This window comes from Candoia aspera, chromosome 2, assembly GCF_035149785.1.
Source record: "Candoia aspera isolate rCanAsp1 chromosome 2, rCanAsp1.hap2, whole genome shotgun sequence".
Classification (NCBI taxonomy): Eukaryota; Metazoa; Chordata; class Lepidosauria; order Squamata; family Boidae; genus Candoia; species Candoia aspera.
The window spans coordinates 93560415-93632503 of record NC_086154.1 but is presented as its reverse complement, the minus strand read 5'-3'; positions in this window follow the sequence as shown (position 1 = coordinate 93632503).

Here is a 72089-nt window from a genome sequence, read left to right as displayed (position 1 = left end):
ATTATATCTGAAGAAGATTGCCTGTTTAAGGAGGTTATAAAAAGTGGGATAATATTTTGTGATTGTCCTGATGGTGTAACATTGGATATTTATCAGTGGAAGAATGATTGTTTATCAAATGTGAGCTATTGACTTTTTGATATATAATATTCAGATTGCAAATATGCTTACATTATTGGTAAATTGCTCAAGAACAAAGAAGTACAAAGATCACTAAAATGCTGAATTGCTTGTAGCAATGTATAATAACTTAAGAATTTGTCATGACCAATGTATAAAGTTCTTTTCCCTGAAAAATTATCTAATACTATCCTGAAAATTCCTTTATAAACTGGAACTGATGCCCAGAAGAAAATGAGTTTTTAGGATAAAAAGTGTAACGTAGGGTTTTCCAGTTTATTATGTGACATGACATGGGGAAGTTTACAAACTATTGTTGTTTATTCATTTAGTCGCTTCCAACTCTTTGTGACTTCATGGACCAGCCCACGCCAGAGCTTCTTGTCGGTCGTCAACACCCCCAGCTCCCCCAGGGACGAGTCCGTCACCTCTAGAATATCATCCATCCATCTTGTCCTTGGTCGGCCCCTCTTCCTTTTGCCCTCCACTCTCCCTAGCATCAGCATCTTCTCCAGGGTGTCCTGTCTTCTCATTATGTGGCCAAAGTATTTCAGTTTTGCCTTTAATATCATTCCCTCAAGTGAGCAGTCTGGCTTTATTTCCTGGAGGATGGACTGGTTTGATCTTCTTGCAGTCCAAGATACTCTCAGAATTTTCCTCCAACACCACAGTTCAAAAGCATCAATCTTCCTTCTCTCAGCCTTCCTTATGGTCCAGCTCTCGCAGCCATATGTTACTACAGGGAACACCATTGCTTTAACTATGGGGACTTTTGTTGTCAGTGTGATGTCTCTGCTCTTAACTATTTTATCAAGATTGGTCATTGCTCTTCTTCCAAGGATTAAGCGTCTTCTGATTTGCTGACTGCAGTCAGCATCCGCAGTAATCTTTGCACCTAGAAATACAAAGTCTTTCACTGCCTCTACATTTTCTCCCTCTATTTGCCAGTTCTCAATCAAGCTGGTTGCCATAATCTTGGTTTTTTTCAGGTTTAGCTGCAAGCCAGCTTTTGCACTTTCTTCTTTCACCTTCATCATAAGGCTCTTCAGTTCCTCTTCGCTTTCAGCCATCAAAGTGGTATCATTTGCATATCTGAGATTGTTAATGTTTCCTGCAGCGATTTTAACTCCAGCTTTGGATTCCTCAAGCCCAGCTTGTCGCATGATGTGTTCTGCATACAGGTTGAATAGGTAGGTTGAGAGTATACAGCCCTGCTGTACTCCTTTCCCAATCTTAAACCAGTCCGTTGTTCCGTGGTCTGTTCTTACTGTTGCTATTTGGTCGTTATACAGATTCTTCAGGAGGCAGACAAGATGACTTGGTATCCCCATACCACTAAGAACTTGCCACAATTTGTTGTGGTCCACACAGTCAAAGGCTTTAGAATAGTCAATAAAACAGAATTAGATGTTTTACTGAAACTCCCTGGCTTTTTCCATTATCCAGCGGATATTGGCAATTTGGTCCCTAGTTCCTCTGCCTTTTCTAAACCCAGCTTGTGCATCTGGCAATTCTCGCTCCATGAATTGCTGAAGTCTACCTTGCAGGATCTTGAGCATTACCTTACTGGCATGTGAAATGAGTGCCACTGTTCAATAGTTTGAACATTCTTTAGTGTTTCCCTTTTTTGGTTTGGGGATATAAGTTGATTTTTTCCAATCTGATGGCCATTCCTGTGTTTTCCAAATTTGCTGAGGTATAGCATGCATTACCATGACAGCATCATCTTGCAAGATTTTGAACAGTTCAGCTGGGATGCCATCATCTCCTGCTGCCTTGTTATTAGCAATGCTTCTTAAGGCCCATTCAACCTCACTCTTCAGGATGTCTGGCTCTAGCTCATTGACCACACCGTCAAAGCTATCCTCAATATTGTTATCCTTCCTATACAGGTCTTCTGTTTATTCTTGCCACCTTTTCTTGATCTCTTCTTCTTCTCTTAGGTCCTTGCCACCTTTGTTGTTGATCATGCCCATTTTTGCCTGGAATTTACCTGCAATGTTTCTAATTTTCTGGAAGAGGTCTCTTGTCCTTCCTATTCTATTGTCTTCTTCCACTTCCGCGCATTGCTTGTTTAAAAATTATTCCTTATCTCTTCTGGCTAACCTCTGGAAATTTGCATTTAATTGGGCATACCTCCCCCTATCACTGTAGCCTTTTAATTTCCTTCTTTCTTGGGCTACTTCTAGTGTCTCAGCAGACAGCCATTTTGCTTTCTTGGTTTTCTCTTTCTTTGGGATGTATTTTGTTGCCGCCTCCTGAACAATGTTGCGAACTTCTGCCCAGAGTTCTTCTGTTCATCTACTAAGTCCAGTCCCTTAAATCGATTCTTTACCTCCACTGCATGTTCCTTAGGAATATTAGTGAGCTCATATAGCTGATCTGTGGGTCTTCCCTAATCTCTTTAGTCTGATCCTAAATTGTGCAAGAAGAAGTTCGTGATCTGAACTACAGTCAGCTCTGGGTCTTGTTTTTACCGACTGTAGAGATGTCCGCCACCTTTGGCTGCAAAGGATTTAGTCAATCTGATTTCAGCATTGTCCATCTGGTGAAGTCCATGTATAAAGCCGTCTCTTAGGTTGTTGGAAGAGAGTGTTTGTTATGCAGAGTGAGTTGTCTTGGCAAAATTCTATCACCGTATGTCCTGCTTCGTTTTGTTCTCCCAGGCCATGCATACCTGTAATTCCAGGTGTCATTTGACTGCCCACCTTAGCATTCCAGTCTCCTGTGATGAAAATAACATCTCTTTTAGGCGTGTTGTCCAGTAGGTGCTGCAGATCCTCATAGAACTTCCCCTACTTCAGCTTCTTCAGCATCTGTGGTTGGGGCGTATATTTGGATCACTGTGATGCTAGATGGCTTGCCCTGAATTTGAATTGAGATCATTCTATCGTTTTTTGGATTGTATCCAAGCACTGCTTTAGCCACTTTACTATTAATTATGAAGGCTACTCCATTTCTTCTTTGGTCCTCTTGTCCACAGTAGTAGATCTGGTGATCATTTGATGTGAAGTGGCCCATTCCAGTCCATTTCAGTTCACTGATGCCCAAAATGTCTATCTTTAATCTTGACATCTCACCAATAACCACATCCAATTTGCCCTGGCTCATCAATCTTACATTCCAGGTTCCAATGGTGTGTTGATCCTTAGAACATTGGATTCGCCGTTCACCACCAGCACCGTCGGCTGCTAGCTGTCCTTTCGGTTTTGAGCTAGCTGTGTCATCACGTCTGGGGCTAGTTGAACTCATCCTCTGTTCCTCCCCAGTAGCATTTTGACCATCTTCCGACCTGGGGGTCTCATCTTCCGATGGTATACCGACATATCTCTGGTTGTACTGATCCTTTTAGTTTTCACGGCAAGAATACTGGGGTGGGTTGCCATTACCTTCCCCAGGGATTGCATGTAGTCTGACCTCTCTGTCATGACCTTCCCGTCTTGCGTGGCCCTTCACGGTTTAGCTCATGGCATCATTGAGGTGCTCAAACTCCAGCACCACGACAAGGTAACGATCCTTTGCTGAAGTTACAAACTATTATGTTTATATTTTTCATAGAATCCTTCTGTATCATATCACCAGCAATATCCACAAGGGAGTTTAAAACAAAGTTGGTGATCACAAGTACGTGATTGGAACCCCACCATTTTAAACATACATGAAACATAAGCACACATACATAAAGGTTTCTATAAGCACAGTTGCAAATGCCATTGTCATTTCTATAGATACCCCTGTGTGCAGCCCCATTCTCTTTTTTGGTTTAATGTCACAGGGATCTATAGAGACAACAAAGGGAGGAGACAAATACAGAATTGCATGTTGTGACACTGGGATGCAAATTCCACCCCTTTTGTGCACAACACTTCATGCAAGTCCACAAAGGATGGAGATATGGTTGTGAAATCACAATGCATATTTCATAACTTTAATAAAATCTTGGAAGGTCCCTTCCTTCTCTATCTAAGAGATCTAGATATATAATTCAAAAACATGTTTATATAGAAAAAAATACATGGTAAATATGTAGAAGGGGTATTTATAAGGGGCGTGCTAATGTGAGATAGATATACTGTAAACTTACAAGGATACAGTGTAACTATACCAAGGAAATAAATTCTGGATGGCTTTTCCTGACTAATACTATGTTTCTAAAAATATAGCTTAAACTGCAATTTATAATGTAAGAAATTTATTTTGACAGATTTATGAAATTAAAAGAAAGAACGAAACAGCAGCCAGATTATTTGTAATGTACATTTGAATCAGTGATCTTTACAGGAATTCCTTAGGCTGGAGAAAATTTGAAAGCTCATAATGACATTTGTGGCAACTGTAGCATTTTATTCCTAGTTAGTTGTTGTTTTTATAATCTACATTGGAGAGAGGGTGATTCAGTGAAACAGTGAGGGAAATGCAATAAAACCCTTTTCTTGGCTATCATTTCCCAGAATTAGACATACTCTAGACACCCACTGTTTTTCTCTACACAAAAATCATGCTTTTAAACATTAACTTTGGAAGAAATCTGAAACAATGTCTTTAATATACAGCCCTAACCAGAGAAAGCTCCTGCCCAAAATTGTTACAGTGTTGATCACCAAGGAGCGCAGGTGGGGTAGTTATGGCTCTCCGGATGTTGTCAGAATAAGTCCCATCACCCTAAGCCACCCTGCCCAATGGTGAGTCATACAGAGGTTTATAATGCGACATCTAGAATACCACAGATTGCAGATTCTTCTGCATTCCAGGCTAATTGGATTTTCAATTTCCTATGGTATGCTATGAATCAAAAAAAAAAGAAAAAAAAAAGAACAGGCTTTGACTCAAGCCTGGAAAAACCAAGTTTCTGTGGGTTTTAAGCACCCCCACCCTAGATTTGGAGGGTTTCGATATTTAACTCTTAATAGTGCTGCATTGTTGCAATCAGAGCTGGTGCACAGTTTGAGGATCCTCTTGGACTCATAGATCCTACTGAAAACCATAATGAGGAGGACCTCTGCACAGGTTCATCTTGTGCAGCAACTATGCCTGTTCCTGAACCAGGAACCCTCACTCATGGTGATTCATTCCATAGTCACTTCTTATTAGGATCACTGTAATGCACTGTACATGGGGTGCCCTTGAAGAGTATTTGGAAACTACAGCTGGTCCAGAATGCAGCAGCCCAGACATTTTTTGGCTTCTTCATTATGCCAATATAACACCACTACTCTGTAAGCTGTACTAGCTGCCAGTGGGCTTCTGGGTGCAATAGAAGGTGCTAGTCATCACCTATAATGCCCTACATGGCATCGTCTCCCATCATTTTTGCTTACCCCATGAGTTCTAGCAAGGGCATGCCATGCATTCCTTCCATTAAACAATGTCATCTTGTCATATCCAGGAGTCATGCCTTCTTTGCTGAGGTGTCTGCTCTATGTAAAAGTATCCCTGTAGAGATCTGGATAGCCTCGACTCTGTCAGCCTTTCTTGAGACACTAAAGACCTGGCTGTTCCCCCAGGCATTTGGGCTAGGAAGTTAAGTGAGCTCTGCCAGCTAGTGTTGTTTTTATTGTAAGTTGGATTTTTTTTTTTTTTTGAACCTTGGACATGCATTATTTGGATTGTTGTTTGAATAACTGGCTGTAATTTGTAGAGTACCCAGAATAAATTTTGTTGTGAGATGGGCAGTCATACAAATTGTTTAAATAAATGAATATGTATGTATATATAGTATAATATTATAACTTTAATATTATAGTTATTAATATTATACTATAATATTATATATCAATTATATATTAATAATGGGGATTATACATTGTCCCTATTATTAATTAAATCTTGATGGTGGATTAGGAGCCAATATAAAAATTAAAAATATTTAAACAATTGTCTTTAAAGATATTAAAAATCCATATACCTAATCTTTTCAAAGTGGTTTTGAAGAAACAAAGTGCCAACCCAGCTTTCAAAAATCAGGGTGGCTATGCTTCTCCATGTTAATAGATGGGGCTTCTGTGCATATGCATAGCACATGCTCCAAAGGCCTGTTCAGTAATAGTATGATAACTTGTTGAAATACTGGAGTCTATTGGCTTAATCAATACTCTGTTGATTTCAATAAAATATATTTATAAGCAAATGTTATGTTACTTATGGCTGTTTAGAAACAGTGGATTTCAGCTTGAAGACATAGGGACAACAATGTTTATTTTAAAATATTGAAATAGGTTTAGAAAGAGGATGTTTTTTCCCTACAAAATGAAATGTGGCAATATACAATACTATATAGTACTGATTCATACAGATGCGTGTTGAGACAGAAATGTGTGTATGCACACACAGAGACATAATTTCTAAATTGCCATTCATGTCTTCTAATATTTTAGTTTGTTCTTATCTATGCTTATTTGTTACATTTAAAGTCTGCCTTTCTTCCGGGGTTTGAAGGAAGTGTATGTAATGCTTTCTCCTCTATTTTTATTTTTACAATGTCCCTGTGAAGTCCATTAATTTGGAACAATCTTCAGGAAGATATATGACTCTGTATAGATTTTTTTGATTCCAATATTAACGTATCACTCTAATCATTACTAGCCTTCTACTCTTGTATGCCGAATATGTGCTTAATATCCCTGCTTCCAAACTCTATGTAATTATCTTTTGACAAAAAAAGGACTCTATGAAGGAATGGGGAGATAACTTTCTTTGGTTCCCTTTTGAATGCTAATTTTCCCAATGTATTCCTCCCAATCCTTTCTGTAATGAATTTAGGCATTGGTAGAATGTAGTTAAGAGTTGTTTCTTTTCTCTTCTAAGAAAAAAAAAATGTGAAATTCTAATTTTCAGATTCACACAGCATAACCTCTACATATGAACAAATGTATGCCCCAAGGTCCTTAGGCTATATACAGTAGTTACATTTCCAACTAAACAGCACAGATTTGTTTTTTGTTTTTTTTTTCCTTTTCCAAAACTTTGGTACATGTATGGAACAAAGGGGAGTATAGGACTTCTAAGAAATTATGTCAGGTGTTTTATGAAATAGTATGGAAAAACATAATGACTTATGTTCAGTGATAATTAACAATAGTAAGCAGATGAACTGATTTCCCAAGGTTGAGAATGTATCCTTAAACAACTGAAACTATAATTTCCTAATGTAAATTAAAGCCCCCTTTCTCTTTGTTCTTAAAAGAAACTTTGACAAAAATGTCTGTTTACTATTTGTACTGTTGGCAAAATTTTACTTAAAATCCGAAGAAAAAATGTGCTATATAGGGCTGTGCGAATCTTTGAAGAGAGGTGTCAGTATGACAAAAGTTGAACTGAATCATTCCACTGAAGCATATTTGCAAAACAAAGCAGGAATTTGATCTGAAATAGCAAATTGTAGCTTCCAAGTCCTTGGCAACTTTTTCAAGTGTTTCAAAGATTTCATAACTTTTCTTCTATTCTGTGGCTGAGTGATGTGGTATTAAGTGGAACTCTGTGGAGTTAAACTTTACTTGTGCATTATGTATGATTATGGCAGTTTTAAGTCACTCAGCTATCAGCGAAGGGGTCCCAGGCTAATTCTGGCCTAAACGTGGACAATGGGATGTTGAAAGCTATGAACACTACTTTCCATATATCATTCTTTCCCTGTGGCTTGTCTCTTTCTATGTCACTATGCTACTTGCTTTTGGTGCCTCTGCTGTCTTTGCAGCATAGAATATTGTCATCAAGCCAGAACTCAGACAAGAGAGTCCTACTGTCATGGTTCCTGTTCCAATGTTCCTGTGAACATCATAACCAGTTCCCATGCCATGCTGGTGCTGACACATGTTACTGTTCGGGAGGGCACTGCTCTTGTTCTTTGGAGAGATGTAGAGACTTTGGAATGTCTATCTGGGTTATCTCGACTGTTCAAGGACACTTTCCCGAAGACTGGCAGGAACCATTAGGAACACCTGCAGGCTGCAGGGAGTGGACTCTTTCTGACTCTGCAGGGAGGGATTGGAACTGTCTAAACTTTAATTGTTTGAAAGACCCGCACTTTTGCCATTCTCAGCTTTGCTCTTGAACTTGCATACTATCCAGGAATAAATCAGATATCCATAAGCTTCTTGTGTGAGTCTGGTTGAAACTTGGGTAGGCGTTCATCACACCTACCAACAATGAGGGGGACATTCTAGGATGGGCCAAGCTGGTTAAGTAGCAATGCCAACTCTCCTGGCACCCCAGAGATGGTAATCTATAAAGACCAAGTCAAAGTGTCTGCCTCTTAAGTGATCATGTACTCCTTCTCAGAAGTGGAAAATTGACAGTTAGTTATTGCAACTTTACTAGCACTCTAAAAAACCTAGGAATCGGAGGTGACAAAGCCCCAGAAGTCAGACTGAATTGTGAACCCTTCCATTCTCATCAGTGTCATGTGACTCTATTAGTTATTAACCATGTAATTTGGTTTAGATACTGGTATTGTATGACAACTCCTTCTTTAACTTTGGAATCTACCCAGAACTACAGTATTTGGGGTAAGGGTGAGATCTGGGAAAAACTGAATAAATAAGCAAAATTGGGTTATTTGGAACAGTGTTTCATTTAGCCTGGTCAGAGCAGCTGGGAGAGAACTCTTTCTGTCCTGGTTCTGGGCCTCTACAGAGCTCTGTTTCCAGTTTGTTTTTTTCAAAGCTCTGGTAGTGCTAGCAACTGCACCAAAACAAACAAACACATTAACAAAGACAGGCCATGTTAGAGAGTAAGAAAAGAGTGAGTAAAATTTGGTGATCTGATTATCTTTGATTATCTAATTACAGTGCCTTGTAGGGTTGAAGAACCATGAGGTTGACAAAACTAATTAGTGTTACCATAAGCTTCATCTCATTACTGCCGATGGACTCATCCTGTGCAGCTGGATGATGATGTCTTGGTATTATCTAGTTGACATGGATAATTCCCAATTTACTTATCACTAAAATCAGTGACTTCATTCTTTCTATTCAGAAATATGTCTTTCAGATTTCTTTCATCAGCTCTACCATGTTCAAGAACAAGACACTTTACAAATATCAATCTTCTAATCCCTTTCTTTCAAACAAAACAGTTCCACTGTATTTTCTGAATTTTGGCAGAGCCATTTCCCACCATTGTACAGATTACTGCCATCTGTATAAATTACATTATTTTTTTTTCATCCCAAAACAGAAACATTGTGGTCATATTAAAACCTGTTTTTGAAAGGAACATAGCCTTAAAATCATTATTTTTTATGAAGTTTGATCAGCTTCATCTTATAAATGCTAACCTGGCCAAAAGTTTCACCTAATTCTGATAAAACAAGTGCATATGTTTTTTACCACTATTTCTTCATGGTTTCCCCTACAGTAGACTATAGAAAAATAGACTGCTTATTTTCCTAATTTCACTCAGGATACAGGCACTGAGTCAAACTGATTGATCTTCATAGTGATCTAAACATAATACAATGTTTCTTAAATTCTTTACTGGGCACCTGATGTGCCATCTTTCTCCACCACTAATGTACATCCACATACACTGAAAAACACCTCAGAACCTTGGAGTGAAATCTGATTTAAAAATTCTGGAGATGACAATATGAGAAGGGTTTTGGAGAGGGTATACAGCAACTAACTTACAGCTCCTTTAAAATGCATGAAAACATAATCAAATACAGGAATAAAAAAATTATGCTCTCTTGGCTTAAATTCGACATGCACACAGTTGAGTCAAGTTCCATTGACTCACAATGGTAAATATGATCAGAAACAACAAAACCAGATTGTGACATTTATTTAACAATCTTTGTTAACTTGATTCACAAATATTTATAAAAGAAACCCCCTAACACACAGTAGAACAGATTTTCCATCTTATATTTTGACACTCTGTTCTGCTCTTTAGGTGGAAGAGTTAGTCTGAACTATGATTTGGTTTCTTAAATATAGTAACAAAAGACTATCAATGGTTGATAGAATTAATATAAAAAATTGCTCAACTCTGTATGATTCACAGAATGTATTTCTTTGACAGGCAAAAAAATCGCAAAATTTTGAAACTATTATAAAAGTTTATTTGGTCCACGATAAGCAATCTTTGGAGTCCTTGGTGCTCTCTGAGCCTTGTTGTTTTCTTGCAGATGTTTCACTGTATATAAATTGAGAGCAGGGCCCACTCCCTCTTTGCACTGAAGATGTTGCCTAGTCTGGCAATGTGTCATGAGTGCCGTTGAGCTAAAGTAATCAGCGCAATGGCACTCATGACAATGACAAGGAAATAGGTGAAGGGGTACAAGTTAAGTAGCCATCAACCCACAACGACTAACGGCTAACAAACAATAGATAAACGGATCACGGAGCCACCCAAGCCATCAGCAGCAATACCACGGGGATCGCCCAGCTGAAAGCAATCAGCAGAAGAATGAAAACCTGAGGATGGGCGATCCTAGAAACCCTCAACCAATGGCAGGGCAACGCATGGGACAAAGGGGGGTGACGTGACCGAGAGCGAGGGGGCGCTGACCGGCGCGGGGTATTTAAACCCCGCACCGGCGCGCTCCTGTCACTCTCAGCTTTTTCTAACAACGTTGTACCTATCCTGAAATAAACCAGAGCCTGCTTTGCAACCCAGTGTCTGAACGTTATTCAGAGGTAGGCAGCGCATGACATAAAGCTGAGAGTCATAAACTCAGCCTCGCCGAGCCCCACCGGACGACAACGAGCCGCGGGAGGAGTAGACGGCGAGAAGACCAGCAAGATGAGGCCGGAACGGCGCGGGCAAGGAGGGCGAGCCGCGCGGCAAGAGACAGAGGAGGACCGACCGAGGCCAGAGGCACCGCGGACTCCCGGAGCCATGGACGCCCGCCCCACCCGACCCGAGCCTCAGCTCCAACCCCAAGGGGAGATGGCGACGGAGGCAACCCGACCGCGGGAGGGAGCAGCACGACTTCCGAAACCAGCGGAGGACCCCGCGCCCCACATCGCACCCCAGCAACGGGCGTGGAGCGACAGCCCCACGGTGCTCGACACGGAGGAGGACGACGGAGACACCCATCAGACGGAGGAGGAAGCGGACCCGCGGCGGAGGGACGATGAACCCCCCCCCCCGAGGACGCGCCAACGGAACCGGCCCCAGCGGCGGTGCGGGATGTGGACGAGGAGGCACGAGCTGAACTCGCGGCCATGCGGGCTCAGCTGACGGAACTCCGGACCATGCTCCAGGCGCTTATGCCCCCCGCGCCACCCAATGACGTCCCCGCACAAGCCCACACCCCGAGCGAAGCACCGAACCCACACGAGCCAGCGGAAAGCCAGCAGACGGCACAGGCGGCCGACACCACATCCCGGGAAGCGAGAGGCGGGGCCGCGCAAAACGCCCGGGCCCCAAAGGACTTCCCCATCTTCTTCGATGGGACCCCCTCAAAACTCTCGTTTTTCGTCACCAACGCTAGGGAGTTCATGGGGAGGCACGGACACTCCTATGACTCCGAGGCCGACAAGATCGGCGCCGTGGCAATCAAACTCCAAGACAGGGCGGCGGACTGGTACGTCCAACTGTACGAGTCCAGCTCCCCCGCCCTCGCCACCTTCCCTGCTTTCATCAACGAGATGAAAAACTATTTCGAAGACCCCCTAGCCAAAGTACGGGCGAAAAGCGCACTCCAGAGACTTAAACAGGGCGCACGCACGGTCCCTGACTACGCCCTGGAGTTCAAAGCCCTCGCGGGAAAGGTCTGCGACTGGTCTGAGACCACCCTGCTGGAAATCTTCAAAAAGGGGCTCAACCGCGACGTTCTCCAATGGGCCCTCTACCGCGACGACCCAGAAACGTTACACGGGTGGATCCACCTCGCGGGGAAAGCCGAACACGCGCACCGCACCTTCCTTATGACAACCACGGAAGACACAAACTACGTCGGGAAAAAGGTACCCGCACCACACGGGGGGATGGCCGGCCCCATATACCCTAAAAAGAAGTTCAACCGGGAGCCCTGCGGGAGGTGTGGCAAATTAGGGCACAAGACGGCGGACTGCTTCGCCAACCGACCGCCGACCAGCGCGCCCAAGCCCGCCCCGAAAATTAGCCCCAAACCACCCAACCCGGGGCCGCCCCCTCACCGCCGAATGACCGTGGCCACAGCGACACCGGAAGAGGGCTGGGACGCTTACTGGGGAGAAGAGGACAATACCGACCCCGACCAGCCGGCGGGAAATGCTCCCCGCTTGCCCTGAAACGCGTGGCGAGGCAGGCGGCGGGACAGCAACGCGAACCACCTCAACGAAACGACAAAAGCTCCGTAATATTGGCAGCAATTCAACTCTCTGCCGGCAACGGAGCCACCACGGCCGCGGCACTAGTGGACTCGGGGTGCTCAAAAAACCTTATCCACCCCGACCTAGTCGCCAAACTCGAACTCCGCTGCTTCCCCCTCCCCACGCCGCTGGCATTCCACCAGCTGGACGGCTCCACAGCGGGGGGGAAACCAGCCACGCTACAAACCGAGCCGGTCACCCTGCAAATGGGCACTCACACCGAGCGCACATCGTTCGTAGTCACGCCCATCGGACGGCCCATTGCAGTCCTGGGGATGCCATGGCTCGCGAAAAACAACCCGCGGATCAACTGGGCGACCCGCACCTTCACATTCGGCGACGGCGAGTATCGAGCACCAGTACCAGCTGGCAAAAGCAGCCCCACGGTAGGACGAGCGGAGGCGACCACACAAGACAACGCCGCTACCACTGCAGACCTACCGGAACAATACGCCGACTTCTCCGAGGTCTTCGGAGAAGCAGAGGCAGACCAACTACCCCCCCACCGCAAGACGGATTGCCGAATCGACCTACTGCCCGACGTCCCCCTACCTAGACCAAAGATCTATTCGATGACCCCGAAGGAGATGGCAACCCTCCGGGAGTTCATCGATAAAAACCTAGACAGGGGATTTATAGAGCCAGCATGCTCACCGGTCGGAGCCCCCGTCCTATTCCGGGAGAAGAAAGACGGGACCCTACGGCTCTGTACCGACTACCGGGGCCTAAACGCGGCTTCCCTGTCCAACAAATACCCCTTACCCCTGGTGAAGGACATGCTCGCCCACCTGTCCACGGGCAAAGTCTTTTCCAAATTGGACCTGCGCGAGGCGTACTATCGCATCCGAATCAGGGAGGGGGACGAATGGAAGACGGCGTTCAACTGCCCCCTAGGCGCTTTCCAGTACAAGGTACTGCCCTTCGGACTCGCGGGGGCCCCTGGGGTGTTCATGCAGCTCATCAATGAGGTACTGCATGAACATCTGTTTAAAGGGGTCCTGGTCTACATCGACGACGTCCTTATTTACACAAAAACATACGAGGAACACGTAACCTTAGTCAGGCAAGTCCTCGACAAGCTCAGAAGGGCGCAGCTCTATGCAAAGCCCACAAAGTGCGAGTTTCACAAAGACCGCCTAGACTATTTGGGGTATCGAATCTCCGGGGACGGCATCGAGATGGACCCCGCAAAAGTCGAAGCGGTACTAAACTGGGAGCGGCCCCGCAACAGACGGCAACTACAGAGCTTCCTGGGATTCGCGAATTTCTACAGGTCCTTCGCCCGGGGGTTCGCTGAGATAGCCCTACCCTTAACGGACCTCCTCAAAACCAAAGGGGTGGGGGACACCAGACGCGCCAAGAACCCAGGCACAGTGCTGAATTGGACTCCCGCGTGCCAGACCGCATTCGACAAGCTGAAAGCGCTGTTCACGACGGAGCCAATCCTCGCGCACCCGGACCCAGAACGGCCGTTCGTGGTCCAAGCCGACGCCTCAGACTTCTCCCTGGGAGCCATCCTCCTACAAAAAGACTCCACGGGGCTCCTGAAACCATGCGCCTACCTGTCAAGGAAGTTCTCCGAGACAGAGAGGCGATGGCACGTCTGGGAGAAAGAAGCCTTTGCGGTGAAATCGGCACTAGAAACATGGCGTCACCTACTCGAGGGAGCCACCCAACCATTCGAGGTCTGGACGGACCACCGGAACCTCGAGGCCCTACGAACGCCTAGACGCCTTAGCCCAAAACAGGTCCGATGGGCACAATTCTTCAGCCGCTTTGATTTCCAGTTGAAGTTCATGCCGGGCAAGAAGAACTTCCTGGCCGACGCCCTCTCCCGGCTGCCCCAAGACGAAGAGCCCGCCCCAGACACCATTGGGACGGTCCTATCCGCCTCGCAACTGGGGATGGCCGTGACCACCCGAAGCGGCGCACGGAGGCAGCTCGACGCTACGGCGCAGCCGACGGCGGGACAACCGGCGACGGAAAGAAGGCAACCGCAACTACCAGGGGGAATGCGCACGGACCTCGCCGCCGCCCTCAAAACCGACCCCTGGTTCCTGGCAAACCCCGACAAGGTAACGATGGCGCAAGACCTAGCATGGGGGGAAGGCAGAATCTACGTCCCGGACTCGCAACGCCAGGCGATCTTGCATAGGTCACACGACGCCAAGCAAGCGGGACACTTTGGGTTCCTCAAGACCCTACACCTAACACGGCGGCAATTCTGGTGGCCCGCGCTCAGGCGAGACGTAAAAACCTACGTGGCGTCCTGCCCAACGTGCGCTCGGGCCAAACGGGCACCAGGCAAACCCGCGGGGCTATTGCAACGGGTGGCAGAACCCTCCCGCCCATGGGAGGAAATCTCTATGGATTTTATAGTGGACCTCCCACCCAGCCAGAAGAAAACGGCCATTTGGGTGGTGAAGGACTACTTCTCAAAGCAGGCCCACTTCATCCCCTGCACGTCAGTCCCATCCTCACAACAACTAGCCAAACTCTTCCTCATCCACGTGTACAGGCTACACGGATGTCCCGCACGTGTGGTGACCGACAGGGGCACACAGTTCACCTCCAAATTCTGGCGGGCCTTCTTGAAGCTGACGGGGACCCAACAGGCCCTGTCTACGGCTTGGCATCCGCAGACGGACGGAGCCACTGAGGTTCTTAATGCCACCTTAGAGCAATTTATACGATCCTATACGAACTACCACCAGGACGACTGGGCTGAACTGCTCCCGTTCGCCGAAGTCGCATACAACAACGCCGTCCACACGAGCACGGGAAAAACCCCGTTCGAAGTAGTCTCGGGGCGCGACTTCGTCCCCATACCGGAGCTACCTCAACCCCCGGAACCCCAGGTGGACGCCAGCGACTGGGGACGGAAGATCGCGGAAGCATGGCCAGTAATCACGGCGGCGCTGAAGGAGGCACAGGCTGCTTACAAAGAGCAGGCCGACAAGCACCGGCGCCAACAACCGACGTTCCAGGCGGGGGACATGGCCTATCTCTCCACCAAGTTCCTAAAGTCAACCCAACCCTCGAAAAAACTGGGGCCTAAGTACATCGGGCCGTTCCGAGTCACGCAAATAGTGAACCCGGTAGCAATACGCCTGGACCTGCCACACAACCTCCGGAGGCTCCACCCGGTGTTCCACACCAGCCTCCTAAAACCGGCAACCACCTCCCGATGGCACCCAAGCACGCCTCAGCCCGCACCGCTTATGATCGACGGGCAACACCACTTCGAGATAAGGGACATCCTCGACTCACGCAAGCAACGAGGAACCCTACACTATCTGGTCAGGTGGAAACACTTCCCCCACCCGGAATGGGTGGCGGCGCACAACGTTAAAGCGCCTGACCTGACCAGAGCATTCCACCGGGCATACCCCGACAAACCGCAATCAAGGTCAGCAAAACCAACCCCCCCCCCGCAGGCCTCCCCCCGCCTCCCGTGCCCCAAGGGAAGGGGCCCCCCCCAAGCCCGCGACTTGGGTGGACCTTCCCCCCCCCGGGACTCACTCCCCCCGCCCCGGGCCCACGGGGTGGTGACAAACGATCGCCAGCACCCTCCCCCCGCCCCCTGGCCGCGGGGGAGTGGCAAGCAAGTCAACAGGGCAACCTGGGGGCAACGCCCAGGAGACACAACAAAGGCGACGCACTCCAAATAAGCAAAAAAGGGCCCTACCTGGAGCTGAGCAGCACCCGACCAGCCACGCCTCTCGCCTCGCCGAACTGAGCCAAACAAACAGGGTGTGGTTGGAGCATGCGCACGCCAGGTCAGAACCCGAGCATGCGCACCATGGACACACCCTGGGAAGGCACGTGGTAGAGGGAGGAGCAAAGGGAGGGGCGACAACTACTCCGGCGGGAACTTTGAAAAAAAAAAAAAAAAAAAAAAAAAATGGCGTTTTGACAGCTCCATGGGGGAAACCCAGAAACCCGGGGGAGAACACTATTCGGAAAGGGGGCAGTATGTCATGAGTGCCGTTGAGCTAAAGTAATCAGCGCAATGGCACTCATGACAATGACAAGGAAATAGGTGAAGGGGTACAAGTTAAGTAGCCATCAACCCACAACGACTAACGGCTAACAAACAATAGATAAACGGATCACGGAGCCACCCAAGCCATCAGCAGCAATACCACGGGGATCGCCCAGCTGAAAGCAATCAGCAGAAGAATGAAAACCTGAGGATGGGCGATCCTAGAAACCCTCAACCAATGGCAGGGCAACGCATGGGACAAAGGGGGGTGACGTGACCGAGAGCGAGGGGGCGCTGACCGGCGCGGGGTATTTAAACCCCGCACCGGCGCGCTCCTGTCACTCTCAGCTTTTTCTAACAACGTTGTACCTATCCTGAAATAAACCAGAGCCTGCTTTGCAACCCAGTGTCTGAACGTTATTCAGAGGTAGGCAGCGCATGACACAATGAAATGTCTGCAAGAAGACAACAAGGCTCAGAGAGCACCAAGGACTCCACAGTTCAACCCTGAGCTACAAATATTCACTTCCATTGGTATAAGCAATCTTTTTTCAATAGGTTCTGCATGTCATATAAATCAAAGAATAATCTGGAAGAACCCATTTTTCCAGCCTAAATATGTAGTGCAACCATAACCTAGGTTAGCAGATGAATATAACAAGCCACTAATAATTATTCTCTGTTAGGAAGGTGAGACCTCTGCTGTTTCCCAGTCATTAATTTCATTGTGTATTAGAATGGAAAGAGCTCTGGTATTTCCAGATGTCAAAGTCCCAATTTAAAGAAAATTGGAGTATTCTATGTGAAAATAAAAGCAAATAGAATTTGATACTTGTTATAGTCCGTATAATGGAATCAGGAAGAAGGAAAGATCAGGGAAGGTTTCCTGCTTTTCTTATTCCAGGTAATTTTTTTTTTCAGAGAAAAAACACAAGGAATGGAGAATAAGGCTATATGAAACACAGGAAGGACTGCTCGATATATTTATCCTTTGAGTCAGAAGACATATAGAAGAAAAGATAAAGGGGGTGACATTTAAAAGCAGTTTAATAATGAGGTATTTTAAAGAGCACACATTGCTATCCAGCTTTCTCAAATGCAGCATTTAAATTGCACAAAATTGGTCTATATTATCCTCCTTTCATCTTATTCTAGCATATTTGAAACAATACTTTTACGTGTATTAATAGAGAGCTATTACATATAAGGACATAAAGATAAAGACTTTGTGTTAAGCTTGACTCTCGGTGACCACAAGAACACATCCACAGTATCATTGGCAATAGTTTGGAAGTGGTGTGGCACTGCCTTCTTTTGGAACATTTTTTTAATTGATGTTTTACTTCCCAGTTCAGCGTGGAGGTCTGATATCCAAATACTAACCCTACTTAGTTTTTAACATCAGCCAAGGCTGAATAGATGTAATATGCAATCTAGCCAATAAAGGCACCTCCAAACATGTAGGAGCTCTCCAGGTGTCCATTTATATTTCCTTAGAGCAGCAGTTTTCGGCAACTGTGCTGCAGTACATTTGTGTGCCATGAAAGGTCCACAGGTGTGCCACACCAGTAAGTCACAAGTACCTGACAGGAAGTGTTGGGAAGCTGCATAGCCAGAACCCAATCTCCATGGCATCACCAGTGCAGGCTGCCTCCATTTCTTCTCCCGAGTCCCAGCAATATGGGACTTCCAGTTTCGTAACCTGGAAGTCCTGCCTATGAGATGTGTGCTGTCAGATGTAAAAGCTTGAAAGCCATTGCTTTAGAGGGCTCTTTCAAACAAACGTCAAATGGCTATTCAATAATATGGAAGTAAAGTGCAGATAGCTCATCTAGGCCTACAATCTTCTCAGCATATTCATACAAAGCTTAGATAGTGGTATTTTCCAGCTGAGTTGATTTTATTCATTCAAGCTTCATTCCTATCCTATTTTGGTCTCCACTTAATTGAGAGTTTAGGACTGGGCAGCACATTCTGTGAAATTGGAGAAAGCCAGATTTTCCTTCTTCATTATGCGTGCTTACTGCATTTCAAAACTGAATACGTTGCTAACTGCACAGTGAAAGAAACAGGGTGGAAAGTGCTTAATCAACTTGCTATTTTATTCCATCATAAGTGATCATTGGTGTTCCAAAAGCCATTGAGTAAGTTCTTGGAAGGTACGGATTTTGCCATGCAACAAATAGTCATTTTCCATTTCTGAAAGAGCATATATAGTATGCCTCACACTTTTTCAGAAAGCCTGCACTATCAACAATGGTGAATGCAGTGCTTTCCAGTTCCACTAAATGATACCAGAATAGCCCTAGTCACACTTGTGGAGAGAGCTTGGTTAATGAAGCAGATTAGGGAGATTGTAGCAGGCTTAGCTGTTAAAATGAAGATACTGAAGAGGTGGATAGCTACTGCCTTTTGGTCCAACAGTTAAGATGTGGCACTAGAACCTGGAAGACCATTAAATCTAATCCTACCTTCAGCCTGGAAGCCAGCTGGGTGACTTTGGGCCAGTCACTCTCTTTCAGCAATAAGAAGAAAGTATTTGCAAGCCACTTCTGAAAATGTTGCTGAAAAAACTGCAGGGATTTGTCTCTCTGATCAGCAGGAGTTAGAGTTAACTTTACCAACCATAATACTATCAACACTAAAGGAACCAAAAGTAAAAAAAAAAAAAAAAAAAGCCATAGGCTAGCACTTGGTAGAGTAGTAATGAAGGCCTTGAAAAAAACATTCAGATGATGTGATAGGTCTATACCTACAGAGATAATAATTTTGCAGGCAATGGTTTTTCCTGTAATACTCTATGGAAGCAAAAGTTGGATTTTGAATAAGTAGGATAGAAGCAGAACTGTCACTTTGAATTTTGGTATTGGAGAACACGCTTGAGAATACCATGGATAACCAGGAAAACAAACATCATAAAACAAAATCATAGGACAAATCAGTAAAGAGTTCTCCCTCAGGACACAAATGACAAGTCTCAATTTACAATATTTTGAACAGGTTTTGTGAAGACCTAGCTCTCCTGAGAAATGTATGATGCTGAGAAAGGTAGAAGGAAAGAGAAGAAGGTGATGACCAGCAGTAAGGTGGATAGACTCAGTTACAGTGGTGATGGGTGCATCACTGAAAGACATAAAGGCCAGATTAGAGACAGATCATCCTGGAGAAGATCTATCTATGTGCTAATATATCGCTAATAGTTAACACCAACTTGATGGTGCATAATCAATCAAACCAGGAACTAGATATTCTTGAAGAAATTTCCTGAAGTAAACTCTAGCTTATCTGATGAGCTGGCACAATTACTCTAGTCTCTAGCTAGTACTTACTGTATTATTGTCTCAAGCTAAGCTTTTTAATACAATATGCAGATGTAAGGATTCTTTCTGAAAAACAAATGTGTGCATATTCATGATGTACCATAATAGCCAACAGCTTAGTTATTCTTTATTAATTATAGAAACATTAGTTAAATGAATATGTGTGCTGGAAACATATATATTCTGTTCTTGTTTCTACTCAAGTGTCCTTTTTTCCTTTCTGGAAAAGTGCTTGACAATCACCATTCTTTTTTATGGAATAAAGGTATACCTTGTTAACTCTGACTTGTTGGTTGTTTTTGTTGGGATATTTCCCTACACACTAGGGACAAAGCCCACAAACAGTCTCTCCTCCAGCAGCTTATCAGTAACCATGTTAATTCCCTACTCCTTTTGCTGTCTTCCACTGCTTGCTTACTTCCTTGACTGTTTCTTAAATGTATCTGTGTCTGCTATCTCTAGTTATCTCACAAATGCTTCATTCTGACATGGCCACAGGAAATGATAGAGGATTCAGTGAAGAGTTTTAAGGTGGCTGACGTTTTGGGGTATGCATAACTCTTAACATCCTCCACACAGACATCCATCCAGAGACTGTTCAAACAACACAACTGACAAAGACATTCCCTCCTTCTGGCAACACATAACCATAGATAACCCAGTCAATTGTTGGGAAATTTTTGGAATCCTCCCAATCACTACAAATAAGGCTGAGAGGCTGTCACATCCTGGCTGTTGTTGTTGTTGTTGTTGTGAAGGCTGTGGTCAATTAGGATCAATGCCAGCATGGTCAGAGTAAGGGGTTACTTTAGCACTCTCACTCTCTTCCAGAAGCAAGAAGAGAAGATTAAAACTTTGTTAACCCTGCTTACCTTGTTCACTGTAACTTCTGGGCTAGTTTTCAAGGTTATTGTGTTCACACAATACATTATTTTTCCCCTTTAACCCAGTTAGATATATCATGCAACAGAGGCCATAGTCTTCTAATTCCTTTTTTTTTTTTTTAAGGTCAAAATGTAGTAGTTATTTTAAAATAGTGAATTACAGGACAGTCTGAAAAAAATGTGAGATGTATTTATACATTACTGTAAATATAAATAATATTTAAGCCTTTAATTGTAGTGACAATTAGTTTCTTGGATGGATTAGGGTCTTAATATGTTCTGCAGGACTGGGCAAAAAAGAATGATGGATTAATTTAAAACTTGTTCTGGGGGGGTTATTTCATTTCTTTCCTCTTGACCATACCTGTTAGAATTCTAATAAAGCATATAAAGCTTGCAATGTCAAAATTAACATGATGGATTATAACAGTATCAAAAAAATCAGTGCTTTTTATCAGGTCACTAACCAAGGGTGGAACAAAAAATTCAAGGAAGAAATGGAATGTTGTAAGATCCATTAGTTTTTATAGGGTCAAAACATGTTTAAATAGGCATTAAGCCAATGAACCAGAGTGGTCATCAAATATGCATGAAATAAAATGTGTGAGCATTTCATAATTCACTATTCCAGATTAAATGTGCATTACTGATTTAGGGGAAATGTTGTCTATCTTCTTTTTTTTTTAATTGGTTGTTGGCCCTCTGAAGGCACTTTTTATTATTCTGTATTTAGCAATTCTTTAGATCTGTTTCATCATCAAAGCTACAAAATGAAGAAACTGCTACTATAATTGGAGAGGACAAATTATGCTTTGTTGCCAACCAATTCTGCCTTGATCCTAAAATATCAGAGGCTTCCTAGTCAAAAAGAAAGCCTTTAGCCTGATTCTATACTATCAAACATTTAAGTGATTAAAATTGCCACTGTGTTAAAGTTGACAAGATGACACTTACCAGATGAAATTAACACCTATATTTGTTGATTGGCAGCTCACATTTCTATCTTACAAGAGTTTTTAAAAAATGATTTCTAAGGAAAATGTAGACATTTCTCATCCAGATAGTAAGAATGGCCACCTGGTACTTTTTTCCATTTCTGTGGCTTAGGCAGTTTCCAGTAAATCTCACTCTATGAAAATGTTTATATGAAAGCTGTTTCCATCAATTAGAATTTTTTTCTTGATTATTACTAGTATTTTCCAACAACTAAGTCCATTTTAACTGGTTATAAGAGCCCCGTTTATGTGTCACCTGATTTAAGGAATATCCTGAATTTTATAAGTCCAAGTCCCACTAAGTCTTTGGCATCTATTTTAGTTATTCTGCTGTTTTCCTCTTTTTGCCTATATAGTTGATAACATAGGGATATGTCACTGAAATATATCAGCAGAAAAGGCCTACTTTAGTGGTCTTCAACTCAGTGAAATCATTCTTCACAATGTGCATTAAATTATTATTATTATTATTATTATTTGAATGAGAAATGATAGCTTGGGGTAGGAAACCTCACAACTATACCTGATTTTAACAAGCTTCCAAAAATGAACAAGTCAGATCTCTATCAGGAATAATCTGTTACTTCTCAAAGGGAAAAAAAAGCATGTAATAGAAAGAAGAGGGGGAAAAAAGAGAGAGAGAGCTGAAATATAGCATTCTTATTTAATTCTTTAATATTTTTATTTAATTATCAGGTAGCCAGAATTTGTTTTTTTATAAGAATTTTTATTAAGTTTGAAACAAAGATAAAAAAAAGTACAAAAAAGCAAAAAAAGTACAAAAAGAAAAGAAAAGAAAACTAAAAAAGTATAAAACACACAAAAAAAGAATTTTGAAGATTACATAAAGAGATGACTTCTGACTTTCAACAACAAGAATATACAGCAATTTCCATAATCAATCCCTTACTCTCTATCAAACCAAGATCATATTATTTCTATAAATCATTCTATTAGCACATTATAAAAATCTCTAAACATAATTGCACCTTCCTCTTATATTAAAAGAAAAAGAAATATATAAACCTCCAAATCAACTTACCCCCTAAAAACATTTATTTATTTTTCCTATATAGTATACTAATATTTCTGTCCATTATAATAGAAATCAAATTATAAAAACATTTAAATTCTTCACTTTTATAATTAATAATACTATAACAATCTTAGCCTTATTAAACCTAAAACCAAGCAAATATTAGTATATCTTATAAATCTTAAAAAATCAAACAAATCTAAAAGCAATCCAGTAAATCTTAATCCAAACCATTAGAGAAGGATAAAATCATATAAGCCTTAATATCAGTCCAAATAAGCATTCTTAATTCTCTACCCCACCTCAAAATAAACCAAAACATTTAGATATCTCCATATTACACACAAGGCATTTTTCATACAGAAATCAAACAGCCCAACTGCCCCCGCCTTGGAAATTCAGACTTCTCAGTTAAAAAAAAAAAAAAAACAACAACCTCCAACAGAACAGAGCCTCTTCTTTCCCATAACATTAAAAAAAAAAACACCCTGCATTTGTGATTTGCAATTCGGTCTGTCCTTTTAACAACTTCAACACCAAAATCTAGTCATCTGGTACAACAAGAGCTTCAGTTTTGCTATTGGTAGAAACATCTCCTTCTTCATTAGAATCAACTTCTTCCACAACCTCCTCAGCCAGATGAAACATTTTAAAGCTGGTATTTTCCAAATATCTTGCAGAATAGCTTGACAGGTATCATGAAAGATCTGTTTAAAGATCTGTTTAAACTCACAGCAAGGCTCACAACGGAACTCTGAGAAAGTCTCCTTGAAATCCTCCATGTTTCAGACAGCAGATTATGGCATGCCCTAGATACTTGACTGACAGACACAGGAGTTAATGAGTTAATAGAAGATCTCCAAAAGTTGTTTTGGAGGGATTTTCTCCCGTGGCAATTTTTTTCCCCCAAAAATTGAGAATTGGACAACCAGAATGCTTCAAAATAATGAAACGAAATGTAGCAGAAAATAACACCGTGGTCAGAAATACACTTTCCACTGTCTTCAACAAAGAAGTAAACTCAAACTCTTGTCACCAAGAGAAACTGGAAAGAAATTCTCAAGCAGTCTGGTAGCAAAGTAGAAAAACAGAAAACTCTTTTAGAATGAAGGCAGATTTCAGCATAGCATTGCAAGAAGCATTTTACAAAAGTTACAGTTATATTAGCATGGACCATAGAAACATTTAAAAAGGGAAGGGAAGTATGGTGTCATACGATAATAGTATTCAAAAAGTAGGATCAGAATCATTATGGTTGTTTTCTTCTTGTGATTTCTTGAGGTAGAGGGTTGGTTTTGAATGGCTCTGTAGGGGCACCTATAACTTGGCTAACAATATTTAATGACTTCCTTAAGTCAACATTTGAGCTACCATTGCATCTCTAGTTCCTTCTGTTTGTGACAACAGCCCAGCATGTGTCTTGGCAATATGTCAGGCTCCATTCTAAATTTCCTACCTTGTGTCAGTTTGTGTCACACCTTTTGCTGTTCAAAAAAAGAAAAGAAAAGAAAGAGTTCTTACAGTTAGTAATATACCTGTTAGATCCTTTCTGTTTACAGAGAAACCTTTAAGAAATAGAAAGTTGTGCTTGAATGCCTGCCTACCAAGTATGTGGCCTATTTCTTTCACAAGGAAAAGGAAAAAAGAATGGGTCATTTTTTGGCTTCAGATTTCAAGGAAATATCTGTGATAGGAAACTTATTTCCACATGATCTGTTTTATTCAGTAAGTTCTCCAACCTGCTAATTATTATGAAATCTGAGTTCTGTATGGGAAATTCAGTGGCCGATTTGTTTGGTTATTTTTTTTTAAACCAAGACTTTATCCATGAAATCATTTTTTAACATTGTTGTTGTTGTTGTTGTTGTTGTTGTTATTTGATTGTGCTGACTGTATTGCGACAGCTCCATAATCCCACTTTTTGTTGGTAGATTTCAAAGCATGGTCTCTTCAGACTGAGATAGACCTTCCTTCCTTCCTTCCTTCCTTCCTTCCTTCCTTCCTTCCTTCCTTCCTTCCTTCCTGTTTTTGAGTCAGCTTTGCCCATGTGGGTCACAGCAGAATGAGAAGGTGATGGATAACAAATGCCGGCCTATCTGGCAAATGACAGAAAATAATCAGACAGGCTTTTGATAGCAATCCCCTGTTCTCTATCCAAAAATGATACTACTGATGGGAAGGGCACACTGGTAATAGGAGAAACATTGTAAGTTTACTCTTAAGAACTGGATCATGAATCACAGTACTGGAAGGGACTTAAGATATCATTTAGTCTAATTTCCTGCTGAATTCAGGCTATGCAATGAAGTATTCCTAAAAGATGATTGTCCTGGCTCTGCTTAAATACTTCAACCCAAGGACAATCCACTGCCAAATAGTTATTGTTCTTAGAAAAAAATTATCTGATATTTAGCTAAACTCAACCTCCCTGGAATTTGTTAGTACTAGTCCTTTCCCTTAGGACAATAAAGAACAGTAATGCTCCATCATCTACATAAAAATGATTCAGGTGTTTGAAAATTTCATTAATTTCTCCTACAATCTCTTCTTCTCCTGGCTTAACATCTATGAGCTTTCATAATTGTTCCACCTGAGATTTGATTTTAACTCACTCAGTAATGAGATTGCCCTGCTCTCCAGTGTCCTTTTTTAAAAGCAGCACTCAGAATTGGACACACTACTGCAAATGCAGATAGTAATGTAAACTACAGATGACCCATTACTTACTGTGTGCATCTGGGTAATGTGCTTCTGTTGAAAAAGTGAAAGGTCCCCTGAGCAAGCACCGAGTCATGTCTGACCATTTGGGGGGATGCCATTTCGTGACGTTTTCTTGGCAGACTATAGTGGGATGGTTTGCCATTGCCTTCCCCAGCAAGCTGGGTACTCATTTTACTGACCTTGGTGCTTCTGTTAATGCAGTCTAAATTGCATTTGTTATTTTTACCAGCTGCATCGAAATGCTGGCTTACATTCAGTTTATGTTCTAAAACTTACACTTTTCAAATACTTACACTTACACTTTTGATTTTCATTGTTCCTAAATGCAAAAGTGGTGCTGTCCATATTGACTAGTTTTATATTGTCTGCAAATGTGTAAACAGCTGCTCTACACCCTAAACTAGTTGACTTCCTATGTCCTAACACATTGACTATGGAGTATGAAACATCAGATCATGAACAAGGGGATCTGAATAGCTAGAGACTAAATATCCAGGCTTAATTTGCGTAACTGTTCTCAAAAAAAAAAAAAAAAAGGCCACAGAAAGAGCTTTATTCCCGTTAGAAAGCCCAATAAAGCAGAATTAATTATTAGTTGTAATACAAAGGACTTGCTCATTACCAATGGTAAGTATGATCCTGAAACTATTATCATCTATTTTTAATAGCAATCCAATAGGATTGACACATTCCTTTTTTTTAGTTAATTTTTATTGCTTTTAAAATAATAACAAGAAAAGAAAAAGAAAAGAAACAAAACACAAAGATAATTATCATAGGAATACATACATTGCCAAAGGGGAAAAAAAACACATAAAAAGTACTTTAATAAAAAAGTGGAAAAAAAACAAAACAAAAAAAACATAGTATGATATTTCATTATAACAGTAAAAAGTTATAATTCTATATATACTTATTTAATGCAAATATTATGCAAGTACATACATATTTCTAATACACTTATATAACTATCATGTTGTTGTTGTTGTTGTTGTTTTTAACCTCCTGTATTTTGTATAAATGAGTCCCATATTTTGTTATACTTGTCCATACATAGTCTATATCTATAGGCAATCCACTCGTAGGTGGCAAGTGTACTCAGGTCTTCATTGAGTAAATGGGGCCATAGATTTATTGTTCCAATGCTGCAAGATCAGTCTTCTGGTCATAATAAGGGCACGGAGAATCCATTTACATTGTCCAGTTGTCAAATTCCATGTGCTAGGTATGTAGTTCAAGAAAATATTATCCTCTGAAAAATTTAGCTTTTGTCGCACAATTGTATTTATATAATCCACTTTCTTCCAAAATTTAGTTAAATATGGGACATTGTAAAAACATATCTTTTAAAGATGCATTATACTTATTACATCCCCAACAAAATGCTGTTTTTGTCAGTCTTTTTTCTATATAACATAATGGAGTCCAATAAATTATAAATATTATTTCTGTTGTATAAGTCATAATTTGACATCCGTTGACACTCTTGCTGTAGAAGTTAAGACACTCTTCCATTGTCTAGACAATATAGGAACCTCTAGTTCTTTATTCCACTCATGTCTTAGAATCTGGGTATCAAACTGATTTATTGAATAGTAGGGGTTTTTTTGTTGTTTTTTTGTTTTAGTAGTTTTAAAGGATTTAACAAGTTGTTCTAGTATCTCAGGTGTCTCAGAAGCTGAAAATGCTGCTGGTCCAAACAATGTTGTCAACAAAATGCTGTAACTATAAATATTGCCATTGGGTTGCATCTGATAGATGATATTTATTCCTTTAAAATGATTTCTTTTTTTAATTAAGACAAATGTTCTTCTGGTTTAATGCTAAATTCAAGAAGAACTCAGAATTCAGTGAGAGATAAAAAGGAAATTGCCAAGGTCTTGCCTACTTTTTCTGGGATTTCCTTGGTACTCAAATACTACTTGGATTTACAAGCCTCTGCTAGGAGCCTGTCATAGTTATCTATGGATAGACCACAATAATATTCACCCAATAAAGAAAGAGAGTATTAAATCTATTTTGAGATGTGTTGATCAGAATATGGAAATAATACAAAATTACCATAGTTTCTGAAATCAGAAAAGCATTTGGTAAGTTTTAGAAGAAACAATTAAATGCTTTCATTAACATTTTAAACAATTTGTAATTAACCAGTGTTTTTTTTAGATGTAAGTTATCTGCTAAATAAAGAAGCATTAGATGTATTGTGTCATGCCCGATCAGAGGGCTTCTAGCAATAAATGGAAGCCAATCATCACACTGTTAATTTGTCCTTGCTTAGGCAATTTACGTAGCTCAAATATCTTAAAGGGTTCTAGATTGAATTTGTTCCTGGAAAATAACTAGTTTATCATAAGGTTATTGTCAGGCCCAGCCCAACAACTCCAGAGAATCAATCCAGCCAAACTTCAGTTCTTTAAGTGCTTACACCATATAGACAGAAGCTTGCTAGACTAAAGCTACTCTACCTAACCTAAGGGGAAACAACCTGGGAAGGCTCTAGGGCAGGGCTAGTCTGAACCTTTTAGTCTTCCCACATTCCATCCCTGGACTGTGTGTTCTATTATCTTGCCCTCTTCCTTGGAATGTGTTCCCTCCTTCCTGAGAACCAGCAGCATTACTGAAATCCATTACATCACCTCCCCCTTCAGAGAGACACATCCCATAACAGTTATTGCTTACAGGGCCAAATAACCCCATCACCACATGCTCAGCTGCAATGCCAGTTACACAGTCAGCAGCAAGCAACTAGTACTCAGTTACAAAACAGTTCTTTGAAAGTAGCATCCGTGATGTTCAAACTAGAATCTCAACCCACACACAACTTTGATTCAAATTTTATTATTCAGGTCAGAGGCCCGGAAGGCAAGGCATACTTTGTGCAGGACTAAAACAGCCTCATTTCCCTGTGTGCTTTGAATCCTGATATGTTCCAGGAAACACCTCTTCTCTCACAGCTAAAACCTAGAGTGAGCTGATGCAGTTGGCATAAGGTTCAAAATGTGTAAAAGGGAGCACTTTTTTTCCTACAATACAGACCGTGGAATTTTTCACCAATGATGAAGACCAGCTTTAAATAAGAACAAGGCTATCAATGTCTCTTAGAAAAGACATGCAGCTATGCATAATATGCATAAAGCTATCCATCATTTCCAGAATCAGAAACAGCATGTCTCTGGATGTTAATTCCTGGAATATAATGGTAAAATAAAGCTGCTGTTCCCATGTCCAGCTCATGAGATCTTATAGGAATCTAGCTGACCGTTGTAAGAAACAGGATCCCTTTGATCTCAGCTTGAAAGATTATATAAATTTATGTTCTTGTGTGGCCTAATAGCTGTGAACCAATGTCAAATAGAGTTAGGTTAATAAAGCTGAAATGAGAATGATTATGCTAATATGGAATTAATATGCTTTCTGACAGAGTGATTACCCAAACATAGTAGTAAAGGAATGGAGCATCTAAACAGCATGCAACTTGCAAGAAAATGAAGTTATGCAGTTAAAATGTCACTAATTAACCCAGAGAAGAGAAAATATAGCTCACAGTTTATAATGTAGTAAACAGCATGCTTGAATTTAACTATATAATCAAAGGAGAGTAATAAGCATAGAAACCAATGCAATTATCAGCCTTTTCAATTAGCAAAATACCTCAGTATCTTTTCATCCTGTCAGTTGGGTGAAACTATTACTGATGTCATGAGTAAGGATGGCGAGCAGGGGGCTCCCACCCAGACTGTCAAGCGCATGCGTAGCACTGAGGAACTGTTCAGCCATTCAAAGAGACACAGATCAGGACCGCCTTAACCTTTGGGGTTTATATGGCTGGGTTTTTCCCACGCTTCCTCAGTTTGTTAGGATTCTTGTTAAGTACTACTAATAAATATTAGAGACCAAGTCATTGTCTCAGTGTGTTTCCTGGTAATCAGGACAACTATGATATGCATTGTGTTTTTATTGTTTTTGTTTATAAGCCATCCAGACACATCAAGAGCTGGGTGGCCGTTCAAGTTGAAATAAATACAGGTGCTATTTTTCTATTAGAAGAGTCAATTTATAAAATAGAATTTAACTATAAATGTTACAAAAAGAAGTTTGATCAATACCATGGAAAAACTAATTTTTATAAATGGGGGAGTGAGATGGAAGTAGTTCATTATTATGAAATGTTACTAGTATGTATTGCTGCATGTAGAAGAAATTAATTTGATTATTAAAAGGAAGTATTTTATGGGAGTGGATACTGGTTATAGTACAAAGTTAAATATGCCTTCTCAAACGTAAAACTCATTAAGTTCAGCGGAGCTTTTTCCCAGGCAAGTTCAAACAGCATTGCTGTCAAATTAGCTGATTATAAATCAACATTCAACAGCTGGACAAGCCTGCAAGTTTCCAGGTGTGCTTTCAGCAGGTGGCCACTTTCAATTCTTTGAATTAATATAGTAGCAGTAGAATTCTCCCCAAGATTACCATTTTGACAAACACTGTCAGCAAAGGTGACCCTCAGGCTACAAATACAAGTATCACTTTAGTTAAACCAGATTTTAAAATCTCCTTTGCCCTATATATTTCCCAAATCAGCATCAATACTCTTAAGAGCATGGATGCATAATTTTACCCCATAACATTGAATTAATAAATTATTGGGGCATTGAGGCAGACCTAAGAAAAAATACGAACACTGTGTAAAAGCATAAATAAAATCTATCTATTGGTAAGAATTGTTACAGTTTTGCAGGTTTGTTTTGTCAGGATTGAGGAGCTTCATTTGTACCATTGATAGCCAATTATGCAACAGTTCATAAAGCTGAAGAAAAGCTATCATTCTATAAAATGTCTATCTATGTGAATGTGATTTCTATTAATATACCATTGCATATAAATTATGGAATATACAGCTACCAATAGGCTAGCCAATATCCACATTTCATTCATAGGCATCTGGGGGGATGTGGGGTGAGGAAACAGGGACACAAATGAAAAAAAAAAATGTCACAATGTTGTGATGCATAGTCTGCCCTTAAGAATTTGTACAGATCTCACAACATAAGTATAAAATGACAGAGTTTGTGTTGTGATGTCATGATGCAAGTTTCATCATTCTGACATCACTGTGATTAGGAACAGACATTATGATGTTATGGTGAAGAAATGTCCACTTTTTTTCAGTGGACCTTCTTTTCAAAGTAAGGTTGCTCAGGACTGAAGCCCTCAACTGATAATTGCTGGTCAATTTAATCTATAGATTCATTGGTATGTTCATCTATGGTCATACCTGCATGTGCACACAGGGAATAATATATCTTCTTTAAGAACCACCCTTTGTGTGCTATAAACAGCACAGTCACATTAGTCTCTAAGCTTTATCACTAGTTGCTGTTAAATATTTATACACCTACTGTTAAGAACAAATCATTTTTTTCAGTCTATTTCATGGGTACAAATTATTTATAAGTATACCATTAATTATTAAGATTTCCCTGGTGCCATACTTGCATTAATAACTCAAATTCATATAATGATCTATTATATCATAGAAGTATGATTTAGCTTCATTTGTTATCAGGAGTATAAACAGGAAGTCTATCACAGGCTGTAAATACACATAAGGCAAGATAGCCATCACTAATAACCATCTACTAATTCCTAAAATCAAGACAGTGCTGAGTTACTTTGCCAGCTTAATATCTCTACCATATATTTTATTTATTTATTTATTTATACACACAAACGCACACACACACACCACATAATTTTACCATATAATTGTAATACCAGTGAAATTTTGTAGACTCTAGGAGCTGAGAAGCCTTTGTTCACTGGATGTTCTCATATAACGTAGATTTCTGCAGGCACCTCTTCAGGAATGCCAACCATCAAATTAGAAACATCAGCGCATGTTCCAACTAAACAAAATGTACAAACCCTAATTTAAACCCCTAAATTATTATATACACCCTAAGGCAATGTTGCTTTTTTATGAACAGATTTGTTACCATCTGTAATAGAATGGAAAAAAAGTGCTTATAAAGTTTAATCTTACTTACCTGTAGCTTGATCATATGTTCTGCAGAGCAGTATCAACAGCAAAGCCTTGGGCTTTTCATAATGATTCAAGGAAGTGATTGTAATTTCCTTGTTTATTGGCAAAATGACTTCGCTCTGCAAAAGAAGGCTCAGAGCACTGGAATTGCATCAGGCAAGAAACAACACATCCCCAAAACCTATTGAACATGCTTGCCATTCCAAGCAGGGGTGTGAGATTATGCTGATAATTTATGAGAGTGAGGGGAAATGGGTTTATACAAAGGACATATATGCCTGACTGGCTCTATTTCATTTAACTAGCACCACACTGTAAATAACATTAAAGGGTCAAGCTGCCCTTGACTAATACCAATATTTCTTGTATGCAATCAAATTTTATGCTTTTGCTAACATAACATCTTTTTATGGAAGGAATGGGGGGGGGGCGGTGATCTGCCAAACTCCCAGAGCAGATTTATTTATTTATTTAAATATATACGGCCACCCCTCTCACCAAAGCCACTCTGCATAAATACTAAATAAAATGTATAATCAAAGAAAAAGATATGGTAGCTGAGAATAAAGGCCTCCAAATAATGACAGCCACCCACGTCTCACTAACTTCCTCATCCCCATGCTTGGGCAAACAGCCATGTCATAAGTGTTTTGGGAAGTCTGGCACATTGGGACCAGCCTAAATTCAGGTGGTAAAGTGTTCCAGAGGGCAGGTGCAACACCTGAAAAGGCACACTTTAATTGATGGGACCTGAAGCAAGCCCCTCCTACCAGATCTCACAGGGAAGGTAGAGACAACTGGAGAGAGGCAATCTTTCAAGTATCTTGACCCCATGCCATAAACAGCTCTATAGGTAACAATCTGTACCTTGAATGGTACTCAGAAACCTATTGGGAACCAGTGGAACTAGCAAAACAAAGGTGTAATATGAGGAACTGAGAAATGCCCATAATTGCTCTCGCTTGCATTCTGGACCAATTGGAATTTCTGGATGTTCTTCAAGGGCAACGCCATGTAGTGCACATGGCAGTAGTCCATATGGGAGGTGACTGAGGCATGAGTGACCATTTCACAGAGCCTCCTGGACCAGGAAAAAGTATAATTGCCACATAACACAAAGTGATGCAAAAGCCCCCTGGCCACAGCTGCCACCTGCTCCTTGAACAGGAGCTATGAAACCAGGAGACCTCAGAATTGTGCACCAGTTCCATTTGAAGTAGTGCAATCCCATTCAGAACTAAAGATGAAATATTATTGGACTCAGTGGTCCTAAAACTCAATGCCACTAAATCTTGTTAGGGTTGAATTGAGACCTAGCAAGACCCTTGTGGCCTCCAGACCCCCACAGCCTCCAAACATCTTGCTGTCATCACTTGGTCAGACTAGGGTAGAGATGTATAAAAAGAATACTGAAAATATCTCACTCTGTGCTATTGAATTACCTCACCCAGCAGTTTTATGTAGATATTAAATAGGAGTGGAGAAAATGTTAAGCCAATTGCCCTGCCCCCCCACAACCTCCCCTCCAACAACATTGCCTGGAACCTACCCCAGAAGAAAGAAGAGAACCAGCACAAGACTTCCCGCCCACACCTCACCCACAGTACGGATCCAGAAAGATACCAAGACCAATGGTACCAAAAGCCATTGAGAGGTCAAGAAGAGCAAGATCCTATCCTGCTCCCCACCAAAGGTCATCCACATGTATGATTAATGACATTTTGATCCCACACACAGGTCTGAAACCTGATAGGAAGGAGTCCTGATAATCTGCTCTTCCAGGTTCTCTGCAGTGGTAGCATAATCACCTTTTCAACAACCAACTTGTGGTCAAAGCCTGAGCCTTTGATGGTCTCATGACCAGGACTTAAGGCTGAGCCCATGGGGCTTGAATGTGGCACAGATAACTAATACTGGATCCACATTCCCTGACAGCAACCTGCCCCCTGCCTCTGGCCATATGTGATGATTGCCTTTATCCAAATAAAACTCTCAGACTCAAAATCACAATTCAGGTTCTGGGTTTATTTAGAAAAGAGTTCAAACAGATAAAAAGCTGAGAATGAGAAAAGCGCGCCTAAACTCAAACTAAATATCATTGTTTCAAACATCAGCCCACCCCCTCCCTTGCATACAGTACAGCCCCACATTCCCAGGTGCTCCTAACGAGCTCTGCTGATCAACGGGTAAAAAGACCTTGACATTTAAGAGATAGCCCAAACACATTCCTCCCTGGCACAGTCCAGCCCGTCTTGAAGGCTCTCAGCAGCACCCTCCCAGCCAGTACACGTATCAGCACCTTGGCAAGTAAACCGTTACAATGCATAAACACCGCAATGGTGAACATGACATACTGCCCCCCCCCCCCCAAATAAGCATCAAGCAGAGGCCTTGGAAGGATAGGCAATGTGAAAATCACGCAATATATCAGGAGCCAGAACATTGCGGGCAGCAACCCATTCAGGATGAGGAAAGTGCTTCCATCGGATGAGGTACTGAAGAGATCCACGAAGCCAGCAAGAGTCAAGCACCTCCTTAACCTTGAAATGCTGCTGCCCATCAATCATGATCGGTGGAGGGGGAGGCGGGTGCGGATGCCAGCGAGATGAGTCCTGAGCAGGCTTGAGCAAGCTGCAGTGAAAATCAGGATGCAAGCGCTTCAAATTATGAGGCAAATCCAAACGAGCAGTGACAGGATTGAGCACTGCAGTAATAGGGAAATGTCCAACAAATTTAGGAGCCAGTTTCTTAGAGGGCTGAGGAGACTTTATAAATCTTGTAGAAAGATAGACCAAATCCCCCACCTTAAAAGCGGGCTGCCGCCGCTGGTGCTTATCAGCGTGCCATTTATAGGCAGCTTGAGCCTCTCGAAGAGCGGTCTGAATGACGGGCCAGGAATCAGCCAGCTTAGAGCCCCAATCACAGGTGGTAACAGCTGCAGCGGGAGGTTGGGGAAGTTCCGGAATGGGAACAAAATCTCGACCAGATACAATGAGAAAAGGCATTTGCCCAGTGCTCTGGTGAACAGCATTATTGTAAGCGACCTCAGCGAAAGGGAGCAGATCAACCCAATCATCCTGATGATAGTTGATGTACGATCAGAGAAATTGCTCCAATGTGGCATTAAGGACCTCAGTAGATCCGTCCATCTGGGGATGCCAAGAGGTTGACAATGCCTGCTCAGTGCCAATGAGCTTCAAAAAAGCTCGCCAAAACCTCAAGGTAAATTGTGTGCCCCTATCGGTCACCAAACGAGAGGGGCAGCCGTGGGGATGGTACACATGAACCAAGAAAAGCTTGGCCAGCTGTTGTGCCAAGGGAATGGAAGCACAGGAAACAAAATGAGCTTGTTTTGAAAAATAGTCTTTAACCACCCAAATGACAGTCTTCTTTTGACTGGGAGGCAAGTCAATGATAAAATCCATGGAGAACACTTCCCAAGGGTGTGAAGGGTCAGCTACAGGCTGTAGTAGCCCCTGTGGTTTACCAGCAGAACGCTTAGACATAGCGCAGACAGGGCAGGAAGCCACATAGGCTTTGACATCCTTCCGGATGGCGGGCCACCAGAATTGCCTCCGTACCAAATGGAGGGACTTGAGAAAACCAAAGTGACCAGCCTGCTTACTGTCATGAGAACGGGCCAGTATAGCAGAACGTTGAGAGTCAGGCACATACAAACGTCCCCCAACCCAGGCGAGGTAGTGCTCAATGGACACCTTGTCAGGATTAGCAAGAAGCCAGGGGTCAGACCGCAGCGCAGAAACAAAAGCAGAGTGCAATCCACCTGACAATGGAGGTGGCTTGCAAACTGGAGGGCGGAGCGGTGGAATCGGAGATGAAGGAGATGACGGCTGGCCCCGAGTCCTGCTACGTGTAACAGCCACTAGACCCAATTGCGGACCCAAGAGGACAGTGCCAATCACATCTGAAACTGGGCCCTTGTCTTGTGGCAAACTGGAAAGGGCATCAGCCAAAAAATTCTTTTTCCCTGGGATAAATTTAAGTTGAAAATTAAAACGGCTGAAAAACTGAGCCCAATGAATTTGCTCTGGGCTGAGGCTCCTGGGTGTACGGAGTGCCTCAAGGTTGCGGTGATCCGTCCAAACCTTGAAAGGGGAAGAAGCCCCTTCCAAGAGGTGCCTCCATGTCTCCAGGGCAGCTTTAACAGCAAAAGCCTTCTTTTCCCAAACATGCCAGCACCTCTCCATTTCAGAAAACTTTCGAGAAAGGTAGGCACAAGGCTTCAAAAGACCAGCAGAATCCTTTTGCAACAAAATAGTGCCAACAGAAAAATCAGAAGCATCGACCTGAACAACGAACGGAAGGTCCGGGTCAGGGTGGGAAAGGATGGGCTCTTCAGTAAAAAGTGCCTTTAACCGATCAAAAGCAGCCTGACAGGCAGGAGTCCAATTGAGCACGGCCCCCAGGTTCTTAACCTTGCGAGTTTTCCCCACCCCCTTTGTGTGCAATAAATCCATTAGGGGTAGAGCAATCTCCGTGAACCCCCTGACAAAGGATGTATAAAAATTGCCAAACCCCAGGAAACTTTGAAGTTGGCGCCGGGTTCGAGGCCATTCCCAAGTAAGCACAGCCTGAACCTTAACAGGATCCATTTCAATGCCCTTGTCGGAAATCCTGTAACCAAGGTAATCCAAGCGAGACTTATGGAACTCACATTTAGAAAGCTTAGCATAAAGCTTGGCATTCCGAAGCTTGGTGAGCACTTGTTTAAGAAGCCGTTCGTGCTCCTCTAAGGACTTAGTATAAATTAAGACATCATCCAAATATACCAAAACCCCTTTAAACAAGTGATCATGTAAAACCTCATTGATAAGCTGCATGAACATTCCCAGAGCCCCTGCTAGACCAAAAGGGAGAACCTTATACTGGAAAGAACCCAATGGGCAATTAAAAGCCATTTTCCATTCACCCCTCTCCCGAATGCGAATTCGATAATAAGCTTCGCAGAGGTCCAACTTTGAAAAAACTCTGCCAGTGGACAGATGTGCAAGCATGTCTTTGACAAGAGGCAGAGGGTACTTGTTGGACAGGGAGGCGGAATTTAACACACGATCGTCCGTGCAAAGTCTGAGGGTGCCATCCTTCTTCTCCCGGAACAAAACAGGAGCTCCAACAGGCGAATTCGCCAGTTCAGTGAAACCGTGAGCCAGGTTTTTATCAATGAACTCCTGCAAGGTGGAAAGCTCCTTTTTAGTCATAGGGTAAATCTTCGGCTTTGGTAAAGGAACATCAGGAAGGAGCTCAATAGAACAGTCTGTTTTACAATGGGGGGGGCAATTGGTCGGCCTCCTCCTCCCCAAAAACATCAGTAAAGTCTGAGTACATAGGTGGTAGACCCTCTAAGGAGGACGGAGCAGCTACAGCCTCAACAATTTCTGCCCGCCCTGCCATCATAGGGATGGAACGTCCCAAAAGAGGAGCTTGATAGAAGCCATCCTCAAAGGTAATAGAGCGGGACCGCCAATTTATGTAAGGATTATGAGTGGTGAACCATGGAATCCCTAACACAACTAAAGGATTCCCCACCAGTGTTACGATGAAGTGGAGGAGTTCGAAATGGGAGCCCATACACAAAGCAACTTCCCCAGTAAATTGCGTGGCAGCCCCCCCCCCCCGCTGTGGAGCCATCAAGCTGCTGAAAACGCAGCGGCTTGGGAAGAGGGAAGCAAGGCAAATTCAATGCCTTGACTAAGTCAGGATGGATTAAACATCTGGAACAGCCCGAGTCCAGTAGAGCCCAGACCTCGATGGATTTGGATTGAAATCCCAATTCAATTTTGACCACGAGGATAGGGCAATCAGCACTCACCAGCTCAGAATTGCGCCCGGATTCTACCACCTGCCCTGCGGCGCCAGTTAAGGCAGGTGGAAAGCGTTTTCCGCCGGCAGGTCAAGGGCAGTTAAATCGTCTCCCGGAGTGTAGACATCCTCGTCGTCAGCAGCAGCCATTGCCGCCGTCAATCTGCGAGGAGGGTTGAGGAGCTTCTTGGTTGGCTTTTGCGGTACCTTGGACAGGCGATCTGGAGCCTTAGCCTTAGGGCAGTCGACGGCGCGGTGACCCGGTTTTCCACATGTGATGCATTGTCCCTGGACAAAACAACGTTGTTTCTCTGTGTCCCATCTCAAGGTCAATGGTAGAAAGGGCGCTTGGGTAGCGGCAGCAGGCTTGTCTTCTTTGGTGGCCATCATAAAGGTGCGCTGGGCATGTTCCGCTTCACCAGCAAGGCAGATCCAGTCATGTAAAGAGTTCGGATCGTCTCGCCCAAGTGCCCAGCGCAGGACTTCACGATTGAGGCCATCCTTAAAGCGATCAGTCAAGGTGGCCTTGGACCACTCAGGAACTTTACCTGCCAAAACCTTGAACTCAAGAGCATAATCAGCCACAGGCTTCTGCCCTTGGACTAGTTGTTTAAGAGCGTCCTTAGCCCTTTCTTTAGCCAAGGGATCCTCAAAATAGCACTTCAGCGCAGCCAAAAAGGCATCGAAAGTGGCCAGGGCTGGCGCTTCAATCTCTGCCAGCTGGACATACCAGTCAGCCACCCTGCCTTTCAATTTCGTGGCCACCGCCAAGATCTTTTCTTCCTCTGAAGGAAAGAGGTGGCCATGTCGTCTCATGTAACTGGTGGCATTGGTGAGAAAGAATTAGAGGTTAGCGGGGTCACCATCAAACTTCACCGGGAAATACTGGGGAGTGCCTGCCAGCTGTGTGACCCCAGCGGATGGACAACTAGGGGCGCCCCCAACAGGAGTGGACCCTCATGGCCCTGATGGAAAGTCTTGTGGTTGGCTTCTCCTCTCAGCAGTCTGCGACGGTGAGGGCGGGAGGCTAGGCGGGCCGCTTGCTCCCGGACCTCGGACAATTTTCACCAGGTCACCAAAGGCAGCCGACATAGAGTGCAATACATCCTCCATCGATTCGATTTTGGATTCCAGGACCCTGATTCTATCCGGTGTGGCGGAGTCCTCCAGTCCCAACCCCTCAGGTAGCGGGCTCCCTGACACATCTGGGCGTGCCCAGTACAAGGCTCTCAGCAGCACCCTCCCAGCCAGTACACGTATCAGCACCTTGGCAAGTAAACCGTTACGATGCATAAACACTGCAACGGTGAACATGACACCATATCTCACTCTATCTGTCACTATATTGACATCCCTGCCTGCCCCCACCCCCCACAAAAACCTCTTCCTCCCCATCCACCTATCAATGTCCCTCCCAAGCCAAAGGGCCCCTTCTAATCCCATCCATCACCCACCAAAGGGCAGCCTAGGCAACTGGGACACTTTTATATGTATGTATGTATGTATGTATGTATGTACGTACATTGTGTGTGTGTGTGTGTATACATACACATGCACACACACACGCACACACACATAATGTATACTGTGCAGCCCTGGATCAAACCTGCTCCCTTAATTATAATTATAGTTAGCATTATGTCTGATAGTACAGATAAGAGGCTTAATTCAAAATACAGCACAACACATCTAAATTGGAATTAAAACAACTCTATTTATTCAAAATCTATATAATGAAGAATTAGCTAATTGAGATGATTTCATAATTTCTGTACTACATTTAAATTCTATCAGAATTATGCTTTTTAAAAAAAAGTTTTTATTAACATCAGAATTGTCCTCAAAGTCTGACAAAAACTATTTATCAGTGAGTTAATAGTATAATTAAAACATACATGTTTACCCAGGCCTTTGGATAAAACTCATCTATTTACAATATGCCTTGTCTAATCTGTTTTCTATAGTGTTCTATGTTTAACCGTTTAAAGTGATTTTATAGAGTTCTTTTGTATGACCATGTTAAACTGTTTTTAACTCATTAACTGTTTTTAATGAATTGTTTAAGCTGTACCATGTTTTGTGATTGATTTTTGAAATGGGCTAGAAGCTGAAACAAGGGGTGAATGAATGAATAGATAAATGATGCATATTACCTTACTTTCTTGGTAATTTCTAGCTATATAATAGCAAAAGTGATGGAGATCCCTTGTTGAACATCTAATTAAATGAATGGCAGATCCAACTTTTTTGGGTGTATAACTGTCTTGCAATTGATTAATAACCTTTTAAATAACCTTTTAAATTTCTCACCTTAACCAAAGTTTAAACTCTAATTTTGTTTATAAAGTTAAAGGCTATGTCTAATTCCTGTATGTTCATGATTAGCCATTAGACTTCTAATTTATTTAATAACATCAGGGGTGTTGTCCTCAGGTCAAAAAAGTCAAGATGGCACGTGCATCTAAAATACTGGCTGAGCTTCGATCTTGATTTTTTTTTTTTACCATCCTCTGTGGACACTCCTGAATAAAGTGTACTTTTTCTTGTCTTTTAAAATAAACATTCCCTGTACCACTGTTTTTACAGGTACTATTAAACTATTAATTCCATATATTTCGGGGGGGGGGGATAGTACCTGCAGTATCCTTTTGTACAGTTTATAATATCCTGACACTTGAGCAGTGTGTATTGTTATAGTATATTGCTATGGTGAGATTTACCTTTTATTTCCTAAATCATTTTCAAGTGTGTATGTTTGCGTCTCTCTGTCTGTCTGTCTGTCATGTTTGTTATTTGTAATCAGTGACAGTAGTTGAGAGCAGTTGTGACTTTTTTTCTAAAATAAATTGGAAAATCCAATGCAATTTGTTCAGTTTTCCAAATGTATTGAAATAATCAAATCAGATCAAATCTGAGCCACTGTGCATGCTCCTAATTTAAAATAAGGTCTGTACCTGAAGAAAACCTGTAGGACTTGTATCAGTCAGAATAGACAGACTTGGGCTGGATGGACAGGCAGACTGTCCTCTTGCTGCCGTGCTCCTCTCTATATGGAGGTGCTCTGTGAAATTCAGTGATGATTCCTTAACATCGACCCATCCTCCCCAATGAGTTATTGGATTTGGTTTGCATAATAAATGTCATACTTTCTTAGGAATTGTTTACTTGGGGCTGGAGATAGCTATTTTTTTTCTGCTTCTTTTTTTAAATCAACAGAAGAATTTTACAAGCTGGGCTAATTAAAATACAGAGGAGGTTAGTTTTAAAAGGTTTATTCCCTTTAAAATTTCAGCACTACAGCATATGCAAGTATTCGCTCCAATGGTAATATTTAAAATATTCTTTTCTCTCTCATTCTCTAGTTTGTTATTGCTATTTTTAAACTTACCTGAGTGATCTTAGATATATTCTAGTTCATTCCACAGAAGAGAAATGTAATATAAAATTAAATTAGACTTTCCAAAGCGTCTGTTCTGAATTCTGAACAGAAGACTTTCAAAATTAGCACTTGGCTTTCTAACAAGATCCAGTCTTACATTTTTTTTTCCTTCCAGAAGTCTTGACTTCTGCTTCCTGGAAAAAAGACAACAACAAAACCTAAAATAAAAAGTGAAATAACACTTTCTTTATCTTAGAATTCTTCAATGTACTTCGCACATGAGCTAGAACACAGGGACAAGGTCTTCCTTAGGCTAATAATTATGCTTTCTTTAATTGGAGGTCTTTGATACAGCCTTTATTCTTTTAACCTATTTTCATCCATGCTGGATTAGTACACAAGTGAGAATAATTTTAATGGCTTACCAAGCAAGAGGGCACATGGGATGCTTTTGGACACTGTAATCTACTGTGATGAGAAGTGGAGTTGAAGGCAACATGTTTATCTTTTTAATTTGAAGATTATGTTGAAATCGAAACACATTCTCCAAAGTGAATAACAAGCACTTTGGTTGCAATACTTAACCTTAGCTGTGAGTTAACATTAATTACCTGGCATACTTGTATATATCTGCTCTACATAGATTGTAAAACAATCGCTCTCAGACAATTGTACACAGACCTCTAGTGAAATGGCATGGTCTTTATTGGTACTTTCATCAGGCTGACAATGAGGGTACATTTAAAACAAGAAGCCCCAGTAGCATCCTGACAATCATTAATTGACTAATTGAGCATGTCTGCATCTCCATGCAGAACTCTCTAGTTAGGGCAGCTGAGAATGTTTGTTACATTCTTCCTCTGCCAGATATTTCTCTATGGAAATAAACCATATTTAAAGTTGTGGTATGATTAAATTGAATGAGTTTAATCACTGGATGGTGATGACAGAACTTTTCCATCAAAAACAGCAGACACAACTAAGTACAAATGAACACCCATCATCAACTAGGAAAGATAGATTGTATTTTTGAACTCTAAAGCATGAAAAATAGAGTCAAAACATCTTCAGATATTAGAATTCACTCTGTGAATTCAGTCAGATTGTGAACAATATATTTATGTGGTATTAAAGATATACTCTGCAAATTAATATTTGAACTGGCTACAAGCAATAGGGCTAGGTGTTCACTTGCACTGAGGGAACTGAAAGTGTGGTAAAGGAAAAGCAAAAGCAAAAGCAACCATAAATACAAACCACTATATATTTAGTTTGCTGTCCTTTCCCTCTCACACAAAGCCTGGAATCTTTATCTATTTGTAATGTACCACTTAAAACCAGAAGAACATTTCTGCAATGCAAAGCAAGTATTTAGCTTCTAGACTTAGTGAAGAATGGATTCCTACCTTTCTCACTGAAGAGCTGCAGAGCAGTAGTTAACAGCACTGCATGAACAAAGGATGTGGCTTTGTGCCACAAATGATTGAATCCAGGACAAAAAGTAAAAATGACTTAATTAAAATTTAATTAAAATGAAATTACATTAGTACATTTGTAATATGATTACTTCCTTACTATGACATTAACAATTACAGATTTCCTAGCAATTCTGGGGGGAATCTGGGGGAGACACCCAAAGCTCTGTGGAACCTCTGACTGGGTACCACTTATTTAAGCTCACTTTTCTTCATTCCATGAGCAAGACATACCACATTAAGGGAGAAATAAATAATAAATAAAGGAAGCACCTTATGGAAGAAAGGTCACAGGGCTTGAATATTTATTTTATTTATTTATTATTCAAATTTTGTCACCGCCCATCTCCCCCAAAAGAGGGACTCTGGGAGTCATATATTCAGTTTATAATGATGTTTTACCAGTAGAGTCCAGCCTTCTAAGGAAGACAGCCCATATTCAGGTGTATGTACAAAGCTCTTTACTGCTGAACAATGCCCCCAGGAAGCTGACATTATTTGAAGTTATCCAGACAGCATTCTACTGGAAGAGGTCTCCTTTTCATGAGAAAACTGTCAGCCATAGAACAGTGAGCAGCTGATAAACAAGAATGTTTCTCTGCTATCTTTGATTGGTCACAGGTCTTCCTCTTGCACATGGGTTCATATAATTCAAGACTTATTTAAAACAAACAAAGCAAAAACAAAATGAGATACCCAAGAAGGAGGATAGTTTCCCTAACCCTACAGTGACAGGACTTTGGGTTGATATTAGATTTAAAGGTCTTTATTCCTGTTTCATTAAGTTCCAAATTAATATTTCATCTCAGTTCTATCCCTGTACAAAATGGTTTGATTTTAATGAATATACTTTACCAGCTGAAAACTGCTTCCACCTGAAATGCTTCAATTTAACAGAGCTTATTTATCACCATCCGTATTGAAATGTGATTAGAATGGCACATGAAATTATTATATTCAGAGATCCACAGTGACAGCAGTTTTAAAGACAAACACTGACTACAGCTATTTGAATCAGACATTGAACTGTGAATTAGAACATCCGATGGTTGATTGCATTAATATCAATATTTATACCTCTGTAAAATATGTTCTATGACACTGTAATTAATAAAGCTATTAATATTATGTCAACTTAGGATCTATAATTATACTGTTATAAGCTAAAATTTATTTTACACTAATGATCTATTCTAGCACTCAGCTGGAGACCTGATTTTTTTTTTTTCATAGAAAACTATAAAACTAGAGTTTTTAATTTTATTTCATATATCAAATATATTTTAAACATTTTAAAACTGGAATTTGTTTTCACTTGGAGTAATCACGATTGCACTTGGACAGTGTACTTTTAATTAATCAGTTTTTTTGTTTTGTTCTTGTTTTTTTTCCCCATCTGGAAGTCATGTGGAAAATGCTTCACCTTGATTCTTTATGTCATCCTGGTAAATTAAGGATGTGTTCAGCAATTGTACAACTATGTTCATCACTTTAACCTGAAATTGTGGCTCTCCCATATCAAAGCCTAAAAAGAAAATGATATTATATACCCCAACAGGCCATCTGCAACTTAGCTTACTCTGTGCTGAATGTTGCTGTTGAGGAAAGGGTAAAAAAATATATCACCATATTATTACTATTATGCGCAAAATTGTTCCATTTTCAACTTTGCTAGTTTTCAGCATGTGCTCCAGATGGCCTGGAATAAGCCTGACTGGTAGGTCCTTTCTCTTAATTTTCATATTCAGTATGCATTGGACTATGTTTCAACTTCTCAGCTAGGATTGGACTCAAAAGAAAAATATACAAATTCATCATTTTTTATCAACCAAAGGTTTATCTTACTAAGAAATATATAACAGTGTTAATATCGAAGTAGTGACTGAGACCCAAAGGGGAAACACACATTATATGCAGTGCTAAAATGGAATACAACATTTTGCATTGAAAGAAACTTAATCTTCCCATGAACTCTTACATTCCTCTTTCTCCATTAGAATAATGTGAGAAACTTTCACTGAACATGACAACATGACAATCAGAGATCATAAAGCTGAATTGTTTTTCCTATGTCTAAGGCTAAACAATGATGAAACTAGCATGAAAGTAAAAGCCTCTGATCAACTATGCTAGAATTGGAGAGACAAGGGGGCGGGGTGTAGGTAAGAGGAGATCCTGCACTCATTCTTATAATGCTAAACCATGCTTTAACATTATCTCAAATGAAGCTTTTATGTATATAATGTCATACAATGTTTAATAATGTTAATTGTTCCATACACATTTTTCAACATATATTAAGGCATTTCTCCAACCCACTGTGTGTACATTTTCCAAACAAAATCTTCAGGAAAGCGACTTGGTATATATTAAGAATGCATGCTGTGTTATTGTATGTATTATTGTATCATCCCACTAATAATAATAATAACAAACAATAATAATAATAAGTCTTATAATAGGCCTTCTATCATTTCTATTCCTGGCCTGAAGTTATGGATGGAAATGGATGGTTATTTCAAAATTATTCATTGAAGTCTAGGATACAGATGTTCTTTTGCAAACAGTGAACTTTGTAGTTACACATTACCTTCAGTAATACTTAGGTTGGGATAGTGTCTGTATAAAAAAGGCATAATGTATCACCATACCAACAACCATTGATTAGCAGAGGAATGTAAAGGTAAAGTTGCTGATGAATATGCAGCATGACTCAAGGACCTTTCTTAACTTTCCTCCTTCAATGTTAATGGAAGTTAAATGTTTTCTCATAGCCCATGGAAAGGGTGATTGACTTTTAGACAATGAAAATCTGGTCGTAGCCAGTCCTGTAGCCATTGCTGAATGATGCTTTATATACTGTAGTAAGTTATGTTCTTGTTTGCTTTCTGTAAGAGAGGAGAAACTGGGGAAAAACTAAATTATAGTAGGTGAAAATGTACACTAAGTGTTATATTTCTTGCTCATCTTACCCAGAAATGAAGATTGAAGTGTGAATGAAGTGTGAATAAAGAGTACATGTGAGTCAAAATATTGTAGTAACTCCCAAGTCACTCTGTGTTCTCAGATTTAGTTATTGGCACTCAGCAGCCAATGAAAAACAAAGCAGCTGGGCTTCCGATATATCCATGTTTGTTTATTTCTGGGTGCCATTTAAAAGGGTCCTGTAACACTGTATCTGTTCAGCTTCTGACATTTCTATTTTCAGATGGTGAAAATATCATTGAACAAACAGGCTGCATATTATTTAAACCTCATAAACACTTCCCTGGAGGAGGGAGAGGGGGAGCTGTGATCTACATGTAGATAAACAGAATATAGAAATAGTCACTGAAAGACACATTCTGGATCCTTTATTTCCTACCAGTTCTTCTTTTCATTTTTAGTGAGAAATTATCTCCTTTTCCAGAAGAAAAATGATCTGATTTTAAATCTATTTTTAGTTTCAGTTACATGATACATGAATTCAAATAAGGCAAAGGCTTAGTTTAGAGCCACATTTTTATTTAGAAAATCCATTTATGCCTTCTGATGCTTACATCATTTGACAAAATTCTGTTGGTTTTAAATTAAGCCATCTGACTCCAATTACTTCTTCCTGACATCATATTGGTACTGTGCTGATATAATCTCCCATAAAATAGTGGAATGTCATCATGGAATATAATTCACACTTATTACTGATCAAGAAAATGATCACTTACTGATGGATGTGGTGGCTCTCTCTATCACAAACATGCTTTATATGTTACTGGGTCAGAAGTGCAATTTGCTCACTGGAGGAGAAACAAGTACTTCACTGCATATCAAATTCATTTTAATGTCCAATCTTCTACAATGTAATTACCTTAATTTTCAAGCAGAGCTTCATACCTCCACCCCAACACTGCATACAACACCTATTCTTTTCATATACATACATTAAGAATATGTGGATTGATGTAAATGGAATCATTTTAAAGCATGTTTTGAACATTTCCCTGTCACAATATTCCAGTTCAGGATAATCAGTATGATGCAATCATGGAAAGAAAGGAGTAAAGAAACAGTAAGCAAAGGAAATTAAAAGAATAAGAGAAGAGAAAAAGAAACATAGCAAAACTATGAAGCAGTGATGAACTTTTGGGGTGGATGGCCATGGTCTAGTTTTCTTTTGTTCTGAAATTTTGCCGGCAGCTGTGGCTGGCATCTTCAGAGTCAGAGTAAGCTGCTTTGTATTGTACTTCATGGCAGCTTACAGGAAACTGAAGAGGAACTGACTGAGCTCTTGTATTTGAACCTGTCCAGCTGATCTCTTATTGGTCCATGTTACAGGAGTCCAAGAAAACTGGTTCCTGACTGGTTCCTCAACCAATTGGCTCATTTTGAAGAAATTCTAAGAGTACCAAGTCCTGATTGCTCTGTCTTTGACTCATGCTGCCAATTGGTTCCTTGTGTAAGTGATTTCTGATTGGTCTACTTGGAGAATTCTAAGAGAGAAGGTTCCTGATTGGATTGTTTTTGAGCCAGGTTAGTGCTAGGTGTTCTTTCTAGCAGATTTTTTTTTATTAGATAAGGGCTGTTTAATCTTGGTATGATATAAAGCTGGGATCCATGCTTCATTAATGTTTGAACTCTCTTTTTTTTTCTGTTGAAGTTGGGATGTTTATGGATTTTGATGCTTTTCTATGTGGTTGTAGATGGCAAGTTGATGTGGCTGCCAGTACATGTTTGTCTTCAAATTGGACCTTGTGTCCAGTATGAAGCACAGCATGTTCCACTATTGCTGATTTTTCAGGTTGTCCTAGACAGTAATGTCTCTTGCATTCTGTTAGCCAAGATTTAACATCACATTTTGTGGTTCCAATATATTTCTGTCCACAACTGCAGGGGAACCTATGTGTTCTTGTTTTACACACATATCTTTTAAGTAACTAATTATCATTGCATTTAACTTACCTTTCTGTTTCTTCAGAAATACCCAACTCTTATTTCCATAAAAGAGTGGGCAGAAAAACACTCTTCTCCACTTATTTTCCCATCATCAGTAAACATTCTTTCAAGGCGTTCTCATTTATCTACTTGCTCTAGTTTTCCATCATTTATGTATAAACTGCAATCATTCACTTCCCTTTGCCTGTCAAACCCCTGTACTTGGTCTTTTAGAGTTTAATTTTCAGATCCATATGCCTCAACACCATGAACATTCCTTATTCATTTATCCATAAAGACATTAAACAGCTAAAGAAACATCACACATCCTTACCTTACTTCTGGCTCTGTACTGAACCACTCACTAACCATTTCATGTATTCTCAGTGCTTCCCAGACCTGGGTAAATTACCCAGAGTTGGGTAAAAGTGTTTTTTTCTTTGTGTAACAACACACGAACCAATTACCCAATCACAACAGGGACATTTAAGTTGACTTAAAGTGTTTTACCTACATTGGGTAAAAAGAACTTTCTGATAAGCAGATTTGAGTAATGAAGGGAAAAAATTGGGAAGCACTGTTTTATTTCCATCATATACAGTTCTCAACACCTTCACCATCAACCTTTAATTGCATATTCACACAAAACATTCCATAATTCAAGCCTATTGATTTTATCCTAGTAAGCAATTTATTCTGTGGCATTTGTACAATTAAGGCTAGATACATAATCTTCTCTTCCTCCTGTATCTTACTAAAAAGTGTTGTGTGAAAGCATTAGGTGGATATTTGCTTTTCAGTACAGATTTTTAATATCTAGATATACATAAATTGATTGTTTGAAGAGGAAAGACAACCCCTTCCCAGATTACTTTTGGACTTCTCTCCTGTCAAAGTTTGTTCCACCATGGATCAACTGTGAATACATCAACTGTGAGTGAATTCCCAAATTTACTCTAGCAAAAATTCTTTTAAATCCCCATCACAAGTGTCACCTAAATGTTTACAGAAAAGTAGTTTCACACGTGAATGCCTGAGTTCAATAGTTGCCTCACTGCTTCCAATGTCACAGATAATCAACAATGCATTTATTTTATACTGAACATGGTGGGAGGTGAATTGTGTGATGGGCTCTGCAACAGTGACATTAGGGGCTAGCCATAGAATTTGATCTCCTGCTCAAGCTGGGTGGTTGATCCTTTCCTTTCCTTTCCTTTCCTTTCCTTTCCTTTCCTTTCCTTTCCTTTCCTTTCCTTTCCTTTCCTTTCCTTTCCTTTCCTTGTTCTGTTCAGCTTGTGTTGTTTTACTCTTCCATTTGGAATTAGAAAGAGGGAGAACAGAGGACATATTTTGCTGTTCTCGGTCTCTGATACTGGTTTGCTCTTGCGTGTGATCCTACCTTTTTTCAAATCCGTATATTATTTCAATCCTTCTATTTGTTCAACCTACTCCCTAGTTTCTGTGTGTATAAATTGTTTCAGTCCCTCACATCATTCCCTTTTACTTTTTCTATGTCCACCTACCCATCCATCATTTCCTCTGTTGTCATTTGTAATTCTCTATCTTGAATATGTCAATCTTAAGTAAATGGAGTAAGACTGTACTTGAGGTGGCATCATCTCCATTGCCTGGCACATTTCCTTAAGGGTCTCAGAGTAGCACTTTTACTCTCTGTGCCCATCTGCCCTCCTTGGGTGCTTGCATGAAAAGTCCTCTTAGAAGGGTGACCTTTCATTCACTAAGATACTGTAGAATATTGCCAGTAAGGCATGGCCCTGGGTGTCTGGTATATGTTACACTCACACTTACAATGGGATGTCCATCAGTTATTCCCATAAGGTAGTATGTTTGTCAAGGGTAAAGATGGCAGTTTAGCCTTGCAGCCAAGGAAATAAGTGGTCAGAGAGTGAAAGGATGGAGTCATATTGAAAATATCTGTTCTGAAAACCCTGGGATTTATATCTCCCAAGGATCTATGCCAAATTGCCTGCCTGCCCACATAAGCAGCTGACCTAAGTCTGCTAACTCAGGACTTGCCACATTGGCTTGGGGTAGGTTGAAATCTCAACACTCAGTTAATGGGTAGACACAGAGCGCTTTTCCCAAATGTGGATTAAGCTAAGGGATTAGCCTGTAAATGGGCCATTATCATTAACTATCATATTCTAATACAATTTGCATTTTTTTTATTGATTAGTAAGCATTTGTCTCTCAAAATATGTATTGCTAAACAGGATTGAAAATGGGGTGATAGCAAGGCTAACACTGTTTGAGCTTCATTTGCTTTTTCTGCTCTCAGATGCTTTACCGTAGCTACTGATGAGCTTTGATTTTATTCTCTCTCATGTTAATCTTATAATTTTTGGCTGTCCTTCCAACACAAGTAGGAATTCTGCTCAGCTCTCAATCCTGAATACAGGCTCAAGTATGATCAGTCTAGTACACACTTTTGGGTCAAAACTTATTTTTAAATTCTCCCCAATTGGTGCAGGCTTAAGTCTTTTGACTATGAGTGAATGAATATCAGGCTATCATTTACAAGAGCTGGACCAATAGTTATTGCTATTAAGAATAGTAGTGAGGCTATGAGTACTATCATATCTCTGGGTCAACCTGTTTCTGCTGACTTGGTGGAGCATTATCATAAAATGTTGCCAGATCCTGAACCACCAGATCCTGCCCAGAAGATACCAAGCTTTCTCAGTGTTTCCTGAAAAAGGTAAGTGATCACTTTCTGAATAGATTTGGAAATGTTTTAGTATTAAATTTCAGTACAACATTTTCAGCAGAACAGCATTTGTTCAACACAGCTTAGGTTATTTGCTGGGCAGTTTGAAGATTGTTTTCTCATTCCTGCTACTTCTTCTGTCTTTAAAGAGATACAAGGAAATATTTCAAAATCTACTTCTGCGAAGCCCTTGAAGGTATCTAGCTGGAGGGATAATAGAATAGTCTACTCTTCTTAAAATTTTCATCCCATTTCTCCCAGAAAATGAAGCTGTTCCAGGCATTTTGATATTTGTAATTCATGGTCTATTTAAAACATACATACATACAGTAAATCTCCAAGTGTTTGAATCAGATTGGTTTGCCTTCAAATACCCAAGGGGGGATTGAGACATGACTTTTTTTTTTACTTGGAATGATACTTTCTCACTCTCTCTCCCCCTCCCCACCATTTAGCCTTACTCATACTCAGGGAAATGCTCATAGAGGATTCTACTCTGTTTTCCACTTTGATTTTCAGGTTGAAAGTGCTATATTGTCGTCTGTGTTTTGATTTCCTGAAATTGCAACATTATGGCATTCTTTAATTAGTCCATTTCTGAAGAAAGAAAAGCCTAATTCTTTGCTCTCCCTACCACAAACTGTTCAGACAGCTGCTATTTCTCTTATTTCTGGTCCTCATAGGCCATCCCAACCAATCATAGAAGGCATAAAACATATAGTGATCTCAAGACATTTTGGATCTATGTGGAAATACTTTGACCCTAATTTAAGGGTTTGAGAATTAATATTGTACACTAATTGCTAAGCATACAAAAAAGCTGCAGTATTTTATTAAAAGACAGCAGGTAGAGGGGCTATCATTTCCAAGCCAGAGAGATATAGAATTTAGGGGAAAAAACAAAAATATACTATTATGAAGCAAAATCTGACTGTAAGACAATGGAAGTGTTAATCTGAATGAAAAGTGGAACTCCTGGGGAAATCATGATGCAACCATGTGGTTAAATTCAGATTGAGTGTGTGTGTAAGTATCCAAGACTCATTAGCTCAAGACAAGGGGATTCATATTCTATTTAGCAAGATTTCACATTGAGCCAATTTCCATTTTGTCTACTCCTAAAGGTGGAAGCCACAGGGAAATGAAATGACTTCATTTACTGGAATTACAGTTTCTTTTGTGTAAAACTTTAATCATCTTATATATGACAACCTTATGCTTAATGCTTTTGGAGCGCTCTTCATAACACATTATTTAGTGAATGCATAGATACTTCCCACTGAGCTCATATTGCTGCTTTCAATGCTTGTGCTAATCTAGTTTGAATATATGCAGTAGTTAATCTTAATTATGATGCCGAAGTCTATACCATGTTAATTATTCATTTCACATGTTCCTTCCACTCTATTGTAACTCCTAATTTACTTTAACTAAATGTGGCTTTTAATTATAGCATTGAGAATTTGGGGGAATTTGTCTGGCAAGCAAGCATGAGTTGTGGGGTGACTGGAAGAGGGAGAAGAGGAAATATGCCAAACTGGCAAATAAGGGGAAGTTAAATAACGTAGGAACCTAACTCATCCACAGTCATCCAACTATACCAATAGATTCATGAGAGACACTTCTTGTGAACATTTGCTGAGCTGGAATGAAAAACAACCAAACAAATTTATTTTGTGTTTCTTTACTTCATTTTTTTTTTCCAGCAGAGCTGGAATCTGGAAGGGTCAGATATCCAGTAATCCAGAGAAGATGATCAAGATACCAGCATATTGACACCTTACCTATAACATCAATATACTGCTAAGAGAATTGTGTTTCATTTACTTACTTATCAAAAAGCACAAAATGGCCTAGACTGTATTCCAGGAAAATAAAAGATTTAATATGAAATTCAGTGCAAGTGTATTGAAATGATATACCAGGTACAGGAAAATATAAGAATGTTTTAGTTGGCATTGTATCATACCTTTCCTCCAGGAACTATCTTATGCCAGGAAAGGCTGTATTGTCTACTCTAACTAGCAGTGAATCTCAAAGGACACACCTGGTATCTGATTTTAACTTAGTCTTCCCAATCTGATATTCTCCATCTGTGTTGGATTTGAGCTCATATAATTTCCAGTGAGCTAAGTACTGAAACTTTATTTAAAGTATTTTTACCTCACATTTTAGCCCTATCCCAAAAGCAATTTGTCAACTGTCCTACAAAGTTCTATAAAAATGGGCTTGAACAGTGAGAGGGAGAAGGATGAAACCAAAGTTTGGACACTTGTTCTTATTCTATGGACATTTCATCAAAAGCAATTCCCTCGTACTTACTGCTAGTTTAGGACTGCAAATTTACAAAATAGGCCTGTGCAAGGAAATATGCTTAGCTTTGTTGAGGCACAGTGAAAACACTATTGACCTTGTCAATATATATTTTACTGCTTCTGAGACCTCATTCAGTACATCCTGTAACCACACGAGGTACCATGGTAATTTCATTCACTTTTTAGAAGTTGGGAATGTCATGAATCAATCTGAATGGGATGCTCATCAAAGTGGGCACCCCATGTACATTTTGCACATTACACAGTTTATTCAGAATACAGCTCTCAAGCCAAATAATGATTCCAAAGAAGCTGTGGGCATCAGTGATTCAATTCTCTTAAAAATCTTTAAAAAAAATGGTAAACCCACAAGATACAGGAAAGTTGAAATGTTATGCTGAAACCTATGAGTATCTACACAGCATTAAGTCCTTTTGAGCCCAATGGAACTTATTTCCAAAGGAATGTGCAAATGAAAAATTGAATAAATCAGCTTTCTTTTCAGAATTTTTAAGATTATGGAGAAAAAATAACAGGGTTTCTTACATATTTACACATAAATGTTGTATTGTACCCAAATTGTACTGATTATGATAAGCAGATATTTTTGCCTTTGCATTTTCTAGATGAAAATAAAATAAAACAGTTGTTCTGTTGGTATAGATTAGGCTTATCAGATAAGAAGTATCTATAGTTTCATACAGAAAAGGGCTGTGTGACTGAAGTCAGTTATTAAATCACTAGAGGAAGAATTAACTTTTCTCCAACCCAAAAGACATATTGCTCAAAATGAACACCACATAAACTATTATGACAGTTGTGGCCACTCATTTTTTTTGTTGCAATATCAACAGTTGAACCTTGGAGCAAATATGTCCCAACATATCCTATCTGGCTCAGTTACTAGATTTTCTTTGATTAGTTACAGAAATTGGCTTGATGGGTAAAAGACAGGAGTTTGAGAATAAGACGGGTTTAAAATGTCCCTTCTCTGTCCTGGCTTAAAATTATAAGATTACTGGTAGTCCTCATTTAGCTACCACAACTGGAACTGGCAACTTAGTCATTAAGCAAAGTGGTTGCTAAGTAAAAGTGCAATTCTGTTTATGATCTTACTTCAGCTTTCCTTTGGTTTACAGACCCGCAAAGGTCATAAATGTGAGGATTGGTCACAAAGTTACTTCTTCATAACCATCTGCAAATGATCACTAAACAAGCCAGTCACTAAATGATGTCTACCTGTATTTTTAAAATGTATATAAGGGTGCCTGAGACTCTGATTTCTAAAGCTGATGGTTTTCTCACTATTTGACTCACTCTAACAAATAAAGTAGGTAAGAAAGAAATACCTGCCACACAGAACCCTCTGAAATTGACTACAACAGTTTTTGATGCAATCTCATTTCACAGGGTTAGCTTGGGAACAATATTCCTTTAATTAAGCACTCACATAGAACTGAAAGATGTACACTAAAGACAGATGCAAGCCTGTACCCCATTTAAATTAAATAATGAAAATGAGCAAATGAAAATTATGAGAGAAAAGCAAGGAAAGCAGTCCTGAGCTAGGGCAACTATTGTATCCTTGCTGGTATGTTTTCTGTTTGAAGAAAGGATAATCTAAATCAAAACCTTTTTTTCTAAAAAAGAGTACCTGAAATGAGGAGTAGCATGTACCTTCTCTGCTCTTAAACTTTGCAGCTGCCATGAGTACTGATGGTGAGCAGGAGGGGTCCTCTATCCAGGGGGGAAAATGCATGCATAGTACTGAGGAGTTAAGCAGCTATTCAAAGAGACACAGATCAGACGCGCCTTGACTTTTGGGGTTTATCTGTCTGGGTTTTTCCCACGCTTCTTCAGTTTGTTAGGATTTTCTGTCTAATGTAGCAGTAATAAAACACTAGAGACCTATTCCTTGTCTCAGCGTGGTTCCTGACTGTTAGGACAGCAGCTTCTTACTTGCCGTCATTCTATTCCAAAAATTAAGGCAACTGTATTTTGGTATTCAAATATACTCTTTGGTAAAACCTGGTTTTTGCTACCCCAGGATATGTAGTTTAATATTACTACCTGTTGGACCACTGCAGTAGTCTAATCGTTTCTACTTAGTGGCATGGTTGGTGGCAAAAGATCATGCTGGCACACAGACTGGAATTTTGACTTAATATAAGTTCTGAAATGTTAGGAAGCACACTGCCTGATAAAAGCTATATTGTAATAGTGGTATGTTCATTATCTTAGAAGGAAGGTTGGCAGCCCTGCTGAAAGGCACTGGCATCTCACTGGCAAAGCAATAGTGTTTAAGCAAGAGCAGAATTGAAAGTACTCACTGAAGCTTATTCCCAACCAGGTGATATTTAAAAAGCCAGCAACTGAAGAGTGAGATGACATTTTCTAGTGTTATTTATAATGAGACAGGAATAAATTACATATGGGCCATTACATATGGGCCATATGATTACAGTACCTAAGAGGACAGAAATAAAAGTCTTATTTTGGGAGAGTTGCTCAGTTTCTTAAATGCTAGCCTATCTCAGATTCTACTCAAAATTAGTTCTGAAAAGAAGATTTTGCTTAAACAAATTTCTATCCATTTAGGAAGAGTTGAGCTAAACATTTTGGTTGGAAGAAAGTGTTTTTGTCTGTGTGTAAACTCCAATGAGAAGTGACAGCCTTTTTCCAAGTAGTTCAAGGAGGCACAAAAAATCAAGCAGAAAACAATACCCTAAGGAACAACCCAGGAGAAACCCCCACCAACACTGGCAGGGCAAGCTGCTGTATATAAACGGAGCAAACCCCACACACACCATCACTGATGATGTTACCTAGTTGGGTAATGAAACATCTGCAAGCAAACAACCAAGCTCAGAGAACACCAAGGATCCACAATGTATTTATTATTACCCAAATTAAAAAAAAATACAGCATAAGGACAATACAGAGCGAGCATAGTACATGGACTGGAAAAAGAAAGTCAAAGAGAATAAAAGGGTGGATATTTGCTAAGTAATAAGTGAGCATAATTTGCTATAGTGTAAAATATTAATGGTCTTCTATTGTACAAAAAAGATTCTTGTTTAAGTTAATATATAAACTGTATGATACAAAACCTATTTTCAGGATTTATGGAAAAATGCCTATTTGTATAGAGATCTCACCTACTGTCAGCCCTCCCAGGTAAACCAGACAGGAAACATGACCAGATGAGCTAATTCTTTTTTATTGTAAGGCTACATTAACAGAATCTTGCAAGCCTGAAAATAATAATCTCCCACTGTCATTTTAACAGCCTGGTATATTAGGGTGGATCCTTTTTTAGGTTTCTTTCTTGATTTGTTATGCAGCTATGGGCTCCTCCCCCCTTTATCTGATCATTCCCTAGGTAGCATGTCTTCCCCTCATCCCTCAAGGTCATTCCCACATACCATCACACCTATATGTTGTATATGTGCTCACCTCAGCAGTGTTTCTGGTTGATACATCCAGAAGGGTGGTGGTAGCACATGAGGTAATTTTGTGCACTGGTATATATCACCAGTGCGGAATAGAATTAACCTTGCTGCTAGAATTGATCACTTAATATAAAGAGGGTTGTGCCCCAAAATGCTTTTTCTGTTAGAGACATTTTCTACTTAGAAAGGTGAGGACTATTCTGTTCAAATATTGTTTCTGTAATCATAATTACTAATACAATTCTTTATTATTATTATTATTATTTTTCTGTGTTTCCAAAAAGGGATTATTTCTTAAACAATTGATTGGATGCCTTTTTTGTCTTATAAATTTTATTATTGTAAATGGCTCTCTGCATCCTTTTATCAAAGCTGAAGAGTAAGCGTGACTGAACAAATACATATTTTATTTTCTTTCAAGAACTGATTATAAATATCTGACTCGTCAGGTATAAAAAGCAGCTTAAGACAGAGTTTATGGTAATACATTGCTTGCAGGTGAACATATTAATTAGGTGAAATAACACACTGGATAAAATGCATATAATCTTTAACTATCCTGCCTATGTTTTATTTTCTTGAGTGTATCGTGAACTCACATATACAGTTTATTCTGCATAGCAACTCGATATCTATGAGATGGCAGTTAAAGAGTGTGGTTGGACAACAATCCAATTATACATTTCAGTCTCTAAAAAGAGATGTAAAAATACTGTGTGAGATAGAAACAGCTTGTTTAGGACAATATGTCATTATGGGTATCTATTCATTTTGTCTAGGCACTGGTAGAAGATGTGTAGTACTTACATGAGTATCTGTCTTAATTGCCTTCACTTTTGTTGCCATTTTAAGTCGGTTTCGACACTTAAAATATCCAGAATATCTTTAAGGCTTTAACATAGCATGTTGAAACTACCCAAAACACTCCATTATTCTCAAATTCCCTGAGGGATGCACACATGCAATTCTGAGCATTTATAACCTCCAGCAGCTTTTCTGAGTTGATTTTGACTGATCAATCATCTGTTGTTGTTAGTTGCCGTTGAGTCATTTACGACTCATGGCAACCCTATGTATAACAGAACAAAATGCTGTTCGGTCTTGCACCATATGCCTGACTGTTCCAATGTTTGCATCCATTGTTGCGGTAACTATATCAATCCACCGCATTTAAGGTCTTCCTCTTTTCCGCTGGCCCTCGACTTTACCAGACATGATGTCCTTTTCAAGCGATCAGTCTTTCCTGACAATGTGCCCAAAGTATGAGAGTCCAAGCCTAGTTATCTTCACCTCTAGGGAACATTCTGGTTGTATTTCTTCTAAAACTGATTTGTTTGTTCGTCTGGCAGTCCATGGTATTTTCAATAATCTTTGCCAACACCACAATCTGAATGCATCAATTCTTATTCTATTTTTTTTTTAATTTTAATTCCAACTTTCACAGGCATATGTGGCAATTAAGAAGACCATAGCATGAGTCAGATGCACCTTTGTTTTTAAACTGACATCTTTATTCAGTAATAACGCTTCTCAGGTAAAATTGTGGCTTAATATCACCAATCATCATTTCATTTAATAGAAGAAGAAAACAAAAAAAGAAAAGAAAAGAAAAATAAAATGGGAATGACCTTTTGAATAGAATGGGTGCTAAATATTGCATTTTAAGGAATTTCCACTGCATGAAGTGTTCTTTTACTGATTAATACAAATCTAACACTTGCAACACAATATACTTTCACAGATTAATGGAAATCTCACAACCTTGATTGTTGGATTTTTGGAAACTTTCTACTATTTCCACCATCATTTGGCTCTTTGTCTTGGACTCTAGGAATAGTGCAACTGGTTGGATGACAGTCTAATTTCAAATCTGAGGGAGGGAGTTTCTTTCAAAAGAATGACAGAGATGTAAATTATTTGCCACGTCACCCAAGCAGCATAATAGCTTCTGTTGACCAGACTGAGCAGAAAGGAAACTTAAAACAAAGCATGGACTTTTTCCCCTGGCTTGCTGTGATTGAAAAGCAATATCACACCATGTTTGGATGTCACTACCATCTAAACACAATCTAATGAGAAGTGTTTCACTGTTGCATTGACAAGGACCTTCTAAGAATGTTTGTAGCTAAAAAAATAGGTGCCCAAAACATCCTTATATGTTTGTTCTATTCCAAGTATTCTTTAAAGATTATGATTGACTCCTATTACCTATTGAAAACACATACCAGGGTAGAATATAGAGGTTTTAGTCTTCATGGGATGAATTTGATACTATATCATTGGAGACAAAGCCTGAGGAATGTGATATATTATGCTGTAAAAAGAGTGGATATAACAAACCTTGATATAGAGTAATAATACAGAAGTGAACTCCTGTAGATCAGTGGCTGTTCTCTTGTGAAATATATATTAATTGCTATTTCTTCTTGATACATACATAAGACAAGTCAAATGATAAAGAACATACAATATATGTTTTTATTGTCTGGTCTTTGCACAGAAGCAGCTGGAGCAACTTTCATCTGCCAAGTCACCCTATGTAATTCCACTGACAATATACATGTAGGACCTGAAAAGAAGCTGAACATTGCTTTGCTTTGCTTTGCTTTGCTTTGCTTTGCTTTGCTTTGCTTTGCTTTGCTTTGCTTTGCTTTGCTTTGCTTTGCTTTGCTTTGCTTTTCGGGGGAGAAACCAATAGTTCTTGTGAGTAAAATACTTCCAAAATAAATTATAAGCTAGCTTTTCTTCTTGTTTTTCTCCCTGCCAGTTTAACATTATTCTCTGTAAACAATTTGAAGGGATCTTATTTGAATCAGCTTGTACTCAGCTGGAATTTTTTTTAACAATAACTTTTGCTTTAATAAGCTGGTGCCCAGAGTTAGTGCCATGCTGCTTCAAAGAGATAGCAAAGCTATGAGTAAGATCAAAGCAAAATGGTCATGGGATCTTAACTATTTGACAGAAGAAGAAACAGAGAATTATAACAGCAGTTTCTATTTTTCCTGAAGAATGATTCACTTTGATTTCCTATAATAGTTTACATCACTTCTTTAGCCAAAAAGTTCCTTTTTCTTATGTATCAGAGTTTCTAAAAACTTTAAAGAGGTTTTTTTTTTTTTTTTTAATTGCCTTAACAGAATGTTCACACATGCTGGGGGACTACAGAACATTGATTCCCAGATAGAACAGAAAGATTGATGGTGGAATATGTGCCAATTACATCCGAACAAGTTCTTTTTTCAATAACTTGAGAAAAAAGTCATATAGATCTTTTTCGTTCTGCAATTCTACAAACTGAGGATACACCTCAACTTTTTTCCCCCCTTCAATTGCCATGTTGCCAAGCTCATCTGTGAAAAGCTCATTCAACCAAACTTCAAGAGTTAAATATTCCTGTGTGATATCTAGAGAATGCATAAATAGTAATTACATCAACAGTAGTATCTCCAGATTTGGAAATATATTGTATAGAGTTGGTAGCTCAAGAATCTTCTCTAAATGAATTAAAAGCACAGATGGAAGAGAATCCTACCTCCTTTACTCAACTAGCCCAATTGCGTAAGACCTCTGACATTACAGAATCCCTTATTGAAATTAAATTTAGGAGTTACCAGAGCTGTGTGCAATGTACAACAACGCATAAAGTGCTGGAGAAAAAAACAAGCACTAAGGACTCCACATAATAAACATGGACAGAAATTAATGACCCATGTATTTAAGAGCTAATTGTGTTATCTAAGAGCCAGTTTGGTGTAGTGGTTAAGGCATCAGGCTAGAAACTGGGAGACTGTGAATTCTAGTCCTGCCTTAGGCATGAATCCAGCTGGGTAACCTTGGGCCAGCCACTCTCTCTCAGCCCTGAGAAGCAGGTAATGGCAAACCACTTCTGAAATCTTGCCAAGAAATCTGCAGGAACTAGTCCAGGCAGTTGTCAGGAGTCAAAAACTGACTCAAAGGCACCACCCTCCAAGTGTTACCTATCATTAAGGCTATTTAAACTCCAGATGACCACTAGGTGAAAGCAACAAGTAGAGCTTTCTATATATCTCTGCTTCCGTCTAGTGGTCATCCTGAGATCTGCAGACTTTTGCAACTAGGATAGCTCTGCTAGCCCTATAGTAGCCTCACATTAAGTGGCAGAAGGCACTGTCTAAAATAGGTCTGGTATTTTAAAGCCCAGGCTCAAGTTTCCTTATCAGTTCTTCCTGAAGAGGTAAATGGGGTTTTACTTATAAACTCTAAAGCATTAGCTCAGTGCCTACCCAAAAGACTGTGATAAGCTCTATAATAATGTGGGGAATAATCACTATTTTCCTATGATGTTGGTTTTGTTCCAGTTTTAGAATGGGAAAAAATTCCTTCCCCGCCCTGTAACTAGGCTACCTTCATAGCAGCTCATGCAATGTAAGCAATGCTACTTAGTCAAGTATAAAGAAGAAGGATTGGGAACTGGCTGATCTCAGATATGGGGCTGTCCAGAAATCCCATTTGGGGAGAAAGTCAATCACAGGTCCATGTTGCTGGGAATCAGACAACATATACATCATCCTCATTATCATCATCAACTTCCAGAAAGCCCACTTTCCTTTCAGCAGAATAGCATTCAGTAGACAGGTATCATATCACTGAATTGAGCATCCCGATTTCTTTAGTATATATGTATTGGTATGCAATAACCTTCAACATTGTTCAGCAGACCAAGCACAGACCCTGGTAAATTGGACACCCACTTCTATCTCATTGTTTGTCATGTGTTACACTCTGCTTCCTTGCTGATGTTATTTGTTTTAAGTACCAGAATGCTTTCTTATGAAAGGCAGGATACCAAGATATGAAATAAATATCTACATATATTTTATATTTAAAGGAAGACAGGGCATTTTGTTCCAGAAAAATCATTTCATAGAAGAGGGCTTTTTCCAGAAATGCCACCTCTTTCTGTTTAAGGCACATAAATGTGCAGTGGAAATTGATTAGGTTTTTATAGGGCCATGAATTCAGCAGACCTGCATTTCAGTAGTTTAGAATTTGCATCCCATAATTGTATTTTAGCAAATTAATTGCATTTAATTTGTTATTCAGCCTAAGAGCAGAACCTTCACCATGCAGCATTCTTGACCAGAGTTTAAAGCAGCAACTGTCACTTTAAGATTAATATTCTGAATACCTAAAGGTGAAAGGATAATGAGTCCTTGGTCCTCAAATTAAAAAAAATCTAAATTAAGGGAACCTCTCACTGGACTTTTGTATTTATTCGCGTTTGCCCCTTTAATGAAAAGCAAATATAATTCCATTAATAAAATATCTCCTTTCCAAGATGATCTTTAATTCTTCCCATATTTTTCAGTTCTGTTTTTGTTTTTTGTTTGTTTTTTGGCAAAACAATATGATATGAGAATTAGATTTCAGGGAACCATTTTATTGGAGGTATTTACATGGCAGGCATACTGAGGCCATTAACAATAATTTGGTGAAATGAAAATGGGGTTGGACTTCTGTAGACAGATTGGATGGATAGAAAAAGAATTGTGCTATCTATAAAGTGAACAGGGCAATGATGGATTTTCAGCCATAGTGATCACATTAAGTCTCTTATTTGGTTCTATTTTGCTTACAAACAATGTTTATAAACAACACAGTATCTGGATTCACATATCACTGTAAGGTATAAAGTGATTTGTTTAATTTATGATATGCAAAGAGGGGTCAGTAATTACACTATGGATTCATTTTAGCAATTCAGAGTTTAAAACCACTGTTTGTTGTTTCTTGATTGCTTCCATCTTATTCCTAGAATGTATTTTGTACCTCATCCAAACCTGTAACTAACTCACACAGTTGCAAGAAAAAGGCAGCTAAACAAACTGTGGTGTAGTGCTATGTATGAACACAGCTAATGTTCATATGTTTGCAACTTTCAGCTGAACCAAAGAATAAAGCAAGAATGGTGTATGTGATGTGAAATTTCTCATGATAGACCAGTGTTTCTCAACCTTGGCAACTTTAAGACATGTGGACTCCCAGAATCCATGGCTGGGGAATTCAGGGAGTTGAAGTTCATGTGTCTTTAAGTTGCCAAGGTTGAGAAACACCACAATAGACTGCAGCTTGCCTCTTAGAATTAAGCTTAGGAAAAGTTGGATATAGTAACATGCTTCAGGAGGCACCATTAGGTGGTAGTAGAAGTAAGACAGGGACTGTTATATAAATGGTTTATTGCTTCCTGTTTCTGTGGATTTCATATTTTGGAAAAGACTGAAGCATTCACAACTGCAGGTGGAGTCAAAAAAGTGAAATGGTGGTCATGATTGTGCAATTGAAGTCCTGCCTGGTTTATGTGAGGTCAATGTGTATCAAAGGGTGGGTCTTTGATTGTGTGGTCATAACTGCCACTTAACTCCCTGCAGACACCACTGCCATCACTGGATGCAAAACTACAGATGATCACTAAATAGCAGCAAAGAGTTATTTTATTTATCCCTTTGCTGGCATCTAGAGATAACTTGGACTTTTTGCAGTGTAGCTATTTGTGTAAAAAGGATAGCAGTTGGAATGGATGAAATTTGTTTTCAAAATCTGCTCTGGTGAAATTCAGCACATGAGCAGTTCATTAAACTAACTCTTTCTCTCTTTTTCATGCGCACACACACACACACACACACACACATATACACACACTGACCTGATCCAAACAACATTAAGGCTTAGTGTTTGGAACTCAGCCAACCATGTTCTGTTTCGTAAACTACACTAAACAAACTTGGTGTCATGCAATGTATGAACCAAGTCAATGAATATTTCAAAATCCCAGTTGTTTACAACACTCCATGTCTCAGGATATTTTAAATTATATTTTAATCAGTCATTCTTCCACTCTTTGACTAAAAAGCAGAAAGAGAGGAGATATACCTTCATTACAAATAAATGAATGGAAAAACAATAAATTTAACTTTTTCTGGAAAACACCTCTTTCCACCTTCATCTAATTTATGAGTTATCCAGGGCTACTGAACAGATTCAGCTACATGACAATGCAAGGAGAACAAATACTTTGAGCTTCGCAGACTGATTGGAAAGGAAGCCCAACTTGCATCTGTCTTGTTGGGAAAAGATGGTCATCTCCCTCCCATACATTTTGCTCAGCACATCTTCATAGCTTCTCCCTCCCCATGAAAGAAACTCCTGGGTACCACTGAACAACTGCCAGTTGTTGAACTGTTTAAGGACAATTTCAGCAGGAGCCTTGAGTCTCACTGAGTGCCATTCATTCAGCTGCATAAGAGATCCAAGTCCTGTGGAGATAACAGGATCAGAACTCTACCCCCTACCATATTTCACAGCAGTACTCTTAAATCAATACCAAACAAACTCCATTCACTTCATAATTTTCATTTGTTTTCTTTTGGTTTATGAATGTTTCAACACTTCAGCTAAATAAAAAGATGAATTACTATTCCAGAGCAAATCATTTCAAAAGGAAGCGCAGCTGAAACCACCTCAGAATTCCATTTTATTTTTAAGATTAAAAATCATGATTAGGTTGAAACTTATATAAAAGGTACTATGCATGTATGTGGCTGAGATCATATTCCATGTTCCCATCTCTCAAACTGGCTAATAGATCTGTATTTATTCTGCTTTATGCAGATAATACTGTCACAGAAACTGGTAGGCCTTAGAAGAGCCATGGGACCACCAGTCCATTTCTGTAAGGCACACTCATTACAGATTAACTATGAGAAGACAAAGATCAAGCATTTTGTGAGGGGCTTCAAAAATTCTGTTGGAGCCTCAGAGGATATAAAACAGAGCAGGTCCTTCATTTAATACTTGGATTTCAGGCTGCATTCCTCAGGAAAGCAATACATTCATGTCACCCTTTATTTCCCCCTCTAGAATCACCTAGTATATACTACTTTGGAATTTTTTTGAAGTCAAGATGCTGGAATAGTTCCTATATAAAGCTCAGTTAAATTCAGGTATTAACTATGAGAAATTAGGGAGGGTTCAAACAATCTTTTAAAGGAAGTTATTCCAGGTAGCGAAATGTGTGCCTAATACCACTCTACATTTGGAGGCAGGGCTTATAAAAATGGAAATGAGGGCAAAGCTAGATGTGTTCAGATATTGTCTAAAAGCTGATTTTCAACCTCAAGGTTTGGTACAGTACTTCTTATCCTGACAGACAAATATTATTTCTCTTGGAAACATCAAATAAAAGACAAATTACCAAAATTGACATTTTCAAGTGGGATGCTGATGTCCTTGGGAATAAGATTGGGCAATGGTGCTTCTCAAACAGAGGACTCTTCATACAAAATAATTAACAGAATCTAACAAGATGTCCCTCAGAGCTCATTTGGGTCACAGCAAATTTTATATTAGATCAGCGCAATATTTGGACCACCTCATAAACTAAATTTTGGAGAACCTTCAAACTATTGTAGTTTAATATATATATATATATATATATATATATATATATATATATATATATATATATATATATCAGCTGTTTTGGAATACCATAAAATCTATGATGAAAAGCTTTTTTCCTCAAAAAGATGAGAGTAGTGAATCAGAGAACCACCTTATGCTATATTGTAATTTTAAGGAAACACCCATAATGAGTTACCAACATTAGCCCATTTCTAGATCAGTCAGAAGAAAGCTATGTACAGCTCTTCACAGAGTTTGTATCCTTCAGAATTCGTAAAGTAGACTAATTGAGAGATTAAGGGAGATTTGTTGTTTATTCATTCAGTCGCTTCCGACTCTTTGTGACTTCATGGACCAGCCCACGCCAGAGCTTCCTGTTGGTCGTCAACACACCCAGCTCCCCCAGGGACGAGTCCGTCACCTCTAGAATATCATCCATCCACCTTGCCCTTGGTCGGCCCCTCTTCCTTTTGCCCTCCACTCTTCCTAGCATCAGCATCTTCTCCAGGGTGTCCTGTCTTCTCATTATGTGGCCAAAGTATTTCAGTTTTGCCTTTAATATCATTCCCTCAAGTGAGCAGTCTGGGTTTATTTCCTGGAGGATGGACTGTTTTCATCTTCTTGCAGTCCAAGGGACTCTCAGATTTTCCTCCAACACCACAGTTCAAAAGCATTGATCTTCCTTCTCTCAGCCTTCCTTATGGTCCAGCTCTCGCAGCCATACGTTACTACGGGGAACACCATTGCTTTAACAATGTGGACCTTTGTTGTCAGTGTGATGTCTCTGCTCTTAACTATTTTATCAAGATTTGTCATTGCTCTTCTCCCAAGGATTAAGCGTCTTCTGATTTCCTGACTGCAGTCAGCATCTGCAGTAATCTTCCCACCTAGAAATACAAAGTCTTTCACTGTTTCTACATTTTCTCCCTCTATTTGCCAGTTATCGATCAAGCTGGTTGCCATAATCTTGGTTTTTTTGAGGTTTAGTTGCAAGCCAGCTTTTGCACTTTCTTCTTTCACCTTCATCATAAGGCTCCTCAGTTCCTCTTCGCTTTCAGCCATCAAAGTGGTATCATCTGCATATCTGAGATTGTTAATGTTTCTTCCAGAGATTTTAACTCCAGCCTTGGATTCCTCAAGCCCAGCATGTCACATCATGTGTTCTGCGTACAAGTTGAATAGGTAGGGTGAGAGTATACAGCCCTGCCGTACTCCTTTCCCAATCTTAAACCAGTCCGTTGTTCCGTGGTCTGTTCTTACTGTTGCTACTTGGTCGTTATACAGATTCTTCAGGAGGCAGACAAGATGACTTGGTATCCCCATACTGCTAAGAACTTGCCACAATTTGTTATGGTCCACACAGTCAAAGGCTTTAGAATAGTCAATAAAACAGAAATAGATGTTTTTCTGAAACTCCCTGGCTTTTTCCCTTCTCCAGCGGATATTGGCAATTTGGTCCCTAGTTCCTCTGCCTTTTCTAAACCCAGCTTGTACATCTGGCAATTCTCACTCCATGAATTGCTGAAGTCTACCTTGCAGGACCTTGAGCATTACCTTACTGGCATGTGAATTGAGTGCCACTGTTCAATTGTTTGAACATTCTTTAGTGTTTCCCTTTTTTGGTATGGGGATGTAAGTTGATTTTTTCCAATCTGATGGCCATTCCTGTGTTTTCCAAATTTGCTGGCATATAGCATGCATTACCTTGACAGCATCATCTTGCAAGATTTTGAACAGCTCAGCTGGGATGCCATCATCTCCTGCTGCCTTGTTATTAACAATGCTTCTTAAGGCCCACTCAACCTCACTCTTCAGGATGTCTGGCTCTAGCTCACTGACCACACCGTCAAAGCTCTTAATACAGCTCAGTAAATCAGTACATTCCAAATTAAGTCATGGTTTGTTTTAATCACTGTTTGTTTAATCAGTGACCTGATTCACACACAATGTTTTAGCAATCCCATTAAGAGGTCATATTAAACCCAAACCTGAGCCAAGCATGCAACGGCTTAAGGCAAAGTATGAAAAAGCTGATTCCAACTTTTTCAAAACAAAATGAATGTTTACCAACAATAACAGACTGTGTTCCATGACATTCCTTGCAATGTTCAGGTCAGTTCCACTTCCTACAGCCCTTGTTTCTGGTTCTTCTGACTCAGCTCTCAACTGTTCTTCCTACACAAAGTTCTGAGCAGAACCCCAGAAGGCCAGGTTGGCCAGGCCAACTTTGCCTGAAGGCAAAGCTGGAATTTATAACTGTCCTGTCTTGGCTAAGGCACAGAAAATGCAGGAAGCAGTTACAAAGTTGACTTTAATGAACAAACACCAATACGTGCAGTGACACACACAGAGAGTCCCATGAAATTCACACCAGCTCAATAATTCACTTACTGAGGAAGTTGTGCCATCTTTTTTAACATATCAGCCACTACGAGGATTGTTGATGCTCCTCCTGATACAGGCAGATCAGTGCTAAAGTCCATGGATACAGCTTCCCATGGGTGCCTTGGTGAAAGTTGTAGTAAGAGACCTAGAGGTTTTCCAGTTGGGTTCTTGGCTTGTGAACAAATGGGACAGGACATCACATATTGATTCACATTGTTTCAAATATGTGGCCACCAAAAATATCTTGAGATCAAGTGCAAATTCCTTAAAAATCCAAAATGGCCAGCCACAGGACTGTTGTGGCACAGTTGTAGAATTTTGCCCCATATTGACCCTGCTGGTAGGTTGTATTGTCCAAGGAGCACAATATGTCATGTGCCTAAGTCCAAGGGGTAAGTTGATCCCCAAGTAACTGAGAGAGTTCCTGTCTCTGAGCTTGGACATAAGGGTCCTGTTGTTCCTGCTCTCGAATTTGCTGAAGAAGGTCTATCAAAGGCTGACCAGCAGCAAACTTTTCTAGAGGTCTAATAGGTTGAGGTGATGTTTGGTGTTCCAAGTGGCTGTATTCTGGTTTATGGGAGAGGGCATCTGCTCATTGATTCCACCCCCTAGGAATGTACGTTACCTTGAAGTCAAACCAAGAGAAGAACAGGGACCACTAGAACTGCCATTGGTTTAATTTTCTAGCGGTCTTTAAGTGTTCCAAGTTCTGGTGGTTGGTTCGCACTTCCACAGAATGTTAAGCCCCTTCCAGATGGTGCTGCCAAACTTCAAAAGCCACCTTAATAGCCAAAAGTTCCTTGTCCCAGATAGTATAGTTTCTTTCTGTAGGTGCAAGCTTCCAGGAGTAATAGGCACATGGAAACAGGGTGCCCATCTGCTGATCTGCTTGAAGCAATAAAGCTCCAAGGGCCACATCTGAAGTGTCAGTCTCTAATACAAATGGCCATGAGGGGTCCAGATGCCTGAGGATGGGCTCAGAGGTGAATGCAGCCTTCAGGATTCTGAAAGATCATTTCTTGGCCTCACCCCAAATAAACTTGTTTTTTTTCTTGTAACAAATTGGTTAAGGGTTCAGTGAGTTCAACAAACTGAGGTATGAACACCCAATAATAGATTGTAAAACCTAATAAAGGTTGAACATCCTTAGCACGAAGTGGGAGTTGCCAAGTCTGGAGTGCTTCAACCATGCCTGGGTCGATGGAGATGCAGGTAGCAGAAATATAATGCCCCCAAAAGTCAATGGTGATTTGTGCAAATTGGCAATTCTCCAGCTTGGCATATAAACAATGTTCTCATAGACACTGTAAGACAGTTTTTTACATGTTGTGTGTATTCTGCTGCAGAGAAAGAGAAGACCAGGATGTCATAGAAGTCCCATGCAGTGAAGAGGAAGTAGAAACCATCTGTCATGACCCCATTGCAAGGCACAAAGAGCCTCACAACGTGGATCATGATCATTAAGAAAAAGAGGAAGGAGATAATTAAATCAGTGCTTGAATCAAGCACCCAAAGCACCCACACCCATGGAATCATATGCAGCTGAATAGAAGGACTTCAGATAAGCAGCGATAAGCCACACCTGGTGCCCTGGAGAGCACACCTGAACCAAGAGGACAAGGACAGCAACCAGGAAAACGCCCCCACAGTCAACAAGAAACCCATCAAGGGGAATGGGGACAATGAAGGGTGGAGGAGCACGGGACCCCGCAAGTGGGTATATACAGGGCACCTCAACACCGCACCCCCATTCCCGTTTTTCTCTCTGTCAGTGCCGTTTCAATAAACCGGAAATCCTTAATCCCTATTAAGTGAGTCCGTGTCTTATTCAGAGCAAGGCTGACCCTGACATAAAAAAGGGAATCCACATTTTTTTTTTTACCTAGCACCAATCCAACCAGCTTGTGAGGGACCCTGCTAGGTATGAAGAACCACTCGGCACCCGGCGGAGAAACTCCCCTCCCCTTGGGAGGGATGTGCCTGAGGTCCCGGCAGCTTACCCAGGTAAGTATGGGATCCAGCTCGGAGGAAGAGGAGTGGGGGGGGGGGAACACCCAGGCGTCCCGTGGCCAGCGGGCCGTGGCGCGTGAGATGGGATCCCCTCTAGGTTCGCCTGAGACCCCGGCGGGACCGAAGGATGGACCGTCATCCACGATGACCGGAGGCGAGAGCGAGTGGAGAGCCGAGCGCACTGGCGGGAGTCAGCCGACGGCAGCGAGGCTGGACGCACTGGAGGAGGGGGCGCAAGCGATATGGCTGCTACTCCAGCAGTTGATGGTGGCGCAGGAACCCCATGGTGGCAGCATCGTGGAGGCGCACCTGGACGAGAGACGGCGGGACAACCTCGCGGGCAGCAGCAGCTATGGCGGAGCCCGGTCCCAGGAGCCCACCCGATGACTGGAGGTGCACCCGGACGAGAGGGAGTGGCGACCCAGCGGACGGTGGTGGCTATGGTGGGGGCCGGTCCCAGGAACCCACCCAACGACTGGAGGTGCACCCAGACGAGAGACGGGGCGACGACCCAGCGGACGGCGGCAGGTACGGCGGAACCCAGTTCCAAGAGGCCACCAGATGGACAACATCCCACCCTCCCACCTTGTCGATGAGACGACCTACTTGCGGGGAGACCCAGCGAGAGACGACACCGACACCGCCAGACGCCTGGAGCCGATTCGACCCACACCAGCCCCCACGCAGCATGCTGCATGGCCCAGATGTGACCTGGAGCCAGGCCAGAATGGCAGCCAAGGACTTTGGCATAAAGTTTGACGGGAACCCCTCAAAACTCTCCTTTTTCTTGACAAATGCAAGATACTACCTCGAAGAATGGGGTCCCTGTTTCAGGACTGAAAGGGGCAAAGTCAATGCCCTCGCCATAAAACTAAAAGGACGGGCCGCTGATTGGTACGTCCAATTGTGCCAATCAGGCGCCCGGGCACTGCAGAACAGCACAGAATTCCTTCGAGCGCTGGAACTGCACTTCAGGGACCCCCTGGAGCAAGAAAGAGCAAAAAGGACTCTGAAAACGCTACGGCAAGGACAGTGCTCTGTGGCAGAATATTCCATGGAGTTCCAAGCCCTAGCCAGAAAGGTGGAAGTCTGGTCTCAATCGACCCTGATTGAGAAGTTCAAAGAAGGACTTAACTTGAACGTGCTCTGGTGGGCACTCTGTCTCAACAACCCCAACTCCCTGACTGAGTGGATCCGGCTGGCAGGGGAAGCAGAGGATTCCCACGACACGTTCCGCCAAGCCCAGAGGGAAGCACAGCAGGTGGAGGCAGCGAGACCATCACGGACAGCTGCAAGGCTGGGGAAGGCAAGATCCCAACCGTGGAAAGAGGAACGGGACCGGTGATTCGCAAAAGGGCAGTGCTTCACGTGCGGCAAGGATGACCATAAGGCGGAAGCCTGCCCCAAACAGACACCCAGAGAGAACACGTGGAGGGCACCAGCCACACCAACCCCAGCGCCAAGAAAGCGACCGGCAGCGAGGGGGGAGTATTGAGCCAGACAGTTCCCCTACAGCTCAGAGGAGGAGGGAAGCAATCCCGACGAGCCGACGAGAAACGCCAGCCACCTGGCCTAATGGGCGCCAAAGGACAGGTGGAAAAGTGCAACAGGCGCACTGACAGAGGGGTGAGTGAAGAATGCCCCACCCTCTATGTCCGTGTCACCCTCACCCATGGGGAAAAGACTGAAAAGGTCTGGGCACTGATTGACTCTGGCTGCTCAAAATGCTTAATGCACCCAGACCTGGTAGCCGCACTTAACCTCCTCTGGTATCCACTTCAGCACCATTTGGTGTTTACTCAGCTGGATGGATCAGCAGCGGGAGGGGGCCCAGTCACCCAATACACTGGCGAAACCATGCTACAGCTCGGCAGCCATGAGGAAAAATTGGCTTTCATTGTGGCACTGGTGGGGCAACCCCTACTGATACTAGGGATCCCATGGCTCGTGCAGCAAAACCCAGTCATCAACTGGAAAACCAGAGAGATCAAGTTTGCTGACGGGCGCTACCAAGCACCCACAGGGGACAGGGTCCCCCGGGCAGCAATGGAAGAGCAACGACGACCTCAGAGCACAGAGAGACGATGTTGCCAGACGGCCTGCCACCAAACTACGTGGACGTTGCAGATGTCTTCTGCGAGAAGGAAGCAGACAGACTCCCCCCTCACAGGAAAACAGACTGCTCCATTGAACTGGTCCCGGGGGTGCCTCTACCCAAACCCAAAATATACGCCACAACCCCAAGGGAGCTGGCAGCATTAAGGGACTTTATAGATAAGAACTTGGCGAAGGGTTTTATCGAGCCTGCAAACTCCCCAGTAGGAGTGCCGGTCCTCTTTCGCGAGAAAAAGGATGGGTCACTGCGGCTCTGCACAGATTACCGGGGCCTGAACGCAGCATCTGTATCCAATAAAAGCCCACTGCCCCTAATAATGGACATATTGTCCCACCTGGCAAAGGCCAAGGTATTCTCTAAACTAGACCTAAGGGAAGCCTATTACCACATAAGGATACGGGAGGGGGATGAGTGGAAAACGGCCTTCAACTGCCCATTGGGGTCATTTCAATACAAGGTGCTACCTTTTGGACTGGCAGGGGCACCGGGTGTATTTATGCAATTAATCAACAAGGTCCTGCGTGACCACCTTTTTAAGGGGGTGCTGGTTTACCTCAATGATGTGCTAATATACACTGAAACAGAGCGTGAGCACGAACGATTGTTAAGGGAAGTGCTCAAGAAATTTCACAAGGCAGAGCTGTTTGCCAAGCTCTCCAAGTGCGAGTTTCACAAACAACAAATTGACTATTTAGGGTACAGGATTTCGGAAAAAGGGATCGAAATGGACCCGAGCAAGGTCCAAGCAATACTGGCGTGGGAGCGCCCACGCACAAGAAGACAACTTCAAAGTTTCCTCAGTTTTATGAATTTTTACCGGGGGTTCATCCCGGGGCTAGCAGAGATTGTACTGCCCCTGACCAACCTCCTAAAGACCAAGGGCTTGGGGGACAGTCGCAAATCGAGAAACCCGGGGGCGGTGCTAAACTGGACAGCTGACTGCCAAACGGCGTTTGAGAGACTAAAAAACCTGTTCACAGCTGAGCCAGTATTACAACACCCCGACCCCACCAAGCCTTTCGTGGCACAGGTAGATGCTTCCGACTTCTCCATCAGAGCTCTCCTACTCCAAAGGGACTCTGACAACCAGCTGAAACCCTGCGCGTACCTCTCCCGCAAATTCTCCGAAACGGAGCGGAGATGGCACGTATGGGAAAAGGAGGCATTTGCAGTGAAAGCAGCTCTGGAAATGTGGAGGCACCTGCTGGAAGGGGCAGCCTGCCCCTTCGAGGTCTGGACAGACCACAAGAACCTGGAGGCTCTCAGCATGCCTAAACGCCTCAGCCCGAAGCAGGTGCGCTGGGCACAGTTCTTCAGCCAGTTCAATTTCATGCTGAAATTTATACCAGGCAGGAAGAACTTCCTGGCGGATGCCCTCTCCCGACAGCCACAGGACGACACGCAAGCCTCAGACATCGTGGGGATGGTATGGACCAACAAACAACTGGGCTGCCCAGCTATCACGCGCAGCCAGACGAGGAATCAGCACACGCCAGCACGAACACAAGAAAACGAACGGAGCCGCCGTTCAATTTCACCCAACTGGCAACAAAGACTCGCACAAGCACTACAAACAGATACATGATTACAAAACAACCGACACCTTGTATCTATCAAGGACAGCCTAGCCTGGAAAGAGAAAGTCTTGTACAT